This window comes from Erythrolamprus reginae, chromosome 3 (assembly GCF_031021105.1).
Source record: "Erythrolamprus reginae isolate rEryReg1 chromosome 3, rEryReg1.hap1, whole genome shotgun sequence".
Lineage (NCBI taxonomy): Eukaryota > Metazoa > Chordata > Lepidosauria > Squamata > Dipsadidae > Erythrolamprus > Erythrolamprus reginae.
In genome coordinates this window covers 180,999,006-181,071,094 of record NC_091952.1, presented here as the reverse complement: position 1 = coordinate 181,071,094, position 72,089 = coordinate 180,999,006, and the positions used below count along the sequence as shown (strand labels likewise).

Genomic DNA, 72,089 nt, shown 5'->3' with positions numbered 1-72,089 from the left:
GGCACTGGCAGAGGTTTATTCCCTCTCTAAGCGCCCAGAGAAAGGAAAATGCTTTGTTCTCTCTGGACTGCCAAAGCCTCCTTAGGTGTCACCAAAAGGCTCCTCTGGCAGCCCAGGTGGCTGGGATTAAAGGGGGAATGGCAGGAAACTGGCTGGGCCTTCGTACCACTCTCAAATTCCCTGGGAAATTTTTCCCGACTCCGGTTCTGAAGTAGAAAATGGTTCTTAAGTAGAGGCAAAAAAATCTTGAACACCTGGTTCTTATCTAGAAAAGTTCTTAAGTAGAGACGTTCTTAAGTAGAGGTACCACTGTATATATATAATTCTCACCTCTGAAAATCCAACTGATCAGTCACATAATTATTTCTAGTATTTCTACAACATATCAAATCTGTATCTCAAATAGTAAGACAAAGCATATAAAAATTTTAGGCAGTCACCAAAATTACTAAAACCCTTCCTCACATCCTGTTCTGTGGACTGTAATAGTTCTTTTTCTAAAACATTTGAAGAAGGGTCTTCAAATGTTCAGGGTCTATGTCATTTCATTTCACATCAGCTGTTTGACAAGAAAATTATGTGGCTGACGCTAAGAAATGCTATTCAACCAGGAAGAATCAAATAATGGCATGAAGAAGCATATCAAGAAGCATCAATCTACTAAGCACATCTGAGTCTCCATTTTGAGCACTTGTCTAATCAAACACAACACAAATGGAGCTTATTCCCATTTTAATAGTCCGAGTCCATCAGTACTCTGCAGCTTAGCTGAGTCATGACACTGACCCAGGTAAGGAATCCAACAAAACTAATGCTAATTCAAATATTTTAATATATATATATACTCAGGGAAAGGTGGCCTGTATCCTCCAGGCATTTCAGACCTATTCAGTATGAACATGGACAAAACACTTGAGGACAAAATATACTATGATATTATGCTGTATATATGAGGTATACTTTGCTGTATATATGAGGTATACTTTGCATAAAATATTTTCATGATAATGTTAAATATATAAACTGATACAAGAGTTAAGTATCCTTATCATTTGGAAATCATTGCAAATAACAGTAATAAAAAACATTCTTTGCAAAGGTATATAAATAAAAATAATAATTGCAGACCCATTTCTGTGTCACATTCTTCCATTTCATGATCATGTTTAGAACTACCATTTAAAAAACCATTAGATGATGTCTCTGCAACGCCATTAGAGTAGTGATCTGTTTCCATGTCTACATCATTGCTGTGAAGAAAGTTATGGATAAATTTTAGAATTAGATTTCATTTATAAATCACATTGTAATCTACAACCTTGATATGGCAGGATACCACCATTATTTTACTATATATCCACATTATAGTTAAATTCTATTTTGAGCAGACGATGTAGCCCATGGATGGGAATCTGCTGCCTCCAGGTTTTGCTGAGCTATAGACTCCCATCATCTCGCAGTTCTTGACTCTTTCAATAAAACCTATGCTAGAGTAACACATCTCTTTTCTTACCCTGTGCCAAGATGAACATGCCAATAGGAAAAATCTTGCAGCTCAACATGGTGTTAAATGCATTGTAGAAAAATTCTTTAAAAAATGATAAAATATAAAAAATAGCCCTAGCTCTAAATTTTAGTGAGATCAAATGAACCCACGGGCTTTCTTGCTGCTCTCCTTTGCAATCTGGAAGTTGGCAGTCAGTCTATGCATGCATGATGGGGGACGGAGTTCTTGTCATAATACTTAACCAATTACACATGTCCTTGACATACACGCATGAGAATTGATACCAGGCTACTATCAACCCAATTCTCAGTGGCAGCCCACTTCCATCTCACCAGAGTGACAGAGGAATACTGGCATGTGGGTGAGGAGAATAAGAAGAGTGGAATAGTGTACAATAAAGGAGAGTAGGAAAGAAACACAACAGCTGAGCGAAAAAGAATAGAACTAGACAGAATAACATTTATGCACCTGGAATAGTTGTTGATCTGTTGGGATCTTGATACATTTATATTGTTGAGTTCTGGTACGTTTAAACTGGTAGACTGATGTTTACTGTGACAATATGACTGATGAACTTTGTTTGATATCACTCCATTACTGCAGCTATTTTCAAAACCTAAAAAAAGGCGAAGGAATCAAATATTTCAAATTAATAGAATGTGTTCTTACATGATTACAGTATATGTAACTCATGTAGCTTTTATGCATTAACTAATATAAGCTACATGGACATACCTACTCTGTAATCACATAAGAATACATCTTATGCATCAAGTAATATAGAGAGTAAGCTAATTTAAAATAAATCCTGGTTCTTGCCTCAAAATACCTAAAAATCAGTCCTGCTCAAAGGATAGTTCTTCCCCAGAATGTAGTACCGTAAACAGTCCGTGTGGACAAACATGGTATAAGAGTACAGAGGAAACTTCCCTTCTTCTAGGTACACATGTCATGACACAAATTTCTGAGGGATCTTTATTTCCACAATGAAGGGAATGGTAACATCTATAGCAGTTTGTTGAGTGTGTCTTCTTTCTCTTTTTCTTCCTGTCCTATTTCTTTCTTTTTTTTTCCAAATTTTCAGAATATCAATTATTTTTTATTAAATCAAATATTACTGAAAACAAATGACATCACACAAAGCAAGAACTCCTCTAGTTTAAACTCGATCATATTATGGAAACTGTTCAAAGAAGTGCAACCTGCAGTGGGGACAGAGTATTAGGAAACAGCTGGTAACCCATGAAGTAAGTACTGGCAAAACAGTTTCTCCTATTTGACATTTTAGGCCAGGATGCACAAAAACAAACTATTCCATGTACTAAGTGACAAATTAGTCTAAAAAATTCTGAAGTAGATAAGGAAATGGCATGTTGTCTTCTTCAAACTCACCAGAACAGTGTGTACTACTTCCTTTGCCCGTTGATAGACTATGGATATTCATTCCATGGCTGGGGCTCATACTAGGACTACTAAATGATCGTGGACTAACAGGATAGCTATCTTGAGATTTTGGACTGTGGCCTCCTAGACACCGTACTTCGCTGTCTGTACCATTGACCATTTCTATAAACTGACGTACCCTGGAAAACATGAAGAGGTTATTTATGAAGAATAAACAATAATTTTAAAAACCAAGTTTGAGGTATTGGCAGTACAGATTTGTATAATGGGGCTTACTGCTATGTTATACAAATGATAGACAATTATGCATCTATTTAATTAGGTAACTGTCTAAATTGGTGTATTAAAATAATGAAATAATAAAGGAAGAAATCTTCCTTTCCCACAAAAATCTGCACATTAGAAAATTAAGCAATGACAACATGCCTATCCAGAAATACATTCCATTCAATCAAATCTGTTTTGCTTCTTGGGGGAGTAACTATTACAAGGAGATTCTTTTACTTTTGGGGATTTAAAAGAAAAACATTTTGTCAAGAAAAAAGCCTTGAAATGGTGGGACACAACTCTGTAGGAAAAACAATGAATTGCAGCACTGAAATTATCTATGACAATAGACACGTAGGAATCAAGACTCAAATAAATGAATGGTTATTGGCATATTTCACCAATATTGGGTGTTAGGAGAGTCTATCTTCATTTAATCAACATAACCAGAAATGTTTTGTTAAATTTTAACCTAGTTTTTAATTGTTTTAATCTTGCTTTTAATTCTTCTAATTTTTAATTTTGAGATTAAAAAATAAGGCAAAGTTTGGAGCCATTACTTTGTTATTCATTCGGTGAACGTAACTACATAAATTCCTAGATGATCAGTAAACTAATTTGCTGCAATAGGAGCTTAGAAACCATAAAATGGACACCCAGAAAATCTCCCAGACTATTTATTTACAAATACCTGCATTACATAAAGACTCACTTCAAAGCAAATAAAAGATTAGGATTTCTTTCTAATAGACTTGGATACAACTGCTGTGTTGTTTCAATGGCCTCTCCCATTCTTCCTGCTAGGACCAGTTTCTGAATTCCTATTAGTAGAAATAAAAGTACAAGTTTAAAAATGTATTTCAGGATCAGTTTAAGCAAGAAATACTTCTGGATCTCTCCTCTCCAGTGTTGGAAAGAGTCTGCATTTCCTTCTTTGTTATGACAAAATTGATATATTCTTTGGGCCTCCACAAATTTCTTTCTAATCTTGTTTTGCTAAAGTTGATGAATTACATTTAACTTTAATCAAATGACTAGGATCGAAAATTAATAATTGAACTAAAAGGATTTGACAATAGTTTATTTTTAATCTGCCTTAGTTCTAATAGTGTTGTCAAATATATAAAATATTCCAGATAGCTTTGATCGTAATTATAAGCTATATATCTATTAGTGTCTTGACAATGTATACAGATTGTTTTAAACTGTAAATTGATATTCACTAATAATAAAGCATGTAAGCATTACTTCATAGGAAATGTACAAAAGAAATTTGTAGATGTTAGTTTTTTTTATCAGTTTGTTTATTCAGCTGTTTTTATAAACACATAATTTAAATATGAAAAAATGAAATTAAGCAAATAACCATTATTTTTATTAGGTAACAATCCCATTAATTGTTTTGTGCATAACCAATTTCTGACAAACAAAATTATGCCTCTATTGATTATTCAAATATTTAAAAGAGTGATCAATATAATATCTGAAATCCAAAGGTCACTTAATAAGAAGCATTTCTGTATCTGAATATTTAAATTATTTTAGACTTAACATCGCAGCACTATTCAAGCTTACTTTGTCTATTTTTAATGGAAGCTAATTCTTCTAGTACAGTCTGGTCAGTAGATCTAGCAAATGCCTCTGCTGTTGCACAGTATCCATGATGTACCAAATAAGATGAAACCATTCTGTAAAAGAAAGTTAATACAAAATATAGCATAGAGGCAGCTTTACCATTTAATCCTGTTGATTAGCCGATTTATTTACAAGTATTTCTTTTCCTTGAAGATTCACTTCAATACAAACTTTTTTCAGTAGTTTATGTAAATTTACTTTGAATGAAATGCTACATTTATTCTAATATACACTGCTAAAAGAAAATATGACATTATAATGACATATAAAAAAGAACATAATGATATGTATTTACAAGTTATATGTATTTAATTTCTCAATTTAAAACTGGATACATATGTATATTTAAATACATATGCATATTCAATTCATTACCAGGTGGAACCTAATAGTTTAAACAGAAGTGTCAAAGATAACAAAGACTACAAAATGGAATTACACAGAATGGAGAAATTGTTTAGCATGTGGTAGAAGCATTAACATAGTGATGTGTAACACAGGTAATAATGTGCATGCAAAGAGTATTATTTGTCCTAGACAAAGTAGTTTAGGATATTAAAGGACAAATGTTATCTGTATTCTCTATCCATCAAATTTATCCAAATGTGTCCACATGACTCTTGATTCAAAAACATACTATTAGTTACAAATGGTTTTGAATGAAAATCAGCAACAGTATTAACAGGCATGTGTTAATTTAGCTTTCACTGAAAAATATACACAACTTTCCACCCTCATTCAAGCAGAATCAAACCTGTAGTACACTGTTCATAAAATAATTAAGAGGAAATAATTTCATTCATCTTCCCATTAAATTATCAGAACGGTATCTACTTAATCCACTTCAGTGATAACAATTCACAATAACATGGAATACCCTATCATGGTCGTGGAGAATCCATAATGACAGAATTGACAAACAGGGCTCTCTGCTTAATTTGCATGATATGATATGATATGAATTAAGGCATGTACAGTTGGAAGTAGTGATTAATCTAACTCAATAATATCTAATTATCCTCTCCTGGTATGTGCTGCATAGTCCATTGAAAATATCAATATGAAGCATGCAAAGCTTAAAAGAGCAGCACTTAAACTTTTTGCCAAGCAATGTAGATTTTACCAACTACTTTTGCATTTTACAGGTAACTTTTAAAGTTGAAGTTAGCGCGCATACAATAAATCTAACATTTCCAAACACAAAAAAGATTCAAAGTGTTCTCATAAAATAGACTTTTTAAATTAAATGCAATAGAACAAATATGGACCTGAAATCAATGCAGCCACCGTTACAGTAATCAGATAATGAGAGTTGTGCAATGCTTCCCATGAAGATGGGAAAAGTGCTTTGCAAGCAGTATGCACATGTGTGTTTGTGAGATGTACCATCGGTCTAAAACTCTTTAAAACAACAATGTCTTTTTCCAGGATCACATGGCTTTCCTCACAGCAGCCCTTAAAAACATTTAAGAAACTCTGTAGTACCCTTTTCCCTTCAAATCTAAAGTGCTGCACAGCCCTACCACATACAAAAAATGAGTAGCATTTATTCAAAGGAGTTAAATGCATGGTTTTTACATGGACATAACCACATCGGATAAAATTACCCTCTCAGGAATAAAAATCATATTCGCATGTCTTATTTCACTGCACAAATGTACAAGAAATATAGAACAAGATTTGCAGGACCGAAACAGACCAGTTTTAAAATTTCCCAAATTTGAATAGGAATTTAAACAGACACTCATTATAATCTGCAAATCATACTTTTGGATCATCGTCTGCCATTCTCCTTCCCGGTCTCCTATAGGGAATCTGTCAATCTGAGCCTGCGTTTTGGTTCTCCATTCACGCATATAATCTTCAATGTCAAATACAAATGGATGTTGTCCAAAATTAGCATCCACTACTTCTCCAGGTGTTTGAAGTCCAACTGTGGGGTATAGATTTGGCTGCAAGAGATAATTACAATATAAAATTTAATCGTACAAGATGCAAATAATTGGAAGTTAGCATTAAAACCATATAATTAAGGTAATAACTTCTGCATGCTCCATTAACAGAAAAATTAAGTAGTTAATGTTTGAGTTTCAAGGATATTTAAGAAATCTTCAGGAGGAAAAATTTCACTCAGTGAAACTTTCAGAGTTCTTGCCAATCAAGATAGGCAATAGAGAATTGATAATCCTATGAATTGAAGCAGCACCTAGGTTTCAAGGTCTGAAGATGGCCTGTATCTCCAGGAATAAAAAATTATAAAAACAAAAAATAAAATTTGTAATGAACACGTTAATAAAACAAACATTCTAAAATAGTGTACTGCTTTTTGGGGGTGGCGGGATGGGAGTTAATGTGATGGACAATATTTTTCAAATCTACCAGAACAAAAAACCTAAAATCAATACTTTCTCATAACATGATCTAGATGTTATAGCACCATTTCTCAATCTGTATGTTCTCTAAAAATGTGGACTTCCCATAAGGAACAGCAGTGTTAGTGCTCATAATTTTGGAAGCAAAATTCCATCCCTCTTGAGGAAATTCAATTTGGGGAAGGCCAGAATTGGTATTTAGCTAATGCAATACTTTTACCTCATTATTGTGCATAATAACTAGCTATTGTTGCCTAGAGATTTCAGCACAAAATTTCCTCGTCAATACTTTTTATATGTATGAAGATGCCAAAACCTAATCAGAGATTTTCTATATGCAAAGGACATGCTCTACTGCTAAACTTAAAATTCTATATTTGCAAATCATCCAGATAAAACATCAAACATTAGAAATACATAATTCCAAATGGTAATCATAATTGCTTAGAATCTTCTGTCATTATTATAAACAAATGGTTATTAAGCAATTTTTATATTTTTAAAATGCACTTTGCTTTTATGATTAAAAAAAAATAGAACTAACTAAAAAAATGCATATTATGTAAGCAAGGAAAATGCTCTTCAGACACAGATATTTTATACTTTAATACAATGATCTTACCGGCAAGTCTGTAAAAGCAATACCTGTAATCAAGAAATATTTAATTAAAATCATATAATAGTTCTGTATAAAACCAGAACTAAAGAAGAAAAGTAATAGACAGTGGAGCAATAGTGAAGCAACCTTTGAGTTCACCCATCTCCCGGCATATCCAGACCTGCTGGTATAACCAGGTCTTAACTATTCCACTTATGATACGAAATATATTATTCACATTTTCAAAGTAATTGCAATAAACCTAACCAAGGACGTTTCTCCAATGCTTTGTTCAAGTTTAAACAAATACTGTATTAGTTAAATGATATTATGACTAATAAATGCTTTGTTACCAAATTCAGTGGTAAAATAACTGCTGTCTCTTACGTAGCATTCCAGCTAACGTTTTCTGCTATTGCAGAAATGTAATTCTCATGTGTGTGTGTGTCTGTCTGCCTGCCTGCCTGCCTGCCTACGTACCTACCTATCTGATTTTTATGCCGCCCTTCTCCTTAGGCTCAGGGCAGCTTACACAATGTCAGCAATAGCACTTTTTAACAGAGCCAGCATCGTGCCCCCACAATCCGGTTCCTCATTTTAACCTCCTCAGAAGGATGGAAGACTGAGTCAACCTTGAGCCAGTGATGAGATTTGAAATGCTGACCTACAGTTCTACAGTCAGCTTCAGTGGCCTGCAGTACAGCACTCTACCCCCTGCGCCACCTCGGATCATGCTAATATGATACAGTTTGGATATGTGGTGTGTTGATTTTGAATTTTAGAGTAAGGCAAATAGTAGGGGGTCATCTGTTCTGGATATTCACAATCTGATCTTCACAACATAGGTACAGTAAAACCTTTGCTCACAACCATAATTTGTTTCATAACTTGGTCGTGATCTGAACCTAATTTTGGAAATTTGGTGCTTACAAAAAAAATAATAATGTGGAAGGCTGCTGGGAAAAAAATAGTAAATTTTTTGGTTGGAACCCGATTTGGTCATGGTCAGAAGCATTTGTGACCAGAGATGGCTCAAACAAAGGAGATTTCAGAGGACCACTGAAGAACAATTGTTAAAGCTCACCAGGCTGGAAGTGCTGTAAAAAAAATTTCAAAGAAAGAAGATTGGAGGCAATTCTCCAGGAGGTCTCAAAGAACAGCAGCGTAATAACTTAACAAACTAAAAGGACAAATATCAGTGTTCATGGCATCAACATCAGGATAACACTGAACAATAATATGCATGGCACGATTGCAAAGAGAAAGCCATTACTTTTCATAAACGTGAAAACAAAAATCTTAGCCAAATTGTGTACCGAAATCTTTTTCTCTTTCCTTTATTGATCCTAGTGCTAGAGAGTTAAGACTAAACTCCTCAAAATGTTTTTGATATCATTCTCAACAGTCAGATCTGAATGCCACAGCCAATTACCGTTGGTGGATTTTTTTTTAGTTGAAAAAATTCTATTAGCTGCAAACTACACATTCTACTTTATTTGCCAGCATATCACTTTGGCCCATTTCAATACTTTACCTTCAACATATTAGATGGATGTTGCAACAGAATCCCATTCACCAACAAAGCCAGAAGGAAACGGAGACCCCGACCGTAGTAACATACATGTCTCTCCCACAGTAACATACATGAAATAATATTTTCTCTCAACCAAAAAAATTAAATGTGTTATGAGGGAATTTTTTCCTGCTAAAGGGTCACAATCCTGTCATCAGTAGCATAGTTGTCAGATTTTTATCTACAATGATTTTCAGAAGAAGGGGTAAAGTATCTTAATTATGAGGCACTTTTGTTTTTTGTTTTGAACTTGTACTTTCAAAGGTTTTACGCAACTGTTTTATTGCTTCTGTTAATTTGCTCACTATTTCAATGCTTCATATTGCTTGACCATAATTATGTTTAATTAATATAAATCCAACTGTCTAGGTTTCAAAATTCCCGGTTATAATGGCAACATATTATCTAAGATAGCAACAATTCCTATAAAAGTTTAATTACTCTACTAAATACTATGTATTTTATCTAACATTTTCAAATCAAATACAATATTTAACCTTAAAAAACTACCCTGTAACATTAGATCTATTGATTTTAAATTTTTGTTGAAGATAAAAATTAAAACTGTAATGCATTTATTGTACAATATTTTACTACAATTATACATGAAACCAAGGAAAACCAAACTGGGAAACTATCCCATAAAGTATGTGTCCATTACGTTTTTTCGCTGAATGTATAATTCCACATCCTTATTTGTTTAATTAATCTGTACTGAAAAATATTTAACTTACTCAAACATTAATTCTTGAGATAACCAAAGTAACTGGAAAGCAATCATATTAAAAGGCTATATTTACGATAAAATAAACTATATAAATTTCAAAGCTATTACCAAATTGCCATTGCTACTGATACTGACAGATCATAGTATCAACAAGTAACAGCAATTGGCAGTTGCTTGCATTTCATTTTTTAATGCACTGTGTTTTTATTGTTTTTATTTGCTCCCGACTCTCTCATATGAAATGGGTGGCTATACGAATGAATGAATGAATGAATGAATGAATGAATGAATGAATGGATGGATGGATGGATGGATGGACGGACTGGTTTTTTTTAACTTTCATTGATAAAGATCAGAAACACTTTCAGAATTCATTTAGTGTTTCAGGAATGCCATTCCCACAGAACAAAAGCATTTTAGCATGCTACTAAACTATTTTCATTTCAAACTACAGTATAATGTTTTATTCTTTTAAAATGGACAACAGATCATAGTCTTCAGAGAGGTGCTAGCAAGGACCTTGCTTTAGAAACTAAGACCTGTTTGAGCCAAACTTTAACCATTATATTTTTGGTGGGTTTATTTTTTTGGTCAGAGTTTTAAGCTCTGAATCAAAATTACATATGTAAAATTTGGAAAGATTGCTCAAATTTGCTATTGCACTGTATTTTATATTTTCACAAAGTAGAATCATTTTTTTCATACCCAAACTATGCCCATTCTTTGTGTAGAAGCAGGTATTGTTGATAAGGTTTACACAACAACCAATGACATCACCAGTTGTAAATGTTGGACCATAGGGCTGTCCAGTTCCCGAGGAACAAAATGAGTGCCCATCATCTCCATGGTAACCATATGAATGTTTATCCCAACCTAGAAACAAGAAAAAAATTAGTATTTGCTATATGATAAAATGCCTAGAAATAGATTGAGAGCTGCCTATAAATGCTGCATGTATTATTTCAATAGATTCAAATACTATATCAAATCCTACTAGTTTTTTTTAAGGCTGAATGCAAACAAAATCTCTGGACAGTGTTAGCTACAATATACAAGATTTTTTAAAAAATGTTTTATAAAGACAGGAAGAAAAACATTGCGCTTCTAAGCTCAAGAAACAGAAGGTACCATGGATATATAAGTTAGCTATGTGTGTTTACAGAACTATGAACTATTAGGAAGGACATTTATTTATTTATTTATTTGTTGTAACCTACCATAATTGCTGCTTTAATCTAAACAAAAGTATAACTAACTTATAGAATAAGATATATAAGAAAGAATATTTAAAAAACACAGTAGTGAAATCCATATCAAGACAAACTAACAGTACTCCAAGGAGTAGCCTAAAGTTGTCAAAATTAGCAGGAAAGACTCCATTACCATAAAGTTGTTCCTAAAGTTTAACAGATCTGATTTAATTTAATGGTTTGATGGATTTACAAATAGAAAAATGGGTTAGAGCCACATTGATCTCATAAAGAATGCTGTTCCAGAGAAGGGGGCTACAACTAATATGGCTTATCACTATGTCTCCTACATATGATATTTCATAAGGGCTTCTCTCCTTTTTTAGCGAGTCAAAGCCACTAGAAGATTATCACATCAATATCAGTGCCTAAGCCATACAGAACTTTAAGGTAACAACAAGCACTTATGTTACACCCAGAGAAAACTGGTAGTCAGTTAAGCTCTTGAATTAGATGTGTTAAACGGGAAAAGTTAAAGGCCCCCATCATTTTAAAACTGCTGCATTTTCAACCAGTTGAAGTTTTGGGGTAATTTTCAGTGACAGCCCCATGAAAAACATATTGCAATAGTCCAAATTAAAGGTAACCAGGCATGAGTGACTATCAGCAGGGTTCTCCAGGAAAGGCCTTAATTGGTGTACAAGGTTACCTTAATTTTAGTTGCCACCTATTCATCAAATAATTTGTCCCCTGATTCAGGACAACCCATAAGTTATAAGATTTGACATGTAAAAACTGACTGTGAAGTTCTTGTTCAATGTGATTTGAAAGCAGCAGAAAAGGAACTGAAACATTCTCTTTATATATCTACAAAACAGTATTCTCCCATTCTTTTCTTCCCAAGTCATCTTCTCTAATGTCAGTTCTATTAAGATTGTTATTGGCCTGTCCGCCATGCTGTTAAGTTGAAATTTTCTCACACAATCCACATTATTTAGTTGTAACAGCCTTATACAAATAAATTAACAGAGTTTAGAAATATTCAGTATTTAAAAAAATAATTATTCTTCATCATACCTGGTAGTCTGTTCATGTTCACTCCTTGAGCTGAGAGCCCAATTCCCATATATCTGAAAAATGGAAATTAAACAGGTCATCTTTCTCTGCTTTATATATAGTCATTTCAAAACAGTAATGAAAGAAAAAAGTAATTTTTCAATTTAGTTTATATATTTTACTCCAGCTTTTCAAAGATAATACCATTTTTTAACTTTCTGCCCAAAATATTTGTTTGGTTTTTATTATTTTCCTTTCCTGAGAGTATTAAAGAGATTGATAAAACATTTTCCCAATATTCCTATATTAATGAATTATTGAGCATTTCTTCTGGTGTAACTAATTAATCAGAAAAAAACCCTGTGTTACATTTCCCATTTGTATCATATTTTGCTCTGCAAATTAATCTAGAAAACATTTGCTAAAATTTGAGAACTATTTCAACAAGGAACCATGTCCAACTTTGAATTTTGCCACTCCAAGAATATTCCTAAAAGATAACATGCAAGCTATAGTGGTCAGAGCGTGACTTTGACAAGTAGAAATACCTTTAAATGGTTCCAGGAGAAAAGAGATAAGTTTAGGGAAAGGATAAAAGGAAAAAAGAAATGTGATAGAAAACAAAACAAATGTCTTTTAGGATGAAATTCCTATAGATTGTGGGAAAATAATGCTGATTTCTAAAAAAAAATTGTAGAATAATGAAAAACAATCCACATTTCATGAAAATGAGGGGGGGGGGGGAGAAAGCAAGTTCATTTATAATGTATTAATTTCTACCTAGCAAGTAAGATTTTGGAAAAGAAGAATAATGTACACATCTTTAAAGTGTATTTTGAATTAGAATGTTAAAGGTGATTTTTTCTCTCTCATTGGTATGTTTGATTTTTAATACAATTCAGAAAAATATCTACTTTTCTAAGGGAAATCCTCCCCATATATCTATTATATGGAAGTGTTCATCTTCTAAAAACATTAATGAAGAAAAGAAACGACATTTTGCAGAGATATTTAACATTAATAATAGCTTTTCTTTTCCTCTGCTAAGCAGCTGAGAAAACGTCATGCCAATATCCAGGACTCAGATAGGGAAATTCAGATTTAACATTTTAATTGAATCTTTAAAGATTTCTATAGGAAGAATGTGCATGGGTAAGCATCATAATCTATTTCAAATTAAACTGATAAAGAATAAAGTGGAGATTGTTAATACTCAGCATTACAAAATTTACCCACTTATTACCCCTTGAAGCTTAATCATAATCTCCTATCGCACAACAATATAGCAATGCATTTTTATGTAAGAGAACAATATGAATTTATCAAGTTATAAATTATAATGGCTAAAATAAATTATGCATTTTATAATTAATGCTGTAAGCTTTACTAGAATTTAAGAAACTATAAGTGCTAGAATTCAGATGGATTACCTCTCAAGGATTATCCATCATGCCCTACTTTATACTCAATAATGGATTCAAATTCTAAAATTAGTACAGTATTGATGATTGCCAACAGAACTGTATAGTTGTTCCACATCAACTTTATGAAGAGTTCTATTTTTCTAAGTTACCATTTTTATTTGCAGAATATGTTATTAATGCAGAGCCAGGTTATTCAAACCTTCCCAAATGTTTTGGATATCAACTCCCATTAACCCCAGAGAACATGGACATCGACTTGGAGTTTTTGAAAACATTTAAAATCTCTGGAGGTGGATTATTCCTGGGCTAAGCTTATATATAGTTATGCAGGTATTATTTTTACTCAGTGGAATGTATTCCAAAAGAGGCTGAACAGATTCAAAGCCTTAGCCTGAAATCAAGCTACTCTCTGATTGATTGCCTTCCAGCCTAGATCTGGAAGTCCCACAGGATCTTAGCCATATATTTTATTTTATGTACGCTGAGAGCATATGCACCAAGACAAATTTCTTGTGGGTCCAATCACACTTGGCCAATAAAATTCTATTCTATTCTATTCTATTGTTCTCCGCAAATCTCTCATCTGGACTTGAGAGGGTACTGCTCAAACACTGTGCAAATGTCCCTGTACACAATGCCAGCTACTTGGTTGTGCCTTTCAATATATACTGTTCCTTCCTGAAATTTATATCCTGTCACTCTGTGTTAAGACTGTCTCTCAGGTCTCTCTCTGCAGAGTTTGCAACTTGGGTCCTAGCTACTGTAGCAGAACCCTGCCTCTATAGATCTGATGCTCACTTCCTGTTCTTGTGCTGCTGTGATTAGCCCTTGATGGTACATCCCTTGTAGATTTTGTCCTGTAATGGCACTTCCTCTCCTTGATCTTCCTCCATTGCTGCCTCAGACATTCTCTCAGCAGCTCATGTTTGGGTGTAACCTTACCGATATACTCTCAGATGCTATGGGTTTCATCCAAGACATTGGTTTAGAAATTGTTTCCAACTGGTGTATTATATCTGGGTATTGGAAGGGGATCTTCTGGATCTTGGTATATGCTGCACTTTACAGCTACTCAGATAAACCTGTCTAGACCTTGAATTTTGGGGACTGTTCTATTTAGGAATAATTGGCGCTATTCCCAATTTCCTTCTGAGCTTTGTTCATATACTGGCCCATAAGCCATTAATAGATACTAATCAAAACCACAGCTGTCCTATATGTTTAGAAACAAGAATCAGACTGAGCTTCTTGTGAAGTATAACATAAATTTGAGTTGTGTGTCAAGTAAGCTGGCTACATAAATCAATTAAACAAACAAGTAAACCATAATTTCGAGTAGTACTCAAATTAAGCCATATGTTGTGGCAACAGTTTGAGGGGTTAACATATGTACCGGTTTATTATTACTGTAGTCTGTACCCATAAAAATACAACAATAATTTAAACAAATATGTAGGCCATAGACTTTTGTCTACATCTCTAAATTAAAACACCCTCATCAGATGGCTTTGCATGGAATCAGCAAAAAGAATTAATTAATTAATTAATTTATTTATTTATTTATTTATTTATTATATTTGTATGCCGCCCCTCTCCGAAGACTCGGGGTGGCTCACAACAGTAAAAACAATATAGCTGTGGAACAAATCTAATATTAAGAAACATATAAAACCCTATCATTATTTAAAAAACCAAACAGCACATTCATACCAAACATAAAACCAAGTATAAAAAAGCCTGGGGAAAAGGTGTCTCAACTCCCCCATGCCTGGCGGTATAAGTGAGTCTTGAGTAGTTTACGAAAGACAGGGAGAGTGGGGGCAGTTCTAATCTCTGGAGGGGGTTGGTTCCAGAGGGCCGGGACCACCACAGAGAAGGCTCTTCCCCTGGGGCCTGCCAAACGACATTGTTTAGTCGACGGGACCCAGAGAAGGCCAACTCTGTGGGACCTTATCGGTCGCTGGAATTCGTGCAGTAGCAGGCGGTTCTGGAGGTACTCTGGTCCAATGCCATGTAGGGCTTTAAAGGTCATGACCAACACTTTGAATTGTGACCGGAAACTGATTGGCAGCCAATGCAAGCCACGGAGTGTTGAAGAAACGTGGGCGAATCTTGAAAGCCCCACGATGGTTCTCGCGGCTGTGTTCTGCACGATCTGAAGTTTCCGAACACTTTTCAAAGGTAGCCCCATGTAGAGAGCGTTGCAGTAATCGAACCTGGAGGTGATGAGGGCATGTGTGACTGTGAGCAATGACTCCCTGTCCAAATAGGGCCGCAACTGGTGCACCAGGCGAACCTGGGCAAACGCCCTCCTCACCACAGCCGAAAGATGATGTTCCAATGTCAGCTGTGGATCAAGGAGGACGCCCAAGTTGCGAACTCTCTCTGAGGGAGTCAGTAGTTCCCCCCCCCAGGGTAATGGACGGACAGATGGAATTGTCCTTGGGAGGCAAGACCCACAGCCACTCCGTCTTGTCTGGTTTGAGTTTGTTGACACCCATCCAGGCCCCAACAGCCTCCAGGCACCGGCACATCACTTCCACTGCTTCGTTGACTGGACATGGGGTGGAGATGTATAACTGGGTATCATCGGCGTATTGATAATACCTCACCCCATGCCCTTGGATGATCTCACAATTAATCTCCCAATATAATAGGATTTATTTTATTATTACTAGGTTTTTTTTTTTAATAATCAGAAAATGTTTCCCTCTAATTTATGACCTTTATTCCATATCTTGCATCTTCAGGTATAACTAAATGCATAATTTATACATACCGGTATATGTGTGTGTGTGTGAAAGAGAGTAATAAATATATAATTATTTATTAATAGTGACCAGTTTTAATATCAAATTCTGACATTTAAAAGAAGCCACTATGTAACTGCAATCTAACTGCTCCTATTTAGTTTTCATATTACAGTATTCCCTTGACTTTCGCGGGGGATACGTTCCAAGACCGCCCGCAAAAGTCAAATTTCCACAAAGTAGAGATGCTCCCTTTCTTTGCTTCCTTCCTTCCCCTCCCTCCTCCATTCCTGGTTTTACTTACCCCCAGAACCCACAGGGGCAATGGGGCGGCAAGCAAGGGGCTTTACTGTGCTTGCTGCGGCGGCGGTGGGCAGCAGTAAGGCTCGGCTTCAATTGGAGCGTACCAACACTCCGAGTATTAAAGGGGTAAGATCGGAAGGCTGGGGCAGAAACAGAGCTTTTATTTAAAGAAGCAGGACGGCTGAGGTGGAGGGGGGGGGAGGAGAGTTTAAAATCACTGTATTGTACATCGGTCAGCCCCAGAAAACCCTTGGTGTGCAAAAAACCCATGGAGTATTTTTTAAATAATATTTTTTTAAAAAAAGTGGTATAGACTTTTCACGAAGTTCGGACCCACAAAAATCGAGGGAACACTGTATTCAGTTTCATATTCATATTGAAATCCCTGTTACTTGCCTAACAAAAAAGGCAGTTTCAGATTCCAATTAGAAAGACAACAAATCAAGAAAAGCAGATACTGGTAGATAGAAATAACCTTGTTTATTTAGTCCTTAATTAAGCACCTCACAAATTCAAAACTACAACCTCCATAATGACAGATTTGGCTTCTTCTGCTGGCAGGAGTCAAATGGTGAAAGACTGGGCAGCATAAACCAACTAGTTATTAACAATGAGCCAGATTTCTTAAATATTCTGACTAATCATTACATGCAAAGTGCTTTATTGTTAAGCAATAGGAAGACACCCTTGCCAGCATTTGTCTGATCCACAAAACATAATTCCTGTTGAAAAAGGATGCAGCTGTGGTTGCTCTGATGGACCAAGCTAGGGCCAAATGCACCTTATGGGCTGCCAGCTCAGCTTTGTAGTCCTTTAATCTCTCTGAAAAATCAGCTTTGTAGTCCTTTAATCTCTCTGAAAAATCAGCAAGAAGACCAGATTGGTTATTGGAGTGTCGATTACTGGGAGCTGCAAAAGATCCTCTGTTCTGACCCCATGTTGTAAAACCTCTTGGCATTATTACTGGGAGTGTTAATTGAAGCAGGTTGACTCCACTGGCACTGAATAATGTCCACAAACCTCTTTAGTGCCAAGATAATCTTTTTCCTCAGAACCTGCTCCAAAAACACTCCCTCTGCAGGATCTAGACCCAACTCTGGATCTGCTGGCCTGTTTGCAAATCCCATGTTGGATGTCATCTTAGCCTTGTAAAACAGTAATTTGAGCAAGACAGGCTTAAATAGGCCAGAAAAAGAAGGTTGATCTGTGTTCTGTCTGGGTCCCCCCAGACGCCAACACCAACCAAAAAGAGTAGCCAGACACACTGGTAAAAAGCAAAGGCAGTTTATATAATTCAAAGCAAACAGGTAACAAAAACTGTTCTTACAGACAGGAACACTATGAAGTTTCACAGAGGTTTCACGAAGGCCAGGCAATAAAACAGGATTCTTGCTGGCAAAAACAACGCTGGAGATAATAAAACCCACGCCTCCCCCAAGTCTTCCAGACTTCTAGCCCACAAGCCAAGATCAGAGACGCCGAGAATCGAAGCAAGGTCACAGGACTCCTAGTTGATAACTCTCCACAAGACTGTAAGGGCGGGCCTGCCTTTTCAACCCTGCTGAGGAGAACCACACCCAAACCCAGCTGTTGCCAATTCAGGGATGGAAATACCTTGCTAATTGGCCCCGTATTTGAGCTGCACGTCGCTGCCTCATGTCTATTATAGCCTGTGCGTCTTCATCCAATGAATCCAGGCTACTAGCTGGGGAGAGGGCCCCCCCCCGGGGGTCTCAGGCTGCTCTCCCTCCTCCTCTTCCTGACGTTCCTCTCCCCCGTCTGCCTGGTCCTCCCCCTCCTGTTCACTGTCCTCCTCCTCTTGGCATGGATCCGGCAGAGATCCAGCCGGTCCCTGGGGAGCCTCAGGCTGAATCACAACGATCTGGAAGCAGACCTTCATTTTCAGAGAGGTCCTGATCTACTAGACTTTCCTCTGCTACACTCAAATGATCACTGCGAATGGAAGAGTGCGATGAACTTTGGTCTTGCTGGGAATGCCAGACAGACTGATCCTGCAGACCAGGGGAAAAACCTCTGTGCTGTAATTCTTCTGTAACCCCTTGAGAAATGGCAGATGAAATAAGATTCCTTTTTTTTGGGGGGGGGGGGGTATAAAATTTTCTTTATTTTTCTTCCAACATACAATAAAACTTCTAACGTCAAAATAAATAACAGTGGTGATAATGGACAACCTTGTCTTGTACCTTTGGTGATTTTTACTTTGTCCGTCATATCTCCATTCACAATTATTCTTGCCGATTGTTTATTATAAATTGCTTCTATGACATGTAAGAACCTCGCTCCAAAATTCATATATTGTAATTGCCTGTTTAGAAATTGCCAGTTTAAATTGTCAAAAGCCTTTTGTGCATCCAAAAATATCAGTGCCATCTGTTTTTCAAGGTGCTGTTCATAATATTCTAAAGTATTTAAAATTATACGCATATTGTCCTTAATTTGTCTTTTAGGTAAAATTCCATTCTGATCTGAATGTATAAATTCATTTAAGTATCTTTTAAGTCTATTTGCAATAATTGATGCAAAAATCTTATAGTCAACATTTAACAAAGATATTGGCCTATAATTCTTTACTTTTTGTGTATCTGTCCCTTCTTTCGGTATCAGAGATATATGTTTCTGTCCATGTATCCGGAATTTTAGATTGTATAAATATTTCATTTATCAAATCCCAAAAGATAAATCCAAATACCTCTTCAAATACCTTATAAATCTCAGCTGGTAATCCATCAGGTCCTGGGACTTTACCATTCTTTTGTTTCTTAATAGCTTCCGACAATTAAAAATATATTTTTAATTAAAAAAAATATCCTTCCTGAAACCATTATATGTGATCTTTCCCGCAATACCACACTTGGCTTCCTACTTTGCTACAGAGCTCCAGACTACGACATTACTCATGCAACAAAATTAACCTCCCTACTAACGTGGGCAACCTCCTGCCCCTACACCATTATCTTCCTTGGCGACCTCAACCTACCATACATCAACTGGACCCGAGAACAAATGCTCCAAAGAACCAATACATACTGCTCTATACAACGCCATCACCAGCTTGGGACTTGACCAATTAGTATCAAACAATACTAGACTCAACAGTTGTCTTGACCTCATATTCTGTAATAGCAAAAGCGCTATCTATGGACTGCATATAAAAGAACCCTTCTCCAACAGCGATCATAGTATGATTAACTTCAACCTCAATCTACACCATCCTGACACTCACCTGAATAACGTGACACCTAAGTACAATTTTAGGAAAGCCAACTATGAACTCATAGATGCCAATCTCTCAATTCTTAAATGGCAATCTTTATTCTCTAACTGCAACACCATTGATGATCTCTACAACACGTTCTTACTCCAAATTAAAAGACTTATTGGACTACATGTGCCACTCACTTCATCCAAAGGTAAAAGAAAAAATAATTTACCTATCTCGATAAAGAAACTACAAACCCAAAAAAAATCTCTCTGGCATAAAAGCAAAAAAGGCCAAGTAACCAACTTCAAAAGCCGCTACAAAAGCATATGCCAGCAAATAAAAGCAGAATGTCTCAACTATCACAGCAAACAAGAAGAAAACCTCCCTCGCACCAAATCTAACCAAGCCTTCTATAACTTCGTCAACATCAAACTCATTGACTCTAGACCTATTCCACCTCTCGTAGGACCCAACAACAAAGAATACCATGATGATCCATCCAAAGCTAACCTCTTCAACTCTTTCTTTGGATCTGTCTTTGTTAACAGTAATGGCTCATCCCCCATCTTTGCAAATCGCACCTCAAATTCTCTCAACAACCTAACCCAAATCGACTTCACTGTAGACCGTGTTGAAAAAGCAATCTGTGACCTCAAACCTTCCCTTATCAGTCGGACCAGATGGTCTTTATGCATACTTCCTAAAAAAGCTTTCTTCTGCTATAGCTGAACCTCTAAGCATTATCTTCCAAAAATCCTTCAGGACCAGCATACTCCCCAAGCTCTGGTCAAAGGCAGTAGTCATCCCAATCTTCAAAAAAGGAGACCCTCTTGTTGACAACTACAGATCAATATCACTATGCTGCATCTCATGTAAAGTCATGGAATCAATTATAAACCAATCAATTACCCTTTACTTAGAATCTAATAACCTACTCTCTAACAAACAATTTGGATTCAGAAATAAATTATCCTGCAACGTACAACTACTTCACTGCAAAAACATATGGACCACCCACCTAAGATCAAGGAAAATCCATTGATGCAATTTATATTGACTTTTGCAAAGCCTTCGATTTAGTGGTCCACGACAAACTACTCCTAAAACTCAAATCCTATGGCATCTCAGGTTTCCTCCACAGCTGGATTACTGCATTCCTGTCAAACAGGCAACAAGTTGTCAAAATTCGAAGTGTCATTTCCACTCCTGTCCCTGTTAAAAGTGGCGTTCCCCAAGTCAGTGTACTAGGACCTACTCTTTTCATTCTTTACATCAATGACCTCTGCGATCATGTCACAAGCAACTGTGTTCTTTTCACCGACGAGGTAAAACTCTTCAACACCACAGACAACACATCTACTCTCCAAAAAGACCTTGACTTTGTCTCAGATTGGTCTAACACCTGGCAACTTCAAATATCAACCAAGAGAAATTGTTTTGCTGGAAGTCATCCGCGGGCCGGATAAATGGCCTCAGTGGGCCGCATCTGGCCCCCGGGCCGTAGTTTGGGGACCGCTGCCCTAAACAGAGCGGCTGGGCGGGATTCCACTGATGCAACCAAGGCGGCATGATACGCGCATTTTGCCGCCTTGAACGCCACTTTGTAAGTCTTAATATGAGCTCTTACAAGTGTTCAATTGGATTCAGACTTACTCTTCCTCCATCGCTTCTCTAGACGTCTCTTCTGGCGTTTCAACTCCCGGAGCTCCTCGTTGAACCATGGAGCTCTATGGGGTCTAATGCCGCGGAGAGGTCGCAGCGGCGCAATTCGGTCAAGGGCCTCCGCTGCAGCCTTGTTCCAGGCCTCAGCCAGAGACTCTGCCAAACTGTGGATGAGTGTATCTGAAAGAACCCCAAGTGCCTTCTGAAAGGATTGGAGCCAGGAAGTCAAGCCGCAGTAGAAAATGGTCTGACCATGACAAAGGCAACACTTCTAAGCCCCTTAGTCTCAGACTATTACTCAGTTGCTCAGAGAGGAATAACATGTCAGGTGCGTGCCCCCCCTCATGAGTCGGACCCTGTACTACTTGGGTCAGGTCCATGGCTGCCATGGTGGCCATGAACTCCTATGCCAGTCCAGAAGATTCGCCGAGCCATTCATATTCAATTAGCTGGGGCTAGATGGTATGGATAACTGGCCCCAGGCCTGCTGGCAAAGCCAAGTTTTCACAGCCTTCTGGAAGGCCGGGGTTGTGGGCAATGCGGATCTCTGGAGGCAGTTCCAGAGAGCCAGAGCCACCACAGAGAACGCCCTCCCATGTGGTCCTGCCAGCCGAAGCTATTTAGCCAGTGGGACCCTGAGAAAGCCAACCCTGTGGGCCCTAATCAGTCACTGGGAGGTGTGTGGCAAAAGACGGTCCTGTAGATAGTCTGACCCTAAGCCATGTAGGACTTTAAAGGAGATAACCAACACCTTGAATTGTGTCAGGAAACTGATTGGGAGCCAGTGCAGCTCACGGACTATTGGTGTGATATAGGTGTACCTAGGCACACCCACAACAGCTCATGCAGCTGCGTTCTGGACAATTGTAGTTTCCAAATGCTTTTCAAGGGTAGCCCCATGTAGAGCACATTGCAGTAATCGAGACATGAGGTGATAAGGGCATGAATTACTGTAAGAAAACCCCCCTGATCCAGATAGGGCCACAACTAGTACACTAGGCAAACCTGTGCAAATGCCCCTCTAGTCACAGCTGAGAGATGTTGTTCCAGTCTCAGCTACAGGTCTAAAAGGATGGCCAGATTGCGGACCCACTCAGAGGAGGTTAATATTTTTCCGCACCCCTCAGATCTAAGGATGGACAGATGGAATACTCCTTCGGAGGCAAATACGCACAGCCATTCAGTCTCATTGGTGTTGAGTTTGAGCCTGTTAACTCCCATCTAGACCCTCACAGCCTCCAGGCACCAGCACATCTCATCCACCACTTTGCTGAATTGATACGGGGTGGAGATGTAGAGCCGGATATCATGATACCACATCTCATGTTGTCGTATGATCTCACCCAGTGGTTTCATGTATATGTTAGATAGGAGAGGGGGAGAACTGATCCCTGAGGCACCCCACAGAGGAAGAGCACGGAAACTGCTTTGATCACGTTGATGGATGATCTCTGGCGGGCCCAGGGGTTTATCCTCTCTCCTGGTGCTTCTTGACCTCTCAGCGGCTTTCGATACCATCGACCATGGTATCCTTCTGCGCCGGCTGGAGGGGTTGGGAGTGGGAGGCACTGTTCTTCAGTGGTTCTCCTCCTACCTCTCCGGTTGGTCGCAGTCGGTGTTAGTGGGGGGTCAGAGGTCGACTTCAAGGTTACTCCCTTGTGGGGTGCCTCAGGGGTCGGTCCTCTCCCCCCTGCTATTCAATATCTACATGAAACCGCTGGGTGAGATCATCCAGGGGCATGGGGTGAGGTATCATCAGTATGCTGATGATACCCAGCTGTACATCTCCACCCCATGTCCAGTCAACGAAGCAGTGGAAGTGATGTGCCCGTGCCTGGAGGCTGCTGGGATCTGGATGGGTGTCAACAGACTCAAACTCAACCCGGATAAGACGGAGTGGCTATGGGTTCTGCCTACCAGGGACAATTCCATCTGTCTGTCCATAACCCTAGGGGGGGGAATTACTGACCCCCTCAGAGAGAATCCACAACTTGGGCATCCTCCTTGATCCACAGCTCACATTAGAGAACCATCTTTCAGCTGTGGCGAAGGGGACGTTTGTCCAGGTTCGCCTGGTGCACCAGTTGCAGTCCTATTTGGACAGGGAGTCATTGCTCACAGTCACTCATGCCCTCATCACCTCGAGGTTCGATTACTGCAACGCTCCCTAGGTATGCCCATGTTACTCCAACACTCCGCAGTCTGCATTGGTTGCCGATCAGTTTCCGGTCACAATTCAAAGTGTTGGTTATGACCTATAAAGCCCTTCATGGCATCGGACCAGAATATCTCCAGGACCGCCTTCTGCCGCACGAATCCCAGCGACCGGTTAGGTCCCACAGAGTTGGCCTTCTCTGGGTCCCATTGACTAAACAATGTCATTTGGCGGGACCCAGGGGAAGAGCCTTCTCTGTGGTGGCCCTGACCCTCTGGAACCAGCTCCCCCCGGAGATTAGAACTGCCCCCATCCTCCTTGCCTTTCGTAAACTCCTTAAAATCCACCTCTGCTGTCAGGCATGGGGGAATTGAGACATCTCCCCCGGGCCTATACAGTTTATGCATGGTATGTTTGTGTGTATGTTTGCTTTTAATAATGGGGTTTTTAGTGTTTTTTAAATTATTAGATTTGTTGTACATTTTTTATTGTTGCTGTGAGCCGCCCCGAGTCTACGGAGAGGGGCAGCATACAAATCTAATAAGTAAGTAAATAAACAAACAAACAAATAAACAAACAAATAAGAGCCTACTGGTCGATCTCTGTCCCTCCACCAATACCAACTGTGGCCGATTGGAGAGATAGGAGGAGAACCACCACAGTATAGTGCCTCCCACTCCCACCCCTCCAGTTGTCACAGAATGATCCATGATCAATGGTATTGAAAGCCGCTGAGAGGTCAAGGAGCAGCAAGATAGTGGAATGACCCCAATCTCAGGCTCGCCAGGGATCATCCATCAGCATGACCAAAGCAGTTTTAGTGCTGTAGCTGTACCTAAAACCCGACCGATAAGGGTCTAGGTAATAGGCTTCATCCAACGATTGTAGGAGCTGGAGCGCCACCATTTTCTCAACAACCTTGCCTATAAAAGGTAAGTTGGAGACTGGACAATAGTTTTTTAAGTCAGCTGTGTGCAGGGAAGGTTTCTTGAGGAGATGCCTCACCACAGCCTCCTTTAGTGGTTGTGAAAAAAAACTCTCACTCAAGGAGGCGTTGATGAACTCTTGGATCCAGCCTTGTGTCACCTCCCTACTGACTAAAACCAGCCGGAAGGGGCACAGGTCCAGTAACCAGATGGAGGAGCTCATCACTCCCACGGCCTTGTCTATTTCAGATAATAGAAATAAAATAAGATTAATAGGTGAAAGGTTAGGATTAGGTAATCCAATTATATTTTTAATATTAACAGTGTGTTAAAGTATATTGTGAATTTAAATGTCTAATGATTAAAAATTGAGGGAATTTTGAGATATATTTCCAGGATTGATTAAATTTTGTTAATAATTGGATTTATTAGTAGTCCTAGACATTTGTGATATTGAAATTATGGTGGAACTAAATTTTTCTAAAATATTAACTACAGTATTAGTGATATAGTAGTGGCCAACAAATAACAAGGCACCAAAAAATGTTATTTTTGTTTAAATGAATTAATGGAAAAAATGATGAATTATAAAGAAAGAATGGTATCATAGGAATTGGAAGACTAGGATTACACATACCTATTTGTATCATTCCTGTTAGCATTGTTTAAAACAGATTTGACCCAGTCAATACACTGTCCACAAAGTATGTATGATATGAAAAAAAAATTGCAAATAAAAATGATTTTTTTTTAAAAAAAAAAAGTGTTTGACACCCCTGTCCTAGACTTATTCAGTCACGAGCATGATTATTTTTGCAATGCCTGCTACGGTTTTTCATTTACTTGGAAATGTCTACTCTTCTATTGACCAAGATAGAATAAATAAAAAAATCAGGATTTTTAAATTGCAGCCTGCGTTAAGATTATTTCACATGAGCTATAAATTTATTAAATTTGAATTACTAGAACACTATCAGAAAGCAGAAATGAAAATTTAAAAATCTATTTAAATCTAGTAGAAGTGGTATAGTAGTATGCATATTATTAATTTACCTTATTAAATTACCAATGGAAACAAAATGAATTTGTTTGTAATATAAGTAGGCAACGTATCTGATTTCTATGGACTATACAGAAATTGATGATTGAAAGAAATGAACAATGTCAGCCTATAACAGTGATGGCAAACCTATAGCACGGGTGCCACAGGTGGCACGCGGAGCCATATCTGCTGGAACAGGAGCCATTGCCCTAGCTTAGATCCAACATACACGTGTGTGCCGGCCAGCTGATTTTTAGCTCACACAGAAGGTCTGGGAGGGCGTTTTTGGCTTTCAGAGAACTTCCAGGGGGATGGGGGAAGGCATTTTTACCCTCCGTCTCCAGGGAATCCTTTGGAACTCGAGGAGGCTGAAACACAAGTCTACTGGGCCCACCCAGAAATTGGGAAACAGGCCATTTCTGGCCTCCAGAGGTCCTCCGGGAAGTGGGGGAACTATTTTCACCCTTCCCAAGCATTAAATTATGAGTGTGGGCGCTCGTGCCTGTACAATAGTGCGCACGCACACTCTTTTGGCACCCAAAGATAAAATGGTTCACCATCACTGGCCTATAACAATTTTTTCAATTGAATAAACTGAACAACATTTTTAAATTTATGGATAAAATGAGAAACAGAATTGCATGCTCTTCGCTATTTTTTTTATTAAAATGTCAGCCTGTACAAATCAAAATATATTTGCAACAATATGTATGAAAATCTTACCCATCTCTTCCCTTACTGACAATTTTTACTTCAAAATAATATATTCCACAAGCAGCAGGTATGGGGTGAGTGGCGCGAACAGAAGCAGCATCTTTTGGAGTTTTCCCATGGCCTGTGAAAAATACATTAAATTATATTTTAGAAATTGAAGACAATGTATTTATTAGTAAAACAGCTACAGAATCAAGTATCTGTGAGAGGCTAAACATTTTGGAACTCTAGAAACATGCATTCAGTTTAGTGGTGGCATGTCTTCTGCAATGAGGTACCTCTGAGATTGGGATGGTTTGGAAGACTCTTGTAGACAAGTGTTTATATCAGGCCTTTGGCAAGGTCCCCCTTAGGATTCTATAGGTTTGTGGTTGTTTTTCGAACAATTTATATCATCCACCTTTTTTTCTTTTATTTTTGCCTACGTGTATTTTTTTTCTTGGTTTTATATTTTTACTTGTGAATTTGCCCTGATTATGCTGGTATAAGTTGTATATTTCCTATGGTAAATTATCTCACAGTAGATTAATAGTTTTAAAAGTTAAAACAAATGTTAACGCAGAGTTAAACTCTTATATAAACAATCATATCTGCTGCTAGAAAACCAAAATACAGTGGAACCCCGACATAAGAGCTGCTCTACTTAAGAGCAACTCGAGATAAGAGCTGGGAGGGGAGAGATATTTTTGTTCTACTTACAAGCCCAAATTCGAGATACAAGCGCCAAGGAGCTGTCTCCTGAAGCCAAACGCTAACTTCCGCGTTCGGCTTCAGGAGACAGCTGCGAAGCGGCGCGCGTGTTTTAAAAGGTTGCAGCCGGCCTGGGGGGGTCGGGGGGGTGCTTGCAGCTTTCTTTCTTGCTCTTTTTCTTTCTCTCTTTTACCTTCCCTTCCTCTATTTCTTCTTTTCTTTCTCCTTCCCACCTTCTTCCCTCCCTCCCTTCACTCATTCCTCTCTTACTCTCCCCTTTCATAAGTTTCCTTGCTTCCTTCCTCTGTTCCTGTCCCTTCCCTCTTTCCTTCCTTCCTTCCCACCCTCCGTCCATTCATTCACCCATTCCTCTCTTGATCGCTTAAAGCCGGTCCCTGGTGCAAAAAGGGTTGGGGACCTCTGTCCTACAGGATTGGGTGGCAGAGAAGTTGAACATATGTAAATTTAAAAGTTTAAGAAAGTTTACAAGTTAAGTGAAAGAAACTTCATTATTCATTTATATGTACATGTACATTTCTTCATTAAAAACATGTCTTTCTGCATAATTTAGACTAACTTTGTGAGTTTTTTGAGGGCTGGAACCAATTTAAATTATTTACATTAATTCCTATGGGGAAAAGTCGTTCGAGATAAGAGCTGTTCGACTTAAGAGCCCAGGTCCGGAACGAATTAAACTCGTATCTCGAGGTACCACTGTATAGCAAACAGCCCACTAAAATATAGGGTTGAAAGAGCAATGTTCAGTTCACATTTTGAGTGGTATTTATGAAAGAGAAGGAAGAGGGGGAAATGATACTGCTATCCATTCAAACCCATATGCAGTCTTGGTAAAGTAATAACAAATATTTTTAATTTGTAGCTATAAAAAGATAATAAGCAACATGGCTATAATATTAGTTCAATATAAGTTAATGTTCAGCTGGGATGGTTTTAATCAGGAGCATTTGCATTTCAGCTATCTGAAAATTAGTAGAGACATTTATAGAAAACAGTTTCTGTGGTTCCCACATAATCTTATTGCTGTAGAATCATTTTGAAAAATCTACTTATAATTTAGTGGACCATTTATTATAGTTTTAAAATACTAATACTAAGTTTATGTAATTAATAACAAAACAGCTACCATTTATTATTGAATTTATTCAAACTATTATTATCTATAAAAATACAATGCCTTCCTCTTCTGAATGAGTTTTTTAATACTTTATTTTCTAGTTTTTAGTTGTTATACAAATTTTCTACTTATCTTTTTCCATTATCATTTAATATATGGTGTTTGACACTTATACAGCAAAATTATTGTAGCTTATACAGCAAAATAATTGTCTGCATGCAGAATTATTCTTCATATTTGAAAATTTTACCTAAGACTGGAAAAGATACACTTGCCAATTGTCTCTTTCGGACTTAATACCTGTTTGAACTGAAATGATTTTTCATTTTATCTACCTATACTTTTTCTAAGAAAAAAAAATCAAATATAGTCAAATTGACAATATTCTCTATATAGATCCTCAAGTAACTAAATCTTATGTTTAAATTATAGTAATTATTAATGAATTATAGTTATTAATAATGAATTATGTAGTTTTATTTCTATTTTTCTATAGGTGAAATCAGCACAATCTAAATGTTCTGAACTGAAACTATTTTTGAGCATTGCAGAAAAAGAAACAATTATTATACTTTTATATTAAGCCAAACTACATAGTACTGTATAATGCTTGTTAATAACATACCACAGAAAAAGCATAATACAAAATAAAATAAAGAATATGGAATACCTGCAAATTATTATAAAATATATTTCTTGATTAACAATGCAAATCATAATGAGCATATTAACTCTAAGCTCAAATCTATAGCAAGTTAAGCACTTTTCAGACTTAACATTATATAAATCATGGCTATCCCAACAAATTTAGCTTCTACCTTCCCCCTTGCTATCACCTCATCGTTCAGCAAGGGTGCAAGAAGTTCAAAACCATAATTAGTTTAGTTTATCAGCAGTTTAGCATCTCCTCCAAATGCTATAGTATGATTATGATTAGTGAGCATAGATTAATAACACTCTCAAATTCTGAATATTTCCAATCATAACTAAGATAAATAAAAGTTGATCTGGCCTTTGATTATATGAAAAGTTGCAATTAATAAAAATGGAAGAAGTGACTTATAGTTTTTCTCACAGGGATAAAGAAGTATGTAAACTCAAGAACATCATTGTCTTTTAGGTTAGTGACAGTTTAGTACTTTAGCTTTATCTCTGAATCATTAAACTGTTATATATGTCAAATATACACTACATTACTACCATTCAAAATAAAAAAGAGTCATCCAAAGAAAAACTTGGCTTGGAAAACTCCAAGTTATCTAAATCTTTATGCTTGAACTTAAAAATATCACAATATTTCACTATGTAGGAATTCGGCATCAAAATAAAGAAACTTCTTCCAGTGCTTAAAAGGACTGTCAAGGAAAGTGTACCACTTTTTGTGAAAGATGCATGGTGATATCTAAATATTGAGAATTTCATATTTGCTCTGTACTAAGCTGATCAGAAGCTACACATAATAGATTATTTGTTTTCATTTTTCTGCATTTTAGGGAAAGTGCTCCTGTTTGTCTCTCTCTCTCCCTCTCTGTATGTATGTATGCATTTATGTATAGACACACATACATACCAGTATATGCATACATACACATACACACAATTTTTCCCAAAGCCTGTGTTTTCTAAATTCAAAAGTTAAGTTTAGAATAGATGAGTCTTTTTCTACAATAACCAATTGTCTCCTTTTTTTATCTTGCTTCATTTAAGTCTATCTTGCTTTCCTATTCCATTTTAGATGAATGAGTGTATATGGAGCATGTGTACACATATAAATGTAAAATGCAGAAGGAAATATGAACTGTTTCAAATGATTTCAGCACAACTGAAAATATAGTTTCTTTTGCACATCAGTTTTGCCTCTTTACTTCCTGATATTAACATCAGAAGAAGGAAGATAAATCCAATACATAATAGAAACCAAGTTTGAATTAATTTTTCATTAGCCAATATTGCAGCCAATGTTCACCATCATGCAGGATGAATTTACAAAACAAAGGTTTTTCTCTCTTGATTTTTACCTGTTTAAAAGTTTTACATTTATCCTTCCAACTTCTGCTGACCTTTACTCTCTTGCTAAACACACACATTTCTTGCCCTAACCGGTTATTTTTAATTGGGCACGTCACACTGACAGACTTGCTTTCTCCTCCCCTGACCCCAAGTTGTTATTCAACATGAGAAATAACCACTTCTGAAGAAAATGACACTTCATATACTCTTTCTCCCATCACTCACCATAAGAAAATAAAGGCTCATCCAGTGTTTGTTAGATGGAAAAAAATGAAGCTGAAAGGGAGTCTACTTGGCTTCCTAACCTTTTCTTAAGAGGACCCAATGAGATTTGTTTCCTGTTGTTCTATTTTTTAACATTTCTCCCCTCCCCTCCCCCATCCATTGCTTCTAAAACGTTTCCTCCCCTGTTAAGAAAAGAAAACCAGGGATGTGTTGTTGGGGTGGTTTTTTTAAAAGAGATGGAGTATCAGGTTTAAAAACAGCTAATCCCAGGCCTAGTTCCCTTAAAAGAACAGGCCTGATTGCTCTTAATCCGGTTGAGAGGAAGGAAAGTTACTGAAGGTGAAGGTAGATGGGACCGGACTGAAAGGAAAAATCAGGAGAGCGACCCGAAAAACAACAACTAAAAACAAAACAAACAGAAAACCCCAAAGCAAAACAAAAGGCATCCAAATCCAGACCGGATTATCAGAAGGAAGAATATATGCCATTCGGTCTTTTTGGAAGTGGGCAATGGAGAGACTGTGGTGGCGTCTCAGTATTGTCTGCTAAATGTGGAAACAAACAAACAAAAACCCCGATGCACAAAGAAGAAGCGGGGTGTCGTCCATTGACAGCGGCGGGTGCCAAGGGGGGGTTGTGTGTGTTTATAGGGGGCTTTGCTGGCGGAACCGTGGGTGGATGTTTTAGGGGTTGAAAATACTCGAGTTGGGGTTTGGCTCTCTAGACAACGGAAGAGGTCAACAACCTCCGGCCTCCGCCACTCTCGTCGACCGACCATCCTGTCACACAATCTACTCGGCTTGCCTGGCCTGGGCGTCTCTCTCTCTCTCTGTGCCGGAGGGAAGGCCGGAGAGCAACAAGCGGGCTGGCCTCGGCCTTGTTCGTCACCCCCTCACCTTCCCCACCCCCCGCCCTCACCTTTGTAGTGGACGCGCAGGTTGTTCTGCGAGAGGCCGATGTAGCTAAATTTGTCTTTCGGGCTCCAAGAGCGAGGGAGCGGCGTCTCCTGCTCGTCCACGGCCGGATAGAGCCGCTTAAGGCGCCGCTTAAGCTCTTTCTCTTGCTCGTTGAGGGCCGGATCGCCGCAGTGAGGGAAAGGGGCCGGGGCGCTACTGCCGCTCCCGGCAGACATGGGCCCAGCTGAGGAGACAGCCGAGACTGTTGTTGTTGCCGCCGTCGCCGCCGCTACGGCGGGTGGTGGTGGAGGAGGCGGCGGCGGGGCCGAAGTGGCCGGCGGGGGTGGCGGCGGCGGCGGCGGGTGAAGGATAAGCGCGGCCGAGGCCGGCGAGGGAGTCGGATTGCTCGGCGCCAGAGGAGCCGTCGCCGGCAGTTGTTGCGGCTGCTGTCCGGACATGCCGGCCTCAGTCTCTCTCTTTCTCTCTTTCTCTCCCTCAAAGGAAGCGAAGGTCTCTTAGAAATGGGAGTTTAATGCGAACAACCTCTCACCGGAGTGACAGTCCGAGATGCGGAGAGCACGAGAGCCACACAACCGAAGGGGAGTGGGGGGGAAGCGGCGGCGGCGGCGGCGGAGGAGGAGGCGACTCGGCTGTGGAAGCTCGCGCGACTACGAGAAAGGAATTGGAAACGACGGAGGTGATGACGAGTGGGGGTGCGCGGGCGCACGCGGGCGGGCGCGCGCCGAGTGATGTGTGTACAGTATTTCTGTATGTGTGTATATGTTGGGCGGGCGGGCGCGCGCGCGGGGGTAGGCGGGCGAGTTGTGTTGTGAGGCCTAGAGTTTCGGGGAAGCTGAGCGCGCGACGCGAAAATGGAGCGGGAGACGGGAGCTCTGGCTTTGTCGCTTTTACAGCGCCGCGAGCCTTTCAGGCGGCGGCGGCGGCGGCGGCTACCCCGTCGAGGATGCCCCTGTACTCTTAAAACTCTGCAGTTGCCCCTGCCGCCGCCGCTGTTTCCGAACGCGCTTCTCAATCAGCTGAGCGGCGTGGCAACGCCGAGAGGAGGCGCTTGCCTGCCAGTGAAACGGGAGTACGTGAAGGGACGGCAGTGAGGGTCGGTGCCGGTTTGCCCCGCTAGTGGCGGGGGAGGGGCGGGAGAAATAAACGAGGGAGGAAGTGGGCTGGCGGGCCTGGAGCTACAGACGGGCCAGGCGACAACCTGCAGAGCTGACCGGCTTCCTCTCCCAGCGATGTCGCAAAACAGGAAAGGAGTGGGAGGCTGCGACGTAACTCTCTCACGCACACACAAATGCACACACACAAAGTCTCTGCCACTATCTTGTTCTCTCTCATACTCTCACACACACACACTGAGAGTCTCACACTATCTTATTCTCTCATGCATGCACATTCACTCTCACTCTCTCACACACAGTCTCTGTCACTGATTCTCACACACATTCTCACTCACACATACATATAGTCTCTGTCACTATCTTATTCTCTCTCCTACACACACATGCATACATACATTCTCTGTCACTATCTTATTCTCTCACATACATTCTCATTCTCTCATACACACATACAGTCTCTCACTCTTATTCTCATGCACACTCTCACATACAGTCTCTGTCACTATCTTTATTCTCTCATATACACTCTCTCACTCACACACAAATACAGTCTGTTGCTATCTTATTCTTTCTCACACACACTCTGTCACTCTCACTCTCCTTTCTCAACCATAACAGAAATGAATTAGGGATTTTGATCTCTCCTTGCTGCCCTTTAGAGGTCATCTGGATTTTTGCAGTCTAAATCCTATAGGCATGCCAAGACGTTTTCAATTTAATGCCTGCTTGAACTATTCCATTACAGTTGCCACTGTGTCTGTCCAGCAATAGGAACAAGGCACCAAAGGGATAGTGGCAATCAATTGTTGGATTTTTGTGGAAATGTGATTGGAATAAATAGGTGCTATTTTAAATAAAATTAAATATCCGTGTCACTGCCAAATAGAAATCCGTTCATCTTGGCCTGCTGAGTTCAGTAGGTCTTGTCCCAAATGGCTAGGATGGTAGTGAGCATGCATAGAATTAAAAACAAAAAGAAAAAAATGCTGGTTCAGACTGCAGGCCTTTCTAGTATAAATTTCCACAGTAGCTGAGCAGGTGACTTTGGAAAAGCCCAGTAAAAATTGGAGCTGACATTTGGCCACTGGATCCACCACCTCCTGTTTTGTGAAGGAAACCAAACTGAAATATTCCTAAGAGATGGCTTTCCAACTTATGCCAGAAAACATTTGAGGAAGAAAAGACTTCCTCAATAATTGATTCATATCAAATTTTATCTTACTGTTAAGTAAAATTAAGTACAGTGGTACCTCGAGATACGAGTTTAATTCGTTCCGGACCTGGGCTCTTAAGTCGAGCAGCTCTTATCTCGAACGACTTTTCCCCATAGGAATTAATGTAAATAATTTAAATTGGTTCCAGCCCTCAAAAAACTCACAAAGTTAGTCTAAATTATGCAGAAAGACATGTTTTTAATGAAGAAATGTACATGTACATATAAATGAATAATGAAGTTTCTTTCACTTAACTTGTAAACTTTCTTAAACTTTTAAATTTACATATGTTCAACTCTCTCTGCCACCCAATCCTGTAGGACAGAGGTCCCCAACCCTTTTTGCACCAGGGACCGGCTTTAAGCGATCAAGAGAGGAATGGGTGAATGAATGGACGGAGGGTGGGAAGGAAGGAAGGAAAGAGGGAAGGGACAGGAACAGAGGAAGGAAGCAAGGAAACTTATGAAAGGGGAGAGTAAGAGAGGAATGAGTGAAGGGAGGGAGGGAGGGAAGAAGGTGGGAAGGAGAAAGAAAAGAAGAAATAGAGGAAGGGAAGGTAAAAGAGAGAAAGAAAAAGAGCAAGAAAGAAAGCTGCAAGCACCCCCCCCCGAGCCCCCCAGGCCGGCTGCAACCTTTTAAAACACGCGCGCCGCTTCGCAGCTGTCTCCTGAAGCCGAACGCGGAAGTTAGCGTTTGGCTTCAGGAGACAGCTCCTTGGCGCTTGTATCTCGAATTTGGGCTTGTAAGTAGAACAAAAATATCTCTCCCCTCCCAGCTCTTATCTCGAGTTGCTCTTAAGTAGAGCAGCTCTTATGTCGGGGTTCCACTGTATAATAACAACATGTCCATGTTGATATATTGTGCAAAGTATTATGAGAAAAAGTACATGTATCTCAAAGCTGCCTTTAAAAATTACAATACAATAACAACATAAAAGAAAGGGTAATATATCACATGCATTTATTTAATGAAAGATGGTACTGGGATAATAATTCAGGAAAGTCGGGTAGCTATAGTATTTTTAACACAATGGGTTATATAAACAAAAGATAAAGGCACATGATACTGGATAATATGGAATTAAATCTGACTAGACACAGACATGGAAATCCTTTATGTCATTATTTTGAATTTGGCAGAATAAAAACAATACATGTAAGAAATATAGACAGGATGAATAGTTAGATCAGTGATGATGAACCTTTTTTTCCTCAGGTGCCAATGAGCATGTGTGCACCCTATCACACATAAGTGCCACACCCATAATTCAATGCCCGGGGAAGGTGAAAACACCCTCCCCCACCTCCCGGAGGCCCTCTGAAGGCCAGAAACTGCGTGTTTCCCAACTTCTGGTGGGCCAAGTAGTCTTGTGTTTCTCCCTTCCCAAGTTCCAAAGGCTTCCCTGGAGCCGGGGGAGGTAAAAATGCCCATGACCTTGGAGGCTCTATGGAAACTAAAAATTTTCCCCACAGAGCCTCTGTGCGAGCCAAAAATCAGCTGGCCGGCACAAACATGCACGTTGGAGCTGAGCTACGGCCAGCAGATATGGCTCTGCGTGCCATTTGTGGCACCTATGCTATAGGTTTGCCATCACTGAGTTAGATCATCAAAAATTTGCATTTAAACCTTCATACTACAGAGAAAAAGAAATGGAGTCATATCAACATTTGGTTTTGTCAATTAGCCAGTATTTTACCATATTTTCCTAATAAAGCATATTGCCTATGGTTCAGGGATGCAAATACACCTGAGCTACAGAAGGCTGACTTTCATGTGAATAATTCCGGATAGTTTTTCAGCAAATCAGTATTCTTGACTTCTATTGTATCTCAGGTCTCAGCCTATTTTAAAACAATGACCTTTCCCTGCAAGAGAATTTCTGTTCTATTGCTTATTCCACATTAAATTACTTGATGTAATCTCATTAGCAAAAGATTCTCAGGACTATTGAGGTAATTTATTTAAAATTTTGGAGGAACATGATTTACTTAATTATCTAGAATAGTGCAAACCCTTATTTACAAGTACAGTAGTGGAGAAACATGTTCTCGAGGTACAGTGGTACCTCTTCTTACGAACTTAATTCGTTCCGTGACCAGGTTCGTAAGTAGAAAAGTTCGTAAGAAGAAGCAATTTTTTCCCATAGGAATCAATGTAAAAGCAAATAATGTGTGCAACCCCATCCAAAAAGTCACCCCTTTTGCCTTGCGCCGCTGGGAATCCCCGCCTCCGGACTTTCTTTGCCAGCCAAAGCCCCTGTTCTTGCATTGCTGGGATTTCCCTGAGCCTCCCCTCGCTGGGAAACCCCACCTCCGGACTTCCATTGCTAGCCGAAGCGCCTGTTCTTGTGTTGCTGGGATTTCCCTGAGCCTCCCCTTGCTGTGATTCAAAGCAGCACCGGCAAAAATGAAGGGAATCTCAATGAGGGGAGGCTCAAAAATGGAATCCAGGAAGTGATCACTTTGGCGTCCTTAGCAACCTGCCAATGTACGTCAAAGGTCCGCCCCCGGAATCTCTGCTGGTGTATGTCAAAGCTCCGTCCCCGGAATCTCTTCATGGGATTCCCCAGCTCCTTTTGTGCCTCCCGACCGGTTGACAGCTCCCTGGTGTTCACCTTCCGCCTGGCTCCTCCTCTTCTCAGCAGATGACAGCTGGGCGGTGGCTTTCGCAATGTTTGGCACGAACGCCGAACTAAAGCACGAATTTTTTAAAAAATTCGGGTTCGGGTCTGGCATGCCGAACACCACAAAATTCGGTATGGACCTGAATTGTGTGGGTTCGGTTCGCCCAACACTAGTCTTATACTACCAAAAATATGGTATGTAAGACTGTGTGGATGAGGAATTCTAAATAGATTCTTTAAATTGTTTCCTATTTTGATGACCACTCCGATGCATAGAATTCTGATTCCTTCCACCTTCTGCTGAACATTTTTGGATAACAATATAATGGAGAAAATAATGGAGCATCTGCTTTAGAAGACTGATGTAATTTAACACACAGTATCCATTTTATTATTCTTTCACTGCACAAATACAATGTCAACTTTATAGCACATAAGGCAAAAACATTGTTTGTTTTCATTAATTTCTTTTGCTAGTCCATTTATAATTTCAATAAATTGGGAGTTTGACTATCTTGTGAATAGATTGGGACTTCACAGTTACAATTTGAAGCTTGTAATTATTTGTGCTATATCACTATGCTCTGATTTGATTACAGGCTATTTGAAAGCTTGGCTTTTGCAATTAGTTAGTTAGTCAGTCAGTCAGTCAGTCAGTCAGTCAGTCAGTCAGTCCAATACACAATGAGGGTTTTAGTGGGTATATATATCTATATACACATAGTAAAATACATGATGAAGGTTATAGAGGAGATACTCATAGTAAAATATATCTAAGAAATAATAGAAAAGAAGATAAAGTAATAGAACATATCAATGAAAGAATAGAAGAAGAGATATAGGAATAGAAGAAAGGTATAGGAGATATAGAAGAGCAATAGGACAGGGGACGGAAGGCACTCTAGTGCACTTTTACTTGTACTCTAGTGCACTTTGGTCCCGGACAAGTAGCAATTACATGGGAAAACTAGAAAACTACTATCTTCAGTTTAGAATTCTTTCTCAGATCATAATGGGCAGACTATCTTGCTTATCATACTAAACCATGTGTTATTTAACCACAACGTACAAAATAAACCAAAGTCGAGGGCTGTTCTAAACTCTGGATTACAATCCAAATGGCTGGATTCAAACAACATGTTGAAATGGGAATTTGGGGAATGTGTGAACTCAATATTGCCACATTTTCCTTTAATACTATAAACAAGAAAATTATTTGACAATAGCTTAATAGAGAGACATGTTTATTGAATTAATGAGGTTTATTTGTTACTCCAATCCAAGACACTGAACATCTTATATTTCCTTGTTACAAAAAAAGTTAAAAATCAAAGTTGCTGTTGTAATTACAAAATGTTTGGTGCATAGGGAGCAAAGAGAAACTCAGGATGGGGGTAGTTCCTAAGAATTCCATCTTGAATTGTCTTGTCTTGAAAAGCAAGAATATATAGTGGCTTTCCTGAAACCTAACAAGGTGGGTGCTCATTTGATTTTGGGAAGGGGGCTACCATTGAAAAGCCTTAACTCTGGGCCTTTGACGTTCCTTAAAGAAGGGAACTGCAGAGTCCCCCCTATCTAATATTATTGGTTATGCAGAAATCACTGAAAAATGTGACTTCCTAGTTATAAAGCCCTTGAACTGTGCAGTGCTTTAAAGTTGACAACTGGTTTCTTATTACACCTGAAAGCAAATTAATAACCATGCAATGGAGCAGACTGTTATTGTATATAGGGTAGCTTTCATACTCGATCACTACTGGAGCCAGATGCATTCAGGACTACTTGGAAGTTTAAGGTTGTCTCCAAGTGCAAAATCTCCTTAGTGATTATACTAATCCAGACAGAGATGTCTAACACATGAGTGGTTGTTACAAGATCAGGGATGTTTCAGGAATGGTTATAACTGGCACAAGATAACTCTGAAAAAACATCCTTCTCGGAGCTTCCACTTGTTCTGTGACTCAAGAGGACTCCTAGATTACAAACCATTTCTGCAAGAAAGAGTGCAACTTCATAGAGAACTATAGGTTGAATATTCGTAAAATTAGAATGTTTCTGTATTCACAACTTGTTTTTCTTGCTTAGATTAAGGCTGATCTACTTCTTCCCAATCTACACCCCAAAAGTCAGTAGACACTGGAATGCTATCTCTATCACATCTTCTGTTCAGTCTGGGTCAAGATATATAACTAGGTTTCATGTGCAAACCAATGTCTGACTCAGTGATGGGCTACCAAAATTTTTACTACCACACTGTGGACGTGGCTTATGCATTTTGTTTCAACAACTTTCAGTGCAAATTGGGTGCTCTGGGGTGGAGCTCCAAATTTTGCTACCGGAATTGCGTTCCTGACCGTTCCCGTAGGAGCCCATCAGTGGTCTGACTCCATGTTAACAGATGTCTTATCTTTGTGAAGTACTTACACCAAATACAAAGGAACGAAGGAAAGAATGTCATCTTGAATTCCAGAGGGACAAAAGCAGGATATTAGAATGTCAGATAAATAATGAAACTCTTAATATTCCACATTAAACATTTCTTTAAAACAAAGCATTGGTTTTGTTTAATTTAAATAAACCATAAAAGTCCTTGCATCGAAGAATAGAATAAAGTTCCCAGAAAGACTATTTAAGAAAACAAGTATTGTGAGGAGAGTTGTTTTCAGCATTCCATATAATCGGCAGCACTTAGTCTTTCATTGCCCTAATTTGTTCAAGCAGCCTCTTATATTAGACAGTCAGCAATTACAACTTGGGATCAAAGGAAGAAACAATTTCAAAATTGTTTTGTTATGGCTCTGCTTCTGTAGCTACCAATGAAACTGTAATTTATCTTTATATATATGCCAGGTAACAGTATGACAAGGAGCCAAGGTGCTATCAACAGGATGAAGCAAATGCCATTAAAAACTACACTGATGTTTCTACAGACAAGATTAAAACTATTTTTCTAGATATCATTTGTTATCGGTCATTTTGTTCTAAAATTGTATATAGGCAATTGTCAGGCAAGAGTATTAAGGGGAGTATTCCTGTAATGCAGAATTTAAAAACACACACACCACCCACTTATTTTTAGATAGACTTGGGCTCGCTTTAAGAACATTGCAAACATTTTCATTCATAGCCTCTAGTGAAGAGAGATTTTTTTCTTCACCTTATAAATTTGATGGACAGCAACCAAAAGATTACTTAATGCAATACTATTCTCTTAGGAAGTTGTTTATGTCCAATAAGAGGTTATGTGCACACAGAGATCAGACTCATAACTAAAAAAGGGAAACTTTCATTCTGCAGACACTATTCTGAGACATGTTGTTATGAAATGTTTTGCACTAGTAACATACTTTCCTCTTTTTGTTTTTGCACTTTAAAATAGTACTTTGTCTTCCTGCCACACAATTTTTGACAGTGGTCCAGAGCAGTTTATTGAAATAAGTGATTTGTCCAAGTGCTAATTATCTCAATAAGTGTAGTTTTGATCCCAGTCTGGATCTTGTCCAGAACTCAGGAATTATGTAATAAAAGGGAATATTTTTTTCTTCCCCATTGTGTAATGTTCAACTAACACTGCTGCTAAAGATTTATATTTCTGTAAATACTGTATCCCTCTAAGTGCCAGTAACTAGTATGCAAGTAGTTTGTGTATCTCCTTTACCATTACTACTGAGCCATTCACACTACATGATTCACTTAACAACTGAAGTGATTTGCTTAACAACTGTGGCAAAAGAAGAATGTAAATTAGGGCAAAACACACTTAACTGTCATGCTTAGCAATAGAAATTTTGGACTGAGTTGTGGCCGTAAATGGAGGACTACCTGTAGTACAATGAGTTATGTAAAGCAATAAATAATTTGTATTTGCTTTCCTTTGCATGTAAAGAATGGTTATTTTGCTGCAGATCAAGCTGGGACCATACAACTGAACTTAATAAGCCCATACCTGCTTAATATTTACCACTCTTGGATCTGATTTTGAAATCTGTTTTTGCTTTTCAAGCCAATTGGATAATAAATGTGCATTTAAAAGTCAGCTAACAGTTTTGCGTTGAACAATAAATGTGTTCTTGAGCCAAGTATACTAAATTAGTGACCTAATTCTTCCATGTCAGCCCAAAATTTTCAGGGCTGGAAAATAAACCAGTGAGGCCATGGAAAGAGAAAAACGATGCCAATTAATTTAATAAAAAACATATTTGTGTTATTTGTTCCTTCTTCTTTTGCTTTTGTTGTTGTTGTTATTAAAAAAGTTGACCCCTAATCAGTTTAACAGGCAGTTTTTTTATTTCCAAAATTATTTTTTTGGAGCTTATAATGCAAATTTTAAAAATATATAATGGTTCTCCAAAAATCGCCACTCCCAAAGCTTCCTGTCTTGCCCCAAATTTCTCCAAAAATCGCCACTCCAAAAGCTTCCTAAGCCACCCCAAATCACTTCCAAAGTCTTCCAAACTCACCTCTCCATTCAAAATGCCTCGTTTCTCCTTGCTTGCCTTTCTTCACTCGATTTGCCTTTGTTAGGACTTCAATTTGGGTGGCATAGGAAGCAGCTGGAGGGGTGATTTTAGAAGCAATTTGGGACAAGATAGGAAGCTCTTGGAGTGGTGATTTTTGGAGCAATTTGGGGCAACGTAGGAAGGTTTTGAAGGGGCGATTTTGGGAGAGATTTGGGGTGGCATTAGCCTTCGTTAGGACCTCCATTCCTCGCTTCTCCTTGCTGTCTGTCTCCACTCCGTTAGCCTTCACTTTGTCCGCCTGCCGTTTTTTTTTTACGCCTTAAAGTTTGGATTTTCCTAATGGGTTTGCACGCATTATTTGCTTTTACATTGTTTCTTATGGGAAACAATGTTTCGTCTTATGAACTTTTCACCTTACGAACCTCGTCCTGGAACCAATTAAGTTCGTAAGACAAGGTATCACTTAAGCTTCAGCTATAAAGTTCATGGATTTAAGTTGGTCTCAGCTTTTTCCATCCAACAGAATTTGTAAGATAAAAAAGAACAATATTAACCCCGCAGAAAATTTAAGAAGTTGACTGGAAAGAGATATTTCAGTAATGTTATAGAAGTGATTTAAAACTTTATGTGGCCAATAAGGCAAATGTAGTAAATAATACTGACTTTGCAAAGCCCGAGATTATCACTTGTGTATATTGAATTTAGATTTACTAGGATCTAAACAGAAACCAGGACTGAACTTTGTTGAACTTCTGGCTATTTCCTGCAAGGGTTAGGTGTTGCATTTCAAATTAGGCTCTGGGCTTGAGCAATAATAGATCGCAGACCTCAGACTTGGCATTTCCTGGTAAAAGTGTAAAGGTCATCCCATTATCATTACAAAATGCGGGAATCTTTTTTTTAAAGATTTTTTTATTTTTTCACCAACTTTACATAAACATCCATACATACACCATATCAAAACATATATACATTATACATTTCTTCCCAAAATGCCATAAACAAATATCATAAATTTGTACCTCTTGTACTTTTATCTCCCATCTGTTTTCCTTCTATATTTCATACTACTCCCCTCCATCTCCTTCTACCTTTTTTCCTCCCTCTTTCCTACTTTCCTCCTCCCTCTCTCCCCTTCTTTTCTACTTCCTCTTCCCCCTCTTGGGAAAAATTGAGGGAAAATTATTGGGCCTGATGACAAAGAGAACCCTTCCCCCCACCAATACTTAGTCTTTGTGTTCTATTGATAATGCCAGGCTGTTATGATAAAGAAATAGATCACTTTTTAAGTAACCAAAGCAGACTAGAGTTGTATTCCAAAGTTTGTTTATTTGTTTATTATTTTATTTATGTATTGTTTATTAATTGAATTTATAGGCCGCCTTTCTGCAGTGGACTCAGGGCGGTGTACAAGGATAAAAAACCAAAATACAACATAATAAATAAATTTACTGGCACGCAGAGGGCTATTTCTTCCATATAGTGTAGGTCTTAATAGTTTCCTTCACTAATAATCCATCCATCCCCAGCAGTGTATTTTTATCCAGGTCAGGATCCAATGTCTTTAAAATCTCTTCCTATGACCACTAGCCCATAAATGCACTCATTTAAGTATTGAAAACATTGGCGTAACATAATAGAATCTAAATTAGGTCCATAAATATTAAGCAAAGCTATTACAATTCCTGTTTCCTTACATCAATAATTTGTTGTACATCAATGGGTAATCCTTTTTCATACAAAATAACCACATATTTAGTTGTCATTGAAGTATTTGTAAGTAATTTTATACCACACAATATTTCTAGATTACCATATTTTTCAGACACATCAGAGTATAAGATGCACATTATTTGGGGGAGGGGGAACAGGGGAAAAAATCTACCTACCAGGTATTTATCTGGCTACCGTCCTTAAGCTTCAACACATTATTTTATTTCCTGGTTAGGGCTGAAAATAATTTTCTTTGATGGGAATAGGAATGAAAACAAGCCTGCAAAGACTTAGGGCTGGAAAATAAGTTTGCAATGTAGCCTGATTATTATTATTTTTTGCCAAAGAGATATTTTTTTTTGGATTGGAGCTTCCTTATTTTTATGGGTAATTTGTTTTTCTTGGTTTTGGGGTTATTAGTGGTACATATAATTTAATGACTCTTTGTATTTTGAGCAAAAATATATCATAGTAATCTTCGGCAGTATTACAGCTAGAGAATAGTGTATGCCAATCAAGTCGGAGATGAAAAGTCGGCGTCTATGATATCATAGCTGGCTTTTTAAAAGTTGTAATTGATTATCCCATCATTGTGGTTTTTGTAAGGATATATATTGAGACAAAAGTCAATCGTGCTATGGTCATTGTTGGAAAGGATTCTTTTATTTGTAGTCCTTAAAGTGAATGTTAACTGTTGCAGATGAGATCAAGACAATTGCTGAGTCTGTTACTAGTTGTCTAACCAGACTGTTAATAGCATTGTAATGGGTTAAATGTATGGGTTCACTTGTATTTTTGTTTAGGGTCCAGTTTATATGAGGTAGATTTAGGTCATCAAGAAATATAAGAGGATGTGGGTAGGAGGCTACCCACATTAGTAATGAGGTTAGCTTGTTCGCATGTGTGATGTCATAATCAGGGGCTCTATAACATAGTAGAAAGTGAAGTGTGGTATTTAAGGTCGTTTCACAGATTATAGTTTCCGGAAGATCGAGTTCATGTTTAATTTGCACCTTTTCAGTGATTTCTTATAGAAGATTGCAACTCCACCTCTACGGGTTTTGCAATCAGATCGCTAAACATGATAATCTCTTACTGTGATAATGGAGTTGGGGAGGGATGCATTTAGCCACATTTCGCAGATAAATATGTCAAATTTAGCAGTTTTAGTAAGAGTTCGGCTATTTTGTTAATGATGCTTCTTGAATTCATTAGCTTGTATTTAAGATTAGCAGTGGTTGATATTGAGGAAATAAAGGGTGTGCATACCTACTTTTGGTTTAAGAGGGGTTGGTTTTGGTTGAAGGTGGATTGGAAGTTTGGATGGTTTGGGGCAGGGGGTAGGCAAAGTTGGCTCTTCTATGACATGTGGACTTCAACTCCCAGAATTCCTAAGCTAGCATGATTGGCTCAGGAATTCTGGGTGTTGAAGTCCACAAGTCATAGAAGAGCCAACTTTGCCTACCCCTGGTTTGGGGTAATGGTGGTTTGAAGGTTGGATGGTGGATTGCGGGTCTTAGTTTTGATGCAGCCAGCGTAGTAGTTATTGTACAGGTTGGTTTGTCCTTGGTCTTGACATTTTTTGAGATCTGTTCAGAGTTCGCGGGAGCGGATTCATTGTAGTATGGATAAGTCAGGCCTTGAGTGAAGTTTTTTGGTATTGGGGTCATTTCTGTTAATAGAGTTTATAGTGTAATTATAAATGATTGAATTCCCTTTGCTGAGTTCATATTTGCAAACGACTCTACAGAATTGTGGGGCCACTGAACCATCTCTAAATACAGTGTTCTCTTGATTTTCGCGGGTTCGAACTTCGCAAATAGCCTATACCACGGTTTTTCAAAAAATATTAATTAAAAAAACTACTTAGTGGGTTTTTTTCTATACCACGGTTTTTCCCGCCCCATGATGTCACATGTCCTCGCCAAACTAATAATTTTTGCAAATAAATAACAAAAAAAATTATTAATAAATAATTATGTTTATAAATATCAGGATTACTAAGTGTCTTATTCAATAGGGAGTACCAGTAATAAAGGTGAGTAAATGGTTGTTAAGGGAGTGGGAAATGGTAATTTAGGGGTTTAAAGTCTTAAGGGATGGCTTGTGATACTGTCCATAGCCAAAAATGGTGTATTTACTTTCGCATCTCTACTTTGCGGAAATTCGACTTTCGCAGGTGGTCTCGGAACGCATCCCCTGCGAAAATCGAGGGAATACTGTACTTAATATTAATACTTAATACTAACACTTAAAACTTGGGGCCATCTCTGGAAACTTCAATGATTTCAATGGGGAACTTTGATGCAATAATGTTGCAAGCCTGATCTATATCAGGTTCATTTGTGACTTCAAGCCCAAATAGAATAGTGTTATTGTTTTTTTAACGTTAACGTTTTTGTTCTCGTTCAAGGGTGTCTTTGATCTTACAGCAAGATACCCACAAATACAGTAAAGGAAGGGGAGGGAAGGAAGGAAGGAAGGAGGAGGGCAGGAGGCAGAAAAGAACAGTGGGGAAGGATGGAGAATGTTGCTTCCATCTATTTGTTCCCTACCAACTTCCTATAAGAAAATTCAATGGGAATGCTAGTAGGAAGTCAAAAGTCATTCCCACTCAATGCTTTTTTTTGCCCAGCTGTAGTCATTCTATGTGTTTAGGTAAAAAAACTATCTCTGAAACAATAACCCAATGGCTTAGTTCTTATAAAACTGAAAAGAACTTTAACTTGTTCCTCCAAGAAATAAAGAATTGCATGACTTCTCAGTGAGATAGTATTGTAGTTCATCTCTGTTATTACAAATAAATACTGTACACAGAACAATTTTAAACCAAGCCTTTAAACTCAAAGATGAAAACTTAAATTGGCAATATGCCCAGACCCATTATCTTGAAGTTGCTAAGAGTACAGAGACAAGAAAAAAAATCAAGTACTTTTAGAGTGAGGCTTTTCTTTCCCTCACCTCTGGTTGATTTACACTTCTCCCTTAACAAGTGTTATGAAATGAAATACACAATCAAACATATCCATCAAGCAATTTCAACAATAGAGGTCTCTGCATTTGTGTGGTTATCAAATCTGTGAATCTGATCTTGATGCTTATTGGAGGTAATTGCTCGAAAGCACATACTGGCTTTTCTACTTCTGTACCCATATGGCCTTTCAGCAAAGTTTTATTATTGAAGATAAAAAATTTGCCAGGAGTTTCTTTTCCTATTTACAGTGTTCCCTCGATTTTCGCGGGGGATGTGTTCCGAGACCGCCCACGAAAGTCGAATTTCCGTGAAGTAGAGATGCGGAAGTAAATACACTATTTTTGGCTATGAACAGTATCACAAGCCTTCCCTTAACACTTTAAACTCCTGAACTGCAATTTCTCATTCCCTTAGCAACCATTTAGATTATTACTCACCATGTTTATTTATTAAAGTTTATAAAAAAAATAATTATTAAAGGCGGACGAAAGTTTGGCGATGATGTATGACGTCATTGGGCAGGAAAAACTGTGGTATAGGGAAAAAAACCGCAAAGTATTTTTTAATTAATATTTTTGAAAATCCGTGGTATAGCCGTTTCGCGAAGTTCAAACCTGCGAAAATCGAGGGACCACTGTAATGCAATGGGACACATAGAATCTCATCTCTTATGGTAATATCAAAGGAAATGTACAATAAAGTCATTGGAATTAGCTCCAATTTTTTTTGCCTCATTGGAGAAATTTTAAACACATGTTCAAACCTGGAAAGTCCATTGCTAAAATAGGGAGCTTTCTAAAAATAATCTTCCATAAATGCAGCCAGATTTATAGTAATCAAATGTATGTTTCTTTTATTCCTATCCTGAAGTTTCCTGTGAGAAATTTCAGTTAGGCCAAGAGCCACTAGTGCAATTAATAAAGGGACCCCCAATTTATATCTTATCTATCTAACTGTAAGTTAAAATCATTTTATATTAAATATGTATTTTCCCACCTGATGCTCTCTAAAAATGAGCTTTCAGAATTTTCTAACATAAATAGTTCTGTCCGAAATTTAATCTATACATTGGATAGGACTGGACTGAAAAGAGAAGTATAAATTTAATAAATAGAATGGATTTCTGCATAAAACATTGTAAGCTTCTAATTTCATGCATATTGATCCTAGAATGAAAGAAAATCATATAAAGAATACCTAATTTTATATGTATTGCTACACTGAAACTATATTTTGCCCGAAGGAAAGAAAAGCGAACAGTAGCAGTATGATTTTCTCATAGTAGTACAGTACATGATTTGAGGGGCAATCAAGTTATCCTGAATAATTTATTATTTAAAGCACTGATTCTACATTCTGATACTTAATAGCCCAATCAGTTTTATGTGGAAAAAAACCTGATAATTCCCATTTATTTTCTTGGGTCTTTACTGATTATACTTAGTTTCCACTAAAATTATTCAAATAGGAAATTTCAAGAAGGCAACCCTAGAAATGGAATATAAATATTTCAAATCCATCCATCCATCTATATTTATTTATTTAGAAAGACTGACACATTTATTCATTTATTTAGAAAGAAAACCCATTAATAAGATACAATTTAGCAAAAAACAAAATTTAGAAGTATTGATTGCATTTTAAAACTACAATTATTATGTTTTAGAATTAAAAGTTAGTCACAAAATATAACTGCCGGATATAAAAAGCAATAATAATATCTCTCTCTCTCTCTCTCTCTCTCACTCTCTCTCTCTCTCTCTCTCACACACACACACACACACACGTTCACCAAATACACCAATCTCAGGCCTGGCAATGACAACTACAGTGGTACCTCAAGATACGAACCCCTCGTCTTACGAACAACCCGTGATACGAACCCGGGGTTCAGAAAATTTTGGCCTCTTCTTACGAACGTTTTTCGTCTTACGAACGCCAAACCCGAACTTCCGGGTTCGGCATTCCGGAGGCTGCTGGGAAGCCCCGCAGCCCGGCTGTCACCTTTTAAAACAGCCGGGGGGCTTCCCAGCAGCCTCCCGAAGCTGAACCCGGAAGTTCGGGTTTGGCGTTCGGGAGGCTGCTGGGAAGCCACCCGGCTGTTTTAAAAGGTGACAGCCGGGCTGCGGGGCTTCTCGGCGGCGGCGGCAGCAGGTTGGTAAGACGGAAAACGTTCAGGAGGCCGCTTTGGGTTTTTGGCTGGGAGGGAAGGCAGGAGGTCCGGCGCTGGGGAAGGGAGTCAGGAAGGTCCTCCTGCTCCCCCCTCAGTGAAAAACACAAAGACGGTCTGCTGCCGCATGACAGGCAGGGCGGAGCAGCATGGAGCAGACTGCCTTTGTATTTTTGGCTTGGGGGGGGGAAGCAGGAGGCGCAGGATCGGGCGGGCGGCGGGCGAGGCGTGACCGAACGGGCCCGGCTCAGGCTAGGACGGGGCGGGCAGCGGCTGGGCGCGGCGGCGAGGGTGCGTCCGACTGCTTGGCTTCCCTCGCCGCCGCAGGCAACGTGCGTTGCGAACTTTCGGGCCGGCCAGGCTCAGTGGATCAAGCCGTGCCTCCTGGGCTTTCCGTCACTGAGCCGGCGAGGCTCAGTGATGGGAGGCGCGGCTTGATCCACTCAGCGGCCCGGAAAATTGCAGCTCGTGTTGCCTGCGGCGGCGAGTGAGGCCAAACCGAGAGCAGCATCACCGCGGCTCCTGGCTCGGTTTTCCCCGCAGCCGCAGGCAACACGGGCTGTGATTTTCCGGGCCGGCGAGGCTGTGACAGGAGGCGCGGCTTGATCAGGGAGGCGCGGCTTGATCCGCTGAGCGGCCCGGAAAATCGCAGCCCGTGTTGCCTGCGGCGGGGAGGGAGGCCAAGCCGAGAGCAGCATCACTGCGGCTCCTGGCTCGATTTCCCTCGCAGCCGCAGGCAACACGGGCTGCGATTTTCCGGGCCGGCGAGGCTGTGACAGGAGGCGCGGCTTGATCCGCTGAGCGGCCCGGAAAATCACAGCCCGTGTTGCCTGCGGCGGGGAGGGAGGCCAAGCCGAGAGCAGCATCACCGCGGCTCCTGGCTCGGTTTTGCCTCGCAGCCGCAGGCAACACGGGCTCCGATTTTCCGGGCCGGCGAGGCTGTGACGGGAGGCGCGGCTTGATCCGCTGAGCGGCCCGGAAAATCGCAGCCCGTGTTGCCTGTGGCGGGGAGGGAGGCCAAGCCGAGAGCAGCATCACTGCGGCTCCTGGCTCGATTTCCCTCACAGCCGCAGGCAACACGGGCTGCGATTTTCCGGGCCGGCGAGGCTGTGACAGGAGGCGCGGCTTGATCCGCTGAGCAGCCCGGAAAATCACAGCCCGTGTTGCCTGCGGCGGGGAGGGAGGCCAAGCCGAGAGCAGCATCACCGCGGCTCCTGGCTCGGTTTCCCTCGCAGCCGCAGGCAACACGGGCTCCGATTTTCCGGGCCGGCGAGGCTGTGACGGGAGGCGCGGCTTGATCCGCTGAGCGGCCCGGAAAATCGCAGCCCGTGTTGCCTGCGGCGGGGAGGCCAAGCCGAGAGCAGCATCACTGCGGCTCCTGGCTCGGTTTCCCTCGCAGCCGCAGGCAACACGGGCTGCGATTTTCCGGGCCGGCGAGGCTGTGACAGGAGGCGCGGCTTGATCCGCTGAGCGGCCCGGAAAATCACAGCCCGTGTTGCCTGCGGCGGGGAGGGAGGCCAAGCCGAGAGCAGCATCACCGCGGCTCCTGGCTCGGTTTCCCTCGACGCCGCAGGCAACACGGGTTGCGATTTTCCGGGCCGGCGAGGCTCAGTGACGGAAGGCCCGGGAGGTGCGGCTTGATCCAGGAGGCGCGGCTTGATCTGCTAAGCCTAGCCACCTTCCCCAAGGAGCCTCCCAACCGCAGAGGAGGCAGGGAGAACTTTGCACCACTTCGGAGCCCAGCGCAGCGCATCGTTGGGAAAACCTTCAAGGAGATAGTGGCAGCAGGAAAGAAACGGGCTCCGAAGCGGCGCAAAGTTATCCTGCCTCTCCACCTCCTACCCCTGCGGCCGCCTTCCCAAAGGAGCCTTCTGGCTGCCCAGGGGGCGGGGTTAGCTTTGTGCCGGGGGAGCGGGGGCTGCCACCCGAGCGCTCTTGCCCAGCGGGAGGCGAAGCACTGGGGTGGGGGGGGGCTGTCGGGACACCTCCTACCCCAGCACTTTGAATCCCGCCAGCCAAGAGGACTCGGGCAGAAGCTTCTGCCAGACACAGGCGATGAGGGGGAAGCTTCTGCCCGAGTGCTCTTGGCCGGCGGGATTCAAAGTGCTGGGATGGGGGTGTCACGACAGTCCCCATCCCAGCACTTTGAATCCAGCAGCTTCTGATGAAGACGGGCGGTGGGCGGGGCGAGCTGCCACAGCCCCTGGCTTCCGCGCCGCCCGTCTTCATCAGAAGCTGCTGGATTCAAAGTGCTGGGATGGGGACTGTCGGGACACCCCCATCCCAGCACTTTGAATCGTGCCGCTTCTGCTGGATACGGGCGGTGGGCGGGGCGAGCTGCCACAGCCCCTGGCTTCCGCGCCGCCCGTCTTCATCAGAAGCTGCTGGATTCAAAGTGCTGGGATGGGGACTGTCGGGAAACCCCCATCCCAGCACTTTGAATCCTGCCGCTTCTGCTGGATACGGGCGGTGGGCGGGGCGAGCTGCCACAGCCCCTGGCTTCCGCGCCGCCCGTCTTCATCAGAAGCTGCTGCATTCAAAGTGCTGGGATGGGGACTGTCGGGACACCCCCATCCCAGCACTTTGAATCCTGCCGCTTCTGCTGGATACGGGCGGTGGGCGGGGCGAGCTGCCACAGCCCCTGGCTTCCGCGCCGCCCGTCTTCATCAGAAGCGGCGGGATTCAAAGTGCTGGGGTGGGGGCCTGTTGGGACAAGCCGCGCACAAAGGCCGAGGCAAGGCTGAGCAGGCTGCGAGCGCTCTGCCAGGCGGCCAAGAAGCATTCAGGGCGAAGTGACTTCGCCCTGAATGCTTCTTGGCCGCCTGGCAGAGCGCTCGCAGCCAGCGGGCGGCGGGGGGGGGGGAAACCTCGCGGGGAAGCCGGGCAAGAGCGATCTTCTGCCGGCCATGGGCGAGCGGCGGGGAGTCGCCAATGGCCGGCAGAAGATCGCTCTTGCTGACCTGATGCCTCGCGGTGAAGCCGGGCAAGAGCGATCTTCTGCCGGCCATGGGCGACTCCCCGCCGCTCGCCCATGGCGGGCAGAAGATCGCTCTTGCCCGGCTTCCCCGCGAGGCAGCAGGTCAGCATCCTGGGCGGGCGAGCGGCGGGGAAGCCGGCGGCTGTGGCAGCTGCTGCCCCCCCACCTCCCCGGCTGTTTTAAAAGGTGACAGCCGGGCGGCAGCGGTTTTTTGGGGTTTTTTTTTTGTTGTTGCACGGATTAATAGACTTTACATTGTTTCCTATGGGAAACAATGTTTCGTCTTACGAACCTTTCGTCTTACGAACCTCCTCCTTGCACCAATTAAGTTCGTATCATGAGGTATTACTGTACTTCACTTTATTTTATTATTTTATTTAGTGTAAGGTATCTATTTATTTGTAAATGCATTTCTTTATAAAACATTATTTGCCACTAATTTGTGACAGTTTACATGTAAAAAGATTTTGGAACTGCTATTACAAAGAAGTAATTACACATATAGCATAATAAAAAAAAGATCAAATGTTGTGGCAAACTATGTTGCAGCGATATTTCATAGTTTGTATTACTGAGTAAATCTTATCCATCAATATATTTTTTCTGAGTATTTTATATTTATAAAATTGATAAAAATAGTGCAACCACTCAAGTCACATTTATTTTAAGAATAAATTATTCAAGCCAAATCTTTCTTAAGAGGTTAATTAAATGGATCATAATGGCAATTTGCTTATCATTGACAATTAAAAGTCAGAAAAGAAAGGGAAATAATCAGATATGTGTGAACAACTAAAAGTATTTTGCTGCAGGATTATTTGGCATCTGAGCTGAAAAACCAAGGCCTCTTCTTTGGTAATAATAAAGTTACTATCAATTTGCTGTTTCATCATAAAAGTGATAACTTCTTTTATGTTGCCAAATTTAACAATTAATCAATTGCTTATATAAAACAAGCATTCTCCTCCACATTTCCATAGAAGAAATGTACCTATAGATATATGTGCTTGGTTTAAATTTTCAAGTCTACAAAATGACTATTCTTTTTGATTTCATGACAATTTATTTCCAGGTATGTATTTGTAGTATTTAGTATCTTCTAGCTGCAACTGCCAATACTATTTACTACTTAGGAAAGTTTTGTCTTTAAGAACTTCTTATAGTGTTTTACTGCAGATAAATTTGGTCACTGATTTATATTTAATGTTATTTTGGAAATACAGTACTGAAAATATCTCAATAGGTTACAATCTTGTAATTACTGATAATAAACCTGATTAACCTTTTATAAAAAAATGTCACTGTGTTGGTAGCCTTTTATTATTTTATTAAGAAAAAATGCCTTGTTTCTGTAACCGTTTCCCTAATATACAAATATTAGAAGTAAAACTTTGAAAATTAAACTTTTGCAAAAGTTTTTGCTTCCATATTTTTATATTAAGAAAACAGTTAAGATTTTGTCTGTTCTTCTGACATTTTATTATCAGGACAATCTTTTCACAGCCATTGCTTATAAAACATTTTAGTTGGATGGAGATTTATTAACAACAGATGACAACAGAAACATCCATTAATACAGCTACAAGAAATCTTTAGAATGCTGTTTATCAATACAAAGGAAGTAAATCACAACATAATTCAAGAATATCTAGTTCTGAAGGAACATGATAAATAAAGGCAATTATTTTATCTCCTCTCACTTAGCATTAATGTCTGCTGTTATACCAGTAACCTTCTAACTTAAAACTTGCATTTGATATAGGTAGTAGGTATTTTAACAGCTATCTTTTTAGGATTATAATATCCTGGAGACATATAAACATTCAGTTCTGAGTGGACATATTCTGTGCAAAATATGGATATGTATAACACAGGCAAGGTTTCTTTCAATATTTTGATACCCATACATTTTTCAGGCGCCCATGTGTAATTTTTTGCTTATATTTTTCAGTGCAACAAATAAATAAAATGGATCTCCCTCTGAAAAAAATAATTATTTCAGATAGATATAACATGTTATTTTTTACAGCAAGTTAATGTAAGATCCTTGAAAATAATGTTTCATTATATCCATAAACGGTAAAATCCAAGTGCTACTGTAAGGCAAGTAAATACTGAACCTAGATCAAGAAATGAAGAAAAAAATGTATAAAAATAAGTTTAAATATGGTTGTTATAGTCTTTCCAAAAATACAATTCTATCAACATTAAAATGTTCTAACATATTACTAGAATCGTGCATTCAACTGTGCATTATTAGACAACATGGAAACGAATGTTTTGCTAGGCTGTTCCTATTGTGATCTGCATTTCAGAAAATGAAAAAAATTGAATAAAGTACTAATAATCAAATAAAGGGAAGAAATACAAAGTAATAAGCAGAACTTATAATAAAATATGGTTTAAATTATTATTTCAAGTTATTTATCACAATTTTAAAAAGTTTATACTATTCAAATTTTATATATTAAGTTACATATATTAAAATAAATTTATGCTAATATGACCTGTTTTATACATCCTATCTGTTTTAGCAATTAAGCATCAGAAATGAAAGCTATACTGTGTAACTAGCAGGTTCCGTAGTAAAACTTTATTGATTTCACCACTGGTTGATAGCTTCTAATTGGTACCAAAAAATTACTGTTCAGTATGTATTAATTTAGAACACACTAGTTTTGTGTTCTAAACTAATATACTGAACAATCAATTTTTGGTACCAATTAGAAGCTATCTTAAATATCATACATATTCTCTCCCTATCTATCTATCTATCTATCTATCTATCTATCTATCTATCTATCTATCTATCTATCTATCTATCTATCTATCTCAATCATATATATTCTCTCCTTATCTCTTATATCATATATATCCTCTCCCTCCCATCCACTTCTTTTCTTTTTTACCTTCTATCTTCATATATATTACTTAATGTCTATTCTCTTCCATATGTATTGTATATTGGACAAAGAATAAAAAAATAAAAAAATAAAAAAAATAAAAAAATAAAATTTTGACATAAGTATTAAACATAACCATAAACTGAGCAGGAAAATAAGGAAATTGACTAAGCATATAGGTTGACAAAAGATAACTTACCAGCCAAATATTTGATATTGTCAAGTTTGTGTGATTCAAGCATTGTTTTCAGACCTGCAACTTCAGTATCTATTTTTCTATAAGTCTGTGTTAACGCTCTATCTTGCTGGGCATGCTTAAAGTAGAGAAAACACTTTAAAACAAATCTGTTAACATTAATAGTTTTAAGCATTTTATTAAAATATTAGGCAAACATATCCCAAAAATAGTACAGTGGAACCTCGACATACGAGCAGCTCTACTTACGAGCTACTCGAGATAAGAGCTGGGAGGGGAGCGACATTTTTGTTCGCCTCCCGAGCTCACATTCGGGATACGAGCGCCAAGGAGCTGTCTCCTGAAGCCGAACACTAACTTCCGCTTTCGGCTTCAGGAGACAGCTCCTTGGCGCTCGTATCCCGCGTGTTTTAAAAGGTTGTAGCCGGCCTGGGGGGCTCGGGGGGGTGCTGGCAAGCCCCCCAGGCCGGCTGCACCCTTTTAAAACACGCGCGCCGCTTCGCAGCTCTCTGCTGAATCCGGAATGCTAACTTCCGCGTTCAGATTCAGCAGACAGCTGCGAAGCAGCGCGCGTGTTTTAAAACGTGGCAGCCGAGCCCCCGAGCCCCCCAAGCCGGCTGCCACGTTTTAAAACACGCGCGCTGCTTCGCAGCTGTCTGCTGAATCTGAACGCGGAAGTTAGCATTCTGGATTCAGCAGAGAGCTGCGAAGCGGCGCGCGTGTTTTAAAAGGGTGCAGCCGGCCTGGGGGGCTCGGGGGGAAGCCCCCGAGCCCCCCAGGCCGGCTGTGACATTTTAAAACACGCGCGCTGCTTCGCAGCTGTCTGCTGAATCCGAACGCGGAAGTTAGCGTTCCGGATTCAGCAGAGAGCTGCGAAGCAGCGCGCGTGTTTTAAAACGTCACAGCCGGCCTGGGGGGCTCGGGGGCTTCCCCCCGAGCCCCCCAGGCCGGCTGCAACCTTTTAAAACATGCGCGCTGCTTCGCAGCTGTCTGCTGAATCCGAACGCGGAAGTTAGCGTTCCAGATTCAACAGAGAGCTGCGAAGCGGCGCACGTTTTTAAAAGGTTGCAGCCGGCCTGGGGGGGTCGGGGGGAAGCCCCCGAGCCCCCCAGGCCGGCTGTGACGTTTTAAAACACGCGCGCTGCTTCGCAGCTGTCTGCTGAATCCAAACGCGGAAGTTAGCGTTCCGGATTCAGCAGAGAGCTGCGAAGCAGCGCGCGTGTTTAAAACGTCACAGCCGGCCTGGGGGGCTCGGAGGCTTCCCCCCAAGCCCCCCAGGCCGGCTGCAACCTTTTAAAACACGCGCGCTGCTTCGCAGCTGTCTGCTGAATCCGAACGCGGAAGTTAGCGTTCCGGATTCAGCAGAGAGCTGCGAAGCAGCGCGCGTGTTTTAAAACGTCACAGCCGGCCTGGGGGGCTCGGGGGCTTCCCCCCGAGCCCCCCAGGCCGGCTGCCACGTTTTAAAACATGCGCGCTGCTTCGCAGCTGTCTGCTGAATCCGAACGCGGAAGTTAGCGTTCCGGATTCAACAGAGAGCTGCGAAGCGGCGCGCGTGTTTTAAAAGGTTGCAGCCGGCCTGGGGGGCTCGGGGGGAAGCCCCCGAGCCCCCCAGGCCGGCTGTGACGTTTTAAAACACGCGCGCTGCTTCGCAGCTGTCTGCTGAATCCGAACGCGGAAGTTAGCCTTCCGGATTCAGCAGAGAGCTGCGAAGCGGCGCGCGTGTTTTAAAAGGTTGCAGCCGGCCTGGGGGGCTCGGGGGCTTCCCCCCGAGCCCCCCAGGCCGGCTGCCACATTTTAAAACACGTGCGCTGCTTCGCAGCTGTCTCTGAACGCTAACTTCCGCATTCGGCGGCAGCGGTTTTTTTTGTTGTTGCACGGATTAATTGACTTTACATTGTTTCCTATGGGAAACAATGTTTCGTCATACGAGCGTTCCGACTTACGAGCCTCCTTCCGGAACCAATTAGTCTTGTAAGTCGGGGTTCTACTGTACTGTACATTTTTATGCAACAGATTCTCTTTTTTCCTTCATTATAGGGAAGGAAAAATCTGCTTTTGCACTTCAATAAAAAGCATATGTGTTTATTATCAGTGCTAATTGCTTGTGTACAGTATTACAATCACATTGAAATGTTACATTCTTTTCCCCAGTCTGGCAATTAAAAATTCACTTCCAATGAAACTTATTTGAATATGTATATTTATGGCAACACTATTTAAACATTTTCAAAGATTTAATATAAAAATTAAATCAAATATATTAATGTATAAACGTAGTATTAGGGTTTTTAAAAATTTGTGAATGACATTTCATTTCAAACAGTTTTAAACCTTCACCAGCCTTTGCCAATTGTCAAAAATGTATAAAGTCTTCATATTGTTTTTGGAGATACATATCAGTTGGATAAATTATGCTATAGAAAATATAACAGAAGTTACTAAGAACAAAAGGCTAAATTAGGGAAATATCTAAGGATTTTTCTTACTTCTAGATGCTATTCATATTCTAAAAGAAATATCAGTTTAAAGCTGATGTTTGCCATATGTTACATCATCTATCGTTTCTGCATAATTCATGATTTTTAATTTCCTAAAGCTTTAAAACCTTTTCATTTTTATATTGCACTATAATTTTTCTAGTAATTCATGAAAGAATAAGAACCAACTGTAATGGTCATAGTCAAAGTGTCAGGTTCCAAATAGTTCTACACTAGTCAGGCTGTTTAGATAGCAACTCTATTACACACAGCTTTATCTTGTGTAACCCCCAGCACTTTACCCTTAGATTATCTACGGTTGACCTATCCAGATTCCTAAGAGGTCAGTAAGGGGCGAGTACAAGTGCACTAGAGTGCCTTCCGTCCCCTGTCCTATTGCTCTCCTATATCTCCTATACCTTTCTTCTATTCCTATATCTCTTCTTCTATTCTTTCATTGATATGTTCTATTACTATATCTTCTTTTCTATTATTTCTTAGATATATTTTACTATGAGTATCTCCTCTATAACCTTCATCATGTATTTTACTATACCCACTAAAACCCTCATTATGTATTGGACAAAATAAATAAATAAATAAATAAATAAATAAATAAATAAATAAATAAATAAATAAATATAAATAAATAAAATGCAGCAGCACAGGCAATTACTCGCACGTCTACAGCAGCACATATTATACTGTCAGGCATAAGGCTCCCAGACATTTTCTCACATGGTTCTATTGTTGAGGTGGCCATTTTTATTTTTCACCCTTCTGTGGTCTGTATCTTTTGCTTTTATGATATTTATTATTAAAACATTTGTTTATAGTGTATATTTTTTGTTTTTATTTATGGTTCTTATCTGATTATAGTTTGCTGCTCAGAGTTGCCTTCGGTGAGAGGGGTGGCTATATTCATTTATTAATTAAATAATGATGTCTAAGTACATTTGAAAACAGATATGAGAAGGACTTTAACTGAGATGGATTTTTGTAATTCTTACCAGTTCCACTATTTCTGTTCTCATTTTCAATACTTTTCTATCATTCAGTGAATACTGAAAAAGAAGAAAATAGTTAATTATCTTCTGCTTCTAAAAAAAACCCTCACCTTCCATTTGTCATTAATTATCTTAAAATATCACTGCAGCTAGAGTTTCTGCCTCTTCCACATTCTATTCTACCTTCTTGACTAGCAGTTATATGAATGAAATGCTACCTAAATACCCTCAGGTAAAGTTCCAAATGAAATACTTTCAAATCTACATTGGCCCAGAAAAACCATAAATATCTTCCAAAGTTTATTTTTAGCAATGGTTCTTGAACTCATTAAGCACTCAGGAAAATTTAAACTACGCAGCCAGTGAGTCTAAAATAATCTATTTCAAATTCTTTTTTTAAAAAAAAGATTATATAAAACTAATGTTTAATCCATTAGTTTAATTCATTTTAATTCATTTAATTTAATAGATTAAATATTAGACAGGTGTCATCCCCACAATACCATTTGATCAAATAGTAACATAATAGTTATGAGAATCTGTTAACACAGAATTACAGGTATATGAAACATTATGACAATATTTCTGAATAATCTTTATATAAAAGGAAAGCATACATACCAATTCTTTTACTCTGCTTTTTTCTAGACTGAAATCTAACTTGTTATCTGTTCGCACTTTGGAAGTTTCATCCTAGAAAAAAAAAATGAACAGAACTAAACTGAATGCCTGTATTCAGATTCCTTAATAAAAAAAAGTATTACTGTGTTTAATGAAATTTTCCAAAGTCAACAGCCCTAAATTATTCCAGAAATATGTCATTTCTTTTATTACTTTACCAAATTCTCCTTCCGTTAAATTGTTCCAGGTTTTTTAGAAAACTAAAGCAGAAGGAGAAAACTTCATAAAAGCATGAAAATGTGTATTTTATTCAAAAGAATACTGCTATGTTACTTGGTATCCGGTCAACAAACCTCAATATAATTTATAAAAGGTGCCTTAAGTTAGCTGAATTCTGAAGGTCCCTTTTCTGTTGCTATGATACAACATCTATAGAATACTGTCACAGAGACATCCGTCAATGATTTACTTTTTCAACAGCAATGTTTCACCACATAATCTAGTGCAAGAAATGCTTCTAATTTAGAATGTAGGGAAATATGTTATTAGACACATTGAAAAGCAGTACAGGTATCCTCAATTTACAACAACAATGGGGCCCAAAATTTCTGTTGCTAAGCCCCGAAATTTCTGTTGGTCAGTTGAGTGAATTTTGATCCATTTTATGACTTTCTTGCCACAATTGTTAAGTGATCACTGCAGCTGTTGAGTGAATATGGCTTCCCCATTGACTTTGCTTTGCGCAAAAGATGATCACTTGACCGCAGGACACTGTAACCATCATGAATCAACTGCCAAACTTTTGAATTTTGATCATGTGACCATGGTGATGCTGCAATGGGTTGTAAGTGTGAAAAATTGTCTCTTTTGTGACCATGTGAAAAAAGTCACTTTTTTCAGTGTTGTTGTAATTTCAAATGGTCACTGAACAAACTGCTATAAATTGAGGACTACCTATATTTGAGAGTATATAAGCAGTTCTCTATCAACTAACTCTAAGAAAATGTCTTTTTTTTTGCTGAAAATATTTTAGCTATGGTAATTCTACTAGAATATTTTTATTACCAAGATTCTGTTTCCTATGGATTAGTTTATTTATTTATTATAGATGAAAAGGCATGTTAAGTGTTTTCACTTTATGTAGACATCTTATTTTGATATCAGAAGTCCCAGCCCGCTCCCTAAATTTTGGGCTTGATAAATTTTCCCAGCAATTTCTCGGTGCTGCTAGAGCACAGGCCAACAGATACAACATCGAGTCTTATATCAGTATTTCTCTCCCCCCCCCAAAGTATTTCTAAGGTTCCATGTATAGATTGTTAATATAAATGTATATGTGTATCATGTGTATTTACTACTTTGTCATCATATAATTTCATCACTATCATTCTGAGTTGTAAGAATAAATGCAACAACCCTTTCTAGACTAAAACAGAATTTCAGTATTCAGCAGTGTTTAAACTACCTGTATTTATAGAAACTCATCCATATTCCACCATGTGCTTGTAATTTTAGAATATAATCCTATACATATTCATTCAGAAGTAAGGGCAGTAGAGCCCAATGGCATTTGCTCCCATATAAGTGAATACAGAGCAAAATTATAAAATAATTTCTTACAGAAAGTAGACATTCATTTTATATTCTGAAGTTGCATTTTGAAAATAATGTAACTTACCATTACTTGCTTTTTTAGCTGCTGAAGTTCAAAATTTATTTTCTTTGCACAAGAAAGAGAATAAGCTTATTTAAAATATCAGGCAAAAAAATAGTTACGCATGTAGCAAATATAGATTTTAGGTTACAATCAACTCAGTGAGATAATAAGGACATAGAAAAGAAGAGGGGAACTTGGAATTCTCATTTAACTACATTAAGTACCATATATGAGTATATATACAGTACATAGGTTAAAGCTAGTGCCTTAAAGGCAGACTGCCCAGGTTCAAATCCTGGTAAAGGTATGGCTGGCTGATGAGAGCAAAATAGCTTGGTTACGCATGTAGCAAATTAGATTTTAGGTTACAATCAACTCAGTGTGATAATAAGGACATAGAAAAGAAGAGGGGAACTTGGAATTCTCATTTAACTACATTAAGTACCATATATGAGTATATATACAGTACATAGGTTAAAGCTAGTGCCTTAAAGGCAGACTGCCCAGGTTCAAATCCTGGTAAAGGTATGGCTGGCTGATGAGAGCAAAATAGCTTGAAATAGATCTATACTAGTCTCCCTTTCTTTTCATTATCAACAAAAATGTTACACACACACACAAACAAAACATGGGGGTGAAAAGGGGAAATCAAAAATCAAGATTTCCAGTCTCTACCATATTTTCAGAAACTATCATATTTTTGGAGGCTGAAAATTTGGGTGCATGTTATACTCATAATGCAGCTTTTACTAAGCCTTTTTTCAGCCCTAACGTGTTAACACAATATTCTGTACTTCATTAGCTAAGCGATCTTCCCTTTGCCTACTTTTTTCATTGCTGCTCCCTACAATCAGCTGAGCCTTTTTTCAGCCTTAATGAGGTACTAATAGTGAAATGATCTTCCCTGCTTTACTAGCAAAGTAATCTTCCCTCTGCCTTCTTTTCTCTTTGTTTCTCTCTGAACAGAGAAGAGAAGGGAAGTGTTTAAGAAACTGTTTTTTATCCCCAATCAACTCAAAATTAGCAAACTAATGTGCTGAAGCTGATCAGGACTAAGGACTAGCCTATTTTCCTCCCCAAAACTAAGGTGTGTCTTATACTCTGAAAATACAGTATATAGTTTTGTATTTTTGTTGGACTCCAAAATCACAATGAAATGAAATAGGCACGAGCATAGCACATCATTTTATCTACTGCTCTCAATGCGGCTAAATACAAACCCTTTCAATAGTCTGGTATCAGTGATTTTATTTAGTACAGGGTTTCTACTTTAAAACTGAAAATTTAATTTCAGATGGTAGTTGATATTAAATGGATTCATCATATGTTTGAGCCGCTACTAAAATTTCATCCACATGTTAAAAAAAATAGCCATTACATTAAAGAAACAAACAAACCTCATTTTCTGCTCTGAGTGCTGAAAATTCACTCTTTTCCAAAATAATCATATCCTTTTTTACGACACCAATGTGAGACATTATTTGCTGAACAGCAATTTCCTTTGGAGAAAAAAGGAAAAAGGTTTTTTTCAGTTCATCAGTACAATCAGTGCTGAAGTATCATCCTCAATGTTCATTCTAGCTATAATGTTTATGCAATATTATGTAGAACTGATGGGGAATTTATTTAGTTGAATGTAGGAAGGAATATAGAAATAATAATTTATTATAGGTTTTATATTTATGTATGTGTGTGTCTGTGTATGCATGCATGCATGCACGTACATAGCATATTTTTCGGAGCATAAAATGCTCTGAAGTATGAGATGCACCTAGCTTTTGGAAAGGGGAAAAAAAAATCTGCACCTGCCTCCAGCTTCAATTAGTTGATGGTCAGGAAGCTGATAATAGTTGCTTGTGCTATTCAGGCTCTGTTCTGTTTGCTGCAAGGAGGCAAATTGCTGGGAGGCAAAGGCCGAAGGGTGGGGATGGCAAGATGGGTGGGACTACATTCGGTGTAGAAGATACAGCCAAATTTTCATTCTGTTTTGAGGGGTAAAAACGTGTGTCGTGTACTCCGAATGGGTATGTATGTAGAAAGGTTTGTACAGTGTTCCCTCGATTTTCGCGGGTTCAAACTTCGCGAATAGCCTATACCACGGTTTTTCAAAAAATATTAATTAAAAAATAATTCAGTTTTTTTCCTATACCACGTTTTCCCCCGCCCGATGACGTCATATGTCATCGCCAAACTAATAATTTTTGCAAATAAATAACAAAAAAATAATTAGTTTTAATAAATAATTATGTTTATAAATATCAGGATCACTAAGTGTCTTATTCAATGGTGAGTACCAGTAATAATGGTGAGTAAATGGTTTTTAAGGGAATGGGAAATGGTAATTTAGGGGTTTAAAGTGTTAAGGGATGGCTTGTGATACTGTCCATAGCCAAAAATGGTGTATTTACTTCCGCATCTCTACTTCGCGGAAATTCGACTTTCGCGGGCGGTCTCGGAACGCATCCCCCGCGGAAATCGAGGGAACACTGTATATATAAACTGCTGCCCCCCCAAATAAGATATCCCCCGTAATAATCCCAATTGGGCTTTTCAGTGCATGGCAATAAGGCCAAGTGCTTATTTCAGCATTCAGAGGAATATAAGTCAGGGTCTTATTTTCAGGGAAACACGGTATGTATGTATGTATATGTATGTATGTATACATACATACATATAAAGCCATGACTTACTACATTCTTGCAGTGTACATGTATGTGCAATTCTTTGTCTATTACAATTGTTTTAGATTCAAAGGCCAAAAGCAGTTCATATGACCCCTCTGCTACTACTTAAAATAGCTCTGTCTTTTCTTGGGAATGGCAGACCCTTTCTACTGTTGTAGATTCCCAAAAATGTTCATTTGATTTGAAGAGATGTAAGACAGATGCTGTATGCATGGCCCCACACTCACCCTGGACTCATGAAGAAGTACTAACTTTGAAGGTAAATATAAAAATCTATGCAAAATAAGGCCGTATCAGCAAAAATGAATGCTTTTGCATGATTTATGAATAGATGGCGATCAGAGTATTCGATTGTTTAGCCCAGATATATTTTATATATACTGCTAAAAAAAAATAAAGGGAACACTCAAATAACACATCCTGGATCTGAATGAATGAAATATTCTCACTGAATACTTTGTTTTATACAAAGCTGAATGTGTACAACAGCACGTGAAATTGATTGTCAATCAGTGTTGCTTCCTAAGTGGACAGTTTGATTTCACAAAAGTTTGACTTAGTTGGAATCATATTGTGTTGTTTAAGTGTTCCCTTTATTTTTTTGAGCAGTGCATTTACTTTGCAACATTTTATGTTAGTAGCACTATCAAAATCAGTTATTATAACTGAATGTCTATAATTTGAATGGTTTTATTTATTTATTTAGAGGTATGCCCATGTTTCTTCAGCACTCCGTGGACTGCATTGGCTGCCAATTGGTTTTCGGACGTGATTCAAAGTGTTGGCTATGACCTATAAAGCCCTACATGGAATCAGACCAGATTACGTATGGGACCACCTTCTGCCACATTAATCCTAGCGTCTGGTTAGGTCTCACAGTCGGCCTTCTCCAGGTCCCGTCAACTAGACAATGAGGCTTGGTGGGGCCAGAGGAAGACCTTTCTCTGTGGGGGGCCCGGCCCTCTGGAATTAGCTCCCCCCAGAGATTCGCACTGCCCCCACCCTCCTCGCCCTCCGCAAGAATCTGAAAACCTATTTATGCTACCAGGCTTGGAGTTGTTTGACCCTAGACTCTGGCCAATGAATATGTGGTATGTTTGTGGAAGAATGATTTTTTTAATGTTTTGTTTTTTTTAGAATTTTTTTTTTTAGATTAGCTATTTATATTAATTGAATTAGATATGTTATTGTATATATTTTTAATTGATATGTTGTGAGCCGCCCCGAGTCCCTGGAGAGGGGCGGCATACAAGTTAAATAAGTAAGTAAGTAAGTAAGTAAGTAAGTAAGTAAGTAAGTAAGTAAGTAAGTAAATAAATAAATATTAAATTTCTATGCCACCCTTCTCCTGGGGCTCAGGGCGGCTTACAACAAGTAGTATACACATGATAGGAATCTATATAAAATTATGACTAAAAATCCCCATAGTTAAAAAACCAACCAGATTCAGACATTATGCTTCAAACATTCATTCAAGGGCGGGGCAAGGTATAAAAATTTCAGTGACCCCAGGCCTGCCGGCAAAGGTGGGACTTAAAAACTGTACGGAAGGCAGGGAGAGTGGGGGCAGTACAGATTATTATTATTATTATTATTATTATTATTATTATTATTATTATTATTATTAATGCTGCCCCTCTCCGCAGATTCGGGGCGGCTAACAACAATGATAAAAAACAACATGTAACAATCCAATTTAATAAAACAACTAAAAACCCTTATTATAAAAACCAAACATACACACAAACATACCATACATAACTTGTAATGGCCTAGGGGAAGGAATATCCTAACTCCCCCATGCCTGGCGACAAAGGTGGGTCTTGAGTAATTTGCAAAAGACAAGGAGGGTGGGGGCTGTTCTAATCTCTGGGGGGAGCTCATTCCATAGGGCCGGGACCGCTACAGAGAATGCTTTTCCCCTAGGCCCCACCAGATGACACTGTCTGGCTGACGGGACCTGGAGAAGGACATCTTTGTGGCACCTGACCATCCGCTGGGATGTATGAAGCAGAAGATGGTCCTGTAAGTAATCTTGTCCCATGCCATGTAGGGCTCTATAGGTCATAACCAGCACTTCGAATTATGTTCGGAGACCAACGGTAACCAGTGCAGCTCACAGAGTGCTGTACTGACAAGGGCATATCTCAAGAGGCCCATGATTGCTCGCACGGCTGCATTCTGTACTACCACCCTAGTAAATATAATTATGTATCAAATACATGCTCAACCTGTTGCATTTTGGTGACCATGTCTTTGTGTATCATATCCATATTGCTTTTCATAATGTTCATTATAGCAGACACAATGATCTCAGATTGCTGAGTGGTGAATCCTAAAACAATATAAAACATTATTTGCTACATACACATTGATTCAACAAGCATAATAAAAAAAAAGCAAGAGCTTTCAATAATAATTTGGTGAACAGAAAACAAAATCCATCCCTTCCTATATAATTATCATTAGAGAACAGGTGTAACTCTAAATAACGAGGCAGATTTTTTTCAATTTTTTTAAAAAAAGAGATTTAATGTGCTTCACAAATCTACATATCTTGCAGTGCACTCTTAACATATTTTATACAGAACTTGGTTTGTACATTAAATGAAAAATGTCTTTTGCTTCAAATCCAAAGCAAACTACAGTGGTACCTCGAGATACGAGTTTAATTCGTTCCGGACCTGGGCTCTTAAGTCGAGCAGCTCTTATCTCGAACGACTTTTCCCCATAGGAATTAATGTAAATAATTTTAATTGGTTCCAGCCCTCAAAAAACTCACAAAGTTAGTCTAAATTATGCAGAAAGACATGTTTTTAATGAAGAAATGTACATGTACATATAAATGAATAATGAAGTTTCTTTCACTTAACTTGTAAACTTTCTTAAACTTTTAAATTTACATATGTTCAACTTCTCTGCCACCCAATCCTGTAGGACAGAGGTCCCCAACCCTTTTTGCACCAGGGACCGGCTTTAAGCGATCAAGAGAGGAATGGGTGAATGAATGGACAGAGGGTGGGAAGGAAGGAAGGAAAGAGGGAAGGGACAGGAACAGAGGAAGGAAGCAAGGAAACTTATGAAAGGGGAGAGTAAGAGAGGAATGAGTGAAGGGAGGGAGGGAGGGAAGAAGGTGGGAAGGAGAAAGAAAAGAAGAAATAGAGGAAGGGAAGGTAAAAGAGAGAAAGAAAAAGAGCAAGAAAGAAAGAAAGAAAGAAAGAAAGGGGGAAGGGACAGGAACAGAGGAAGGAAGCAAGGAAACTTATGAAAGGGGAGAGTAAGAGAGGAATGAGTGAAGGGAGGGAGGGAGGGAAGAAGGTGGGAAGGAGAAAGAAAAGAAGAAATAGAGGAAGGGAAGGTAAAAGAGAGAAAGAAAAAGAGCAAGAAAGAAAGCTGCAAGCACCCCCCGAGCCCCCCAGGCCGGCTGCAACCTTTTAAAACACGCGCGCCGCTTCGCAGCTGTCTCCTGAAGCCGAACGCGGAAGTTAGCGTTTGGCTTCAGGAGACAGCTCCTTGGCGCTTGTATCTCGAATTTGGGCTTGTAAGTAGAACAAAAATATCTCTCCCCTCCCAGCTCTTATCTCGAGTTGCTCTTAAGTAGAGCAGCTCTTATGTCGGGGTTCCACTGTATTGCAATCTGGAAGTTTTGTTGAAAATTTTGTTTGTTTGAACTTGATCCTTTGCAGAAACAAAGTTAGAATATTTCATCTATTGAAACACTTATTGAATTGATTTTAAGAAGGATGTAGGGCAAAAATGATGGGAGTTGTATCCTTTGTTAACTTTTTTTCTGCATGACTGGTATGTCTGCTCCTTATTGCAATGGCCTTACTGAGGTCCAGTGAGACCTTTTCTACCAGCCAGCACACCCGTCCTTCCGGTACCTTATTTTCTTTGCCTCAGCTGCCACCAATGTACTGGCATGTGCCTTTAGACGTTAAGGTAAGAGTCCTCAAACCTTTTAAACAGGGGACAATTCATGGTCCTTCAGATTGTTGGGAGGGCCGGACCAGTTGGGTGGACATGGCTAATTCATGTGATTTGGTGAGTGTGGCTAATTTAGCAGTCCATTAAATAATGCACACAAATTAAACTTTAATTTTAAAACATTCTGGTGGTGTTTTATTTCTTTTTGTTTGCATGTTGCCCTTTTGGTTAACTTTTCTTTTTACTAGACGGTTTTTTTTTAGTTGTTTATGATCCACATAAACTCAGTTTTGCAGCAATTCTTCTCAGTCTCAAAGAGCTTACAATCAACAAAGCTCCTCTCTCTATCTCACGTCTTTCTTTCTTTCTCTCTCTCTCCTTCCTTCCTTCTTTCTCTCTCTCTCTCTCACTCTGTATCTTTCTTTCTCTCTGTGTCTCTATCTTCTGGAGGCGGGGGAGGTAAAAAATGAGACATATGGACACCCAGGGAAACTTCCGTGCTCCCGGGGTGTCCACACACCCAGTTTTCCCCCCCCCCCACTTCTAGGAGTACTCTGCTGGCCAAAAGTGTTCACCTTACATTCCAGTTCGAGCCCACAGGGCTTGCAAAGATAAGTCTTAGTTTCGGCTGAGGGCTGGTAGGTGGACAGGTAGGGTGATGTGGGCGGGACAGCCTCCTGGTCCTGTGCGGGCTGGATTAATGGCTTTAGCGGGCCATATCCTGCCTATGGGTCTTAGTTTGAGGACCCCTTCCTTAAGGCAATGATCTTAACATCTCCCAGCACAAGGTGTCCCTCTGGCACTCAAACCTCTCAACATTTTACCTTCCCTTTATGCCCTGCTTTCCCTTAGCCATTGCTAAATTATGGCCTTTGCATCTGTTTTTATTGTAATGTTCCCATATGGCACGTTGCAATTTGGATAAGGAAAAACGAATTGATATATATGTAGAATATTTGAAAAAAAGCCCTATACATAAGTTTTACATTATTATAAGGGGCAACCATTGAAAATATAGCATCTTAAATAGAACCGATCAACAATGAAATACTTTTATGACTTATGCATATCCATATTTAACAGCATTAATTTCAAAGTACAGAAATGGACACAAATGAAATCTCGTTCTAATTTTTAACTAAAATCATTCATATTATCTTCTCGCAAAAACTCATGCCTACTATTATAGTGACATACATACACTACAATTAAATATAAAAGCCAGCTAATTTACTCCAGAAAATGCATGCAAAATAGTACTTATGTAAGTGGTTATTTCTGAAGAGAGATAGAGAAAAACAAAACTGTTATGATTATTCAAATTGTAGAATAATATATTTATTACCATTTTCTTCCAAGAGGCATACAAAAGCATGGGTATCAAAATAAAGTGTTCTACTTCCCAATGGTGAACATCTACTTTTGCTGTTTTCAAACTTCAGAGCTAACGTAAAAAAGAAAAAAAGCTTTAATATAAACAAGTTACCCTTTTTTTCTTTTACAGTAAAACAGTGTATTTCAGCTTTAAATAGCTGTGATATGTTCTCTGTAACTACAGTTTCCACCAATTAAAACATTTATGGCTCTTTTCAAACCAAAAAGTGGAGTGGAATTTTTATAATTCTCATTCCTTCTTCCTTGAATATGCAATGATGGAAAATAATTATAAAGATTTTTATGATTATGCACACACACATCATTTAATAAAAATTGTTTTAACATTCACTATTAAACTTTTTTAAATGTTTAACACATTTCACATGTATATACCTAAGTGTACTTTGTTTTAATCCATGTGATCTGAAAGGATTTAGCTTTGGTTAGATAGTTTTCCACAGGCTGCTTCTTAAGGATTGGGGAAAGGTGACCTTTCAACAGAGCTCACTGCAGTTGCCTTTCTTCAAAGTGCAAGTCATTATACTAGGATTGGTCTCTGGTCTCTGGTCTCCTTTCCTATTTAGCAAGATGATCTTGTATTGTGACTTGATCTGGTGTGTTACCTTGTTCCTTTCCCCTCCTTCCTTCTATGGCCCAGGGATTCCATCAAAATTCTCACGGATCATTTCTAAGATAAACTACCGATTCTTATAGAAGTTGAAAAATTAATAGTTCATTATATTTCTTTTGATATTGCTTTATTATTCATTTAATTTTTCTAAACTTTTTAAATTGTATTTTTTAATTAATGCACATTTTAAATTAATCATTTATTATTATTATTATTATTATTATTATTATTATTATTATTATTTATTAGATTTGTATGCCGCCCCTCTCCGTAGACTAGGGGTGGCTCACAACAATAACAAGAACAATGTAAGAACAAATCTAATAATTAAAAAAAAATGCTAAAAACCCCATTATTAAAAGCAAACATACACACAAACATACCCTTTAAACCACTTTTGTTGGTATTTTAATTATTTTAAGCCACTGCTTTAAGGTTTCTTTTAATAGGAAACAGAATACAAATCTTTTAATCAAATTACAGTGTAAATTGTTGTGGGATGCAATCCATTTAATTTAATCCTTAAATAATTATCCTGAATAACAGACTAATAGTGTAATTTAGATACCTTCTAAATCTGGTCAGCTTGGCTCACCTAATATGACATAGGTAGGTGTTTTATCCAAGCAGCCTTTCCAAACACCCAGAGTTAGCAAGATATTTTTCCTCCAAGTCCTTTTACTAAGTAGTCAGTCTATAAAATTATACATAAATATTACAGTAATGTATTATAGAACATGTGGTTAATATATTAAATTCCTTATATCATTCTTTGCCACTGCACCCAGATCTCTATCATTTATTAACTAAATGATGTGATCTATGCCATTTACAATCAAACTGAAACCCAAAGGTGCTTTTTCAAGAGGCTCCTGGACTTTCTGTTTTTTCTTTGAAGACATTTCGGTTCTCAGTCCCAGAAGCTTCTTCAACTCCGGTGGATGGTGGGGAATTCTTCAGTCAGAGCTGAAGTAGCTTCTGGGATGAGAAGCGAAACATCTTCAGAGAAAAAACAGAAAGTCCAAGTGCCTCTTGGAAAAAAAGGCACCTTTGGGACAACCATGACCTGGATGACTAAGAATCTCCATAAATCAAACCAACGCCTTCCAAATGTACCTTCCAAATGTTTTCGCCTTATGTAGTACAACCTCCACGAACTCTGATCACTAATGGGAGTGAATGGGAAGTAAAATGGAAAACCTTTGGGTGTAAATGGCATCAATCACGTCATTTAGTTAATAAATGATAAAGACGTGGGTGCAGTGGCAAAGGATGATATATTATTTATGAAATTTAATATACAGCTCAAAAAAATAAAGAGAACACTCAAATAACATATTCAAGATCTGAATGAATGAAATATTCTCATTGAATATTTTGTTCTGTACAAAGTTGAATGTACACAGCAGCATGTAAAATTGATTGTCAGTGTTGCTTCCTAAGTGGACAGTTTGATGTCACAGAAGTTTGATTTACTTGGAGTTACATTGTGTTGTTTAAGTGTTCCCTTTATTTTATTTTTATATTAACCATGTTCTCTAATACATTACCGTAATATTGATGTATAATTTTATAGACTGACTAACTTCCATGTATCCGGTTAACATCAGAGATAAGCAAAATTGGCTCTTCTATGACATGTGGACTTCAACTCCCAGAATTCCTGAGCTAGCATGATTGGCTCAGGAATTCTGGGAGTTGAAGTCCATAAGTCACAGAAGAGCCAACTTTGCCTACCCTTGGGTTAAACTACTCCTGAGTCGAATAGTATAACTGTAGCCTGGAAAAACAGCCACCTTTTCGGCAGGCGTCCCACCCCTCCAACCTGCCCTGCCTGTCTCACCTGGTCCTTCCACCGCTCGGCAGCGACTCCCACTCAGGCTGAGGAAGCGGAGCCCCACCGCTGGCGAAGGGAAGAAACCTTCGGCACGCGACGAGGAAGGGGCGCGCGCCTCAGAGCCCGACAGCCCACCTGAGCTCACTCCCGCCGCCGGCCGCGCGCGCGCCCCGAAAGCCCTCCTCACGGGACCACCCGCCCGCTTCCCGTCTCCTAGGCAACCGCCGGGGAAAGGCGAGCGCGCGACGCCGAGAAGGACGGCGGGTTCTCCCTGAACGAGGAGGAAACCTTTTTGCCCGTTGCCCAGAATGGCGGCAGCGGTCAGACTGCTGACCATCTCTGCTTTTTCGCTTTGTGACGACGCCACGGAGCCGTTGCTTTTGCTTTCGCTCTCTCTCTCTTCGCCGCCGGAGGTCACCCGGCGGCTCTCTCTAAAGGAAAGTGCTCCGATCCGCCAAGCTTGCTCAATTCCGGCATGTACGGGATTCCCGTTCGGCGCGGACGGCGCATGCGCCTCCGCAACAGGCGGGTGGTTTCGAATGACGTTTGGGAGAGAACACTCGCCCGGCTGCTCATCACTAGTTGTTTTTTTCCCCCTTCTCCGGCTGAGGGGCGTGCACACACTTGGAAATAAAACGAAAACATGCAGATGTGACACGTGGGGAGAGCCCACAGTCCCATTGTCCTCTTTTATCCTTACTTTTTACTTATGTTCATACAAATTACTACTATAAATGTTTGACAAATAAACAAAACAAACAAACTCTCAGAGAGGCGGGTTCGGTAAGCACACCCGCCTACAGTAATTACACGCTGAGGGGTGGAATGCACACAAACGCCCAGATGTGTGGGTGAGAGAATCCCGCTTTTTTTCTTTTTCAGGTGGCAACAGGACTTGTCTGTTTTCTCTTGAAGACCTTTCGCTTCTCATCCAAGAAGCTTCTTCAGCTCCGATAGGATAGTGGAGAAAGGAAGGATTTATCTTCCTTGCAGACAGGTGGTCATTTATTTTATTTATTTATTTATTTATTTATTTTGTTCAATACACAACGAGGGTTTTAGTGGGTATATATCTATATACACATAGTAAAATACATGATGAAGGTTATAGAGGAGATACTCGTAGTAAAATATATCTAAGAAATAATAGAAAAGAAGGTATAGTAATAGAACATATCAATGAAAGAATAGAAGAAGAGATATAGGAATGGAAGAAAGGTATAGGAGATATAGGAGAGCAATAGGACAGGGGACGGAAGGCACTCTAGTGCACTTGTACTCGCCCCTTACTGACCTATTAGGAATCTGGATAGGTCAACCGTAGATAATCTAAGGGTAAAGTGCTGGGGGTTTGGGGATGACACTATGGAGTCCGGTAATGAGTTCCACTCTTCGACAACTCGGTTACTGAAGTCATATTTTTTAGAGTCAACTTTGGAGCGGTTAATATTAAGTTTGTATGCTCTTGTGTTGTTGTGGTTGAAGCTGAAGTAGTCGCCGACAGGCAGGACATTGCAGCATATGAACTTGTGGGCAATACTTAGATCTTGTTTAAGGCATCTTAGTTCTAGACTTTCTAGGCCCAGGATTGAAAGCAAGCACTTGGGGGTTTACCTGTGTCCTCAGGGTTACCTGAATGGTGCTCCTGGTTGTACTTTTTGGGACAGCCCTAACTTGGGTTGTACTTTTGGGACAACCATGACAGACTTTTTTTAGCTATACAATTTGGGATGAACTAATTTTGAATGGTGTGGAAATAGGGATGGATTTCCAGAGAAAAGAATTTTTTTTTGCATACTACAGGAACCAGGAGTGCTACTCAGGCGACCCTGAAGACCAGAGATGGGCTTCTAGCTGGAACGCTAAATTGGGCTCACTGCCGTGGCTCGTGAGTGCTTGGGGGGCCAGCATGATTTTGCTTCTGCACCTGTGGAGGTAGCAAAATTGCGCACGGAGCCGCAGGTGCGCCCATATTTTGGTGAGGGGTTTTTTGCTTCCACACATGCTGAAACATGGGCGCA

General features: G+C 39.5%; 2 protein-coding genes across 3 annotated transcripts in view; both read right to left on the bottom strand.

Annotated features, from left to right (window-relative positions):
* RANBP9 (RAN binding protein 9) overlaps window positions 1–32,617 on the bottom strand; it is a 39,783-nt gene extending 7,166 nt beyond the window's left edge. The window contains exons 1-11 of one of the 2 annotated variants that reach the window (XM_070747349.1): window positions 31,507–32,617; window positions 26,538–26,649; window positions 12,351–12,403; window positions 10,789–10,956; window positions 7,808–7,830; window positions 6,581–6,765; window positions 4,754–4,866; window positions 3,891–3,999; window positions 2,900–3,090; window positions 1,976–2,123; window positions 1,129–1,250 (exon numbers count right to left, since the gene is read on the bottom strand). In XM_070747349.1, the coding sequence (XP_070603450.1) occupies window positions 1,129–1,250; window positions 1,976–2,123; window positions 2,900–3,090; window positions 3,891–3,999; window positions 4,754–4,866; window positions 6,581–6,765; window positions 7,808–7,830; window positions 10,789–10,956; window positions 12,351–12,403; window positions 26,538–26,649; window positions 31,507–31,942 (1,660 nt within the window). In that variant the 5' untranslated portion in view covers window positions 31,943–32,617. The remainder of the gene's footprint in view (window positions 1–1,128; window positions 1,251–1,975; window positions 2,124–2,899; window positions 3,091–3,890; window positions 4,000–4,753; window positions 4,867–6,580; window positions 6,766–7,807; window positions 7,831–10,788; window positions 10,957–12,350; window positions 12,404–26,537; window positions 26,650–31,506) is intronic. The other variant, XM_070747350.1, reaches the window with a different exon arrangement.
* Window positions 32,618–51,110: 18,493 nt separating this feature from the next.
* MCUR1 (mitochondrial calcium uniporter regulator 1) lies at window positions 51,111–70,586 on the bottom strand. Its single transcript, XM_070747327.1, has 9 exons — window positions 70,075–70,586; window positions 67,569–67,667; window positions 64,528–64,631; window positions 61,010–61,111; window positions 59,634–59,675; window positions 57,956–58,027; window positions 57,338–57,391; window positions 53,854–53,968; window positions 51,111–52,871 (listed from the first exon to the last, which is right to left on the bottom strand). Exons 1-9 carry the CDS (start codon window positions 70,403–70,405, stop codon window positions 52,816–52,818), a joined length of 975 nt encoding a protein of 324 aa, XP_070603428.1. The 5' UTR covers window positions 70,406–70,586; the 3' UTR covers window positions 51,111–52,815.
* Between the last annotated feature and the right edge of the window lie 1,503 nt (window positions 70,587–72,089).

Coding starts and splice junctions, on each gene's coding strand:
- MCUR1 (XM_070747327.1), bottom strand. CDS start 70,405: ATGGTCAGCAGTCTGACCGCTGCCGCCATTCTGGGCAACGGGCAAAAA. Junction 59,676..61,009: donor CACTCAGAGCAGAAAATGAG/GTTTGTTTGTTT, acceptor TCTTGTGCAAAG/AAAATAAATTTTGAACTTCA. Junction 53,969..57,337: donor GAACAGAAATAGTGGAACTG/GTAAGAATTACA, acceptor CTCTACTTTAAG/CATGCCCAGCAAGATAGAGC.